The sequence below is a fragment of the Coregonus lavaretus genome (assembly GCF_964263955.1).
Source record: "Coregonus lavaretus genome assembly, contig: HAP1_SCAFFOLD_204, whole genome shotgun sequence".
Lineage (NCBI taxonomy): Eukaryota > Metazoa > Chordata > Actinopteri > Salmoniformes > Salmonidae > Coregonus > Coregonus lavaretus.
The window spans coordinates 1-72,089 of NW_028163741.1; the positions used below are offsets into that span (position 1 = coordinate 1).

The 72,089-nt window shown below is 42.2% G+C and overlaps 2 protein-coding genes and 1 pseudogene across 3 annotated transcripts; 2 read left to right on the forward strand and 1 right to left on the reverse strand.

Moving 5' to 3' along the window:
* Window positions 1-392: 392 nt before the first annotated feature.
* Window positions 393-37,984, forward strand: LOC311117822 (interleukin-6 receptor subunit alpha-like; the record flags this gene model as incomplete). Its single annotated transcript, XM_084192730.1, has 6 exons — window positions 393-536; window positions 25,787-25,931; window positions 26,240-26,323; window positions 35,032-35,131; window positions 35,255-35,333; window positions 36,364-37,984. Coding segments are annotated over 6 exons (753 nt in total), but the record flags the coding sequence as incomplete, so codon positions are not given.
* Window positions 37,985-59,331: 21,347 nt separating this feature from the next.
* Window positions 59,332-63,012, forward strand: LOC311117818 (uncharacterized protein). Its single transcript, XM_084192725.1, has 4 exons — window positions 59,332-60,568; window positions 60,797-60,828; window positions 60,920-61,021; window positions 61,291-63,012. The coding sequence occupies exons 1-3, from the start codon at window positions 59,397-59,399 to the stop codon at window positions 60,925-60,927; spliced, it is 1,212 nt and encodes a 403-aa protein (XP_084048851.1). The 5' UTR covers window positions 59,332-59,396; the 3' UTR covers window positions 60,928-61,021; window positions 61,291-63,012.
* Window positions 63,013-69,521: 6,509 nt separating this feature from the next.
* LOC311117817 (transmembrane protein 267-like) lies at window positions 69,522-70,867 on the reverse strand (annotated as a pseudogene). The gene is made up of 2 exons: window positions 70,509-70,867; window positions 69,522-69,856 (listed from the first exon to the last, which is right to left on the reverse strand). The product of its transcript is annotated as a transmembrane protein 267-like (transcript).
* Window positions 70,868-72,089: the final 1,222 nt, after the last annotated feature.

Consider the following 72,089-nt stretch of genomic DNA (forward strand, 5'->3'; position numbering starts at 1 on the left):
TCTCTCTCTCTCTGTCTCTGTCTCTGTCCTCTGTCTCTCTCTCTCTCTCTCTCTCTCTCCCTCTGTCTCTCTCTCTCTCTCTCTCTCTCTCTCTCTCTCTCTCTCTCTCCCCCCTCTTTCTCTCCCCCCCTCTCTCTTTCTCTCTCTGTCTCTCTCTCTCTCTCTGTCTCTCTGTCTCTCTGTCTCTCTGTCTCTCTGTCTCTCTCTCCTGTCCTCTCTCTCTCTCCTCTCTCTCTCTCTCTCTCTCTCCCTCTCTCTCTCTCTCTCTCTCTCTCCTGTCTCCTCTCTCTCTCTCTCTCTCTCTCTCTCTCTCTCTCTCTCTCTCTCTCCCTGTCTCTCTCTCTCTCTCTCTCTCTCTCTCTCTGTCTCTCTGTCTCTCTGTGTGTCTACAGTGCAGCCAGATCCCCCCAGAGGCAGTAACAGCAGTGGGGGTGGTAGGACACCCCATGGTTCTCCAGGTTGACTGGAGGTCCCCTGCCTCCTGGCTCCACGACGCTGTGCCCTTCCCCCTCGTCTTCCAGCTCCGATACCGTCCTGTAGGATCCAGCGTCTGGTCAAACCGTCAGTTCCTCTATTATCATACTGAATATTGTATTATGGCAGGTCAGTTCCTCTCCTATACTCTACTGCTTACTGGTCTTACCACTGTTCCTACCCACTAATTATAATTATATTAGTCAGTTCCTATACTATCCTACCCACTAATTATATTATATTAGTCAGTTCCTATACTATCCTACCCACTAATTATATTATATTAGTCAGTTCCTACACTGTCCTACCCACTAATTATATTATATTAGTCAGTTCCTACACTATCCTACCCACTAATTATATTATATTAGTCAGTTCCTACACTATCCTACCCACTAATTATATTATATTATAGTAGTCAGTTCCTACACTGTCCTACTCACTAATTATATTATATTAGTCAGTTCCTACACTATCCTACCACTAATAATATTATATTAGTCAGTTCCTACACTATCCTACCCACTAATTATATTATATTATATTAGTCAGTTCTACACTATCCTACCCACTAATTATATTATATTATATTAGTCAGTTCCTACACTATCCTACCCACTAATTATATTATATTAGTCAGTTCCTACACTATCCTACCCACTAATAATATTATATTAGTCAGTTCCTACACTATCCTACCCACTAATAATATTATATTAGTCAGTTTCCTACACTATCCTACCCACTAATTATATTATATTATATTAGTCAGTTCCTACACTATCCTACCCACTAATTATATTATATTAGTCAGTTCCTACACTATCCTACCCACTAATTATATTATATTAGTCAGTTCCTACACTGTCCTACTCACTAATTATATTATATTAGTCAGTTCCTATACTATCCTACCCACTAATTTTATTATATTAGTCAGTTCCTACACTATCCTACCCACTAATTATATTATATTAGTCAGTTCCTACACTATCCTACCCACTAATTATATTATATTAGTCTGTTCCTACACTGTCCTACCCACTAATTATATTATAGTAGTCAGATCCTACACTATCCTACCCACTAATTATATTATATTAGTCAGTTCCTACACTATCCTACCCACTAATTATATTATATTAGTCAGTTCCTACACTATCCTACCCACTAATTATATTATAGTAGTCAGTTCCTACACTGTCCTACCCACTAATTATATTACATTAGTCAGTTCCTACACTGTCCTACCCACTGATTATATTATATTAGTCAGTTCCTATGCTATCCTACCCACTAATTATATTATATTAGTCAGTTCCTATGCTATCCTACCCACTAATTATATTATATTAGTCAGTTCCTACACTGTCCTACTCACTAATTATATTATATTATATTAGTCAGTTCCTACACTATCCTACCCACTGATTATATTATAGTAGTCAGTTCCTACACTATCCTACCCACTAATTATATTACATTAGTCAGTTCCTACACTGTCCTACCCACTAATTATATTATATTAGTCAGTTCCTATACTATCCTACCCACTAATTATATTATATTAGTCAGTTCCTACACTGTCCTATTCACTAATTATATTATATTATATTAGTCAGTTCCTACACTATCCTACCCACTGATTATATTATAGTAGTCAGTTCCTACACTATCCTACCCACTAATTATATTACATTAGTCAGTTCCTACACTGTCCTACCCACTAATTATATTATATTAGTCAGTTCCTATGCTATCCTACCCACTAATTATATTATATTAGTCAGTTCCTACACTATCCTACCCACTAATTATATTATATTAGTCAGTTCCTACACTATCCTACCCACTAATTATATTATATTAGTCAGTTCCTATACTATCCTACTCACTAATTATATTATATTAGTCTATTCCTACACTGTCCTACCCACTAATTATATTATAGTAGTCTGTTCCTATGCTATCCTACCCACTAATTATATTATATTAGTCAGTTCCTACACTGTCCTACCCACTAATTATATTATATTAAATTAGTCAGTTCCTACACTGTCCTACCCACTAATAATATTATATTAGTCAGTTCCTACACTGTTCAACCCACTAATTATATTATATTAGTCAGTTCCTACACTATCCTACCCACTAATATTATTATATTAGTTAGTTTCTACACTTTCCTACCCACTAATTATATTATATTAGTCAGTTCCTACACTATCCTACCCACTAATTATATTATATTAGTCAGTTCCTTTACTATCCTACCCACTAATTATATTATATTAGTCAGTTCCTACACTATCCTACCCACTAATTATATTATATTATATTAGTCAGTTCCTACACTGTCCTACCCACTAATAATATTATATTAGTCAGTTCCTACACTGTTCAACCCACTAATTATATTATATTAGTCAGTTCCTACACTATCCTACCCACTAATATTATTATATTAGTTAGTTCCTACACTTTCCTACCCACTAATTATATTATATTAGTCAGTTCCTACACTATCCTACCCACTAATTATATTATATTAGTCAGTTCCTTTACTATCCTACCCACTAATTATATTATATTAGTCAGTTCCTACACTATCCTACCCACTAATTATATTATATTATATTAGTCAGTTCCTACACTATCCTACCCACTAATTATATTATATTAGTCAGTTCCTACACTATCCTACCCACTAATTATATTATAGTAGTCTGTTCCTACACTATGCTACCCACTAATTATATTATATTAGTCAGTTCCTACACTATCCTACCCACTAATAATAGTATATTAGTCAGTTCCTACACTGTCCTACCCACTAATTATATTATATTAGTCAGTTCCTACACTATCCTACCCACTAATTATATTATATTAGTCAGTTCCTATACTATCCTACCCACTAATTATATTATATTATATTAGTCAGTTCCTACACTATCCTACCCACTAATTATATTATATTAGTCAGTTCCTACACTATCCTACCCACAAATTATATCATATTAGTCAGTTCCTACACTATCCTACCCACTAATTATATTATATTATATTAGTCAGTTCCTACACTATCCTACCCACTAATTATATTATATTAGTCAGTTCCTACACTATCCTACCCACTAATTATATTATATTAGTCAGTTCCTACACTATCCTACCCACTAATTATATTATATTAGTCAGTTCCTACACTATCCTACCCACTAATTATATTATAGTAGTCAGTTCCTACACTATCCTACCCACTAATAATATTATATTAGTCAGTTCCTACACTGTCCTACCCATTTTTTACATTTACATTTTAGTCATTTAGCAGACGCTCTTATCCAGAGCGACTTACAGGAGCAATTAGGGTTAAGTGCCTTGCTCAAGGGCACATTAACGTCATTTAGCAGACGCTCTTAGCCAGAGCGACTCACAAATTGGTGCGTTCACCCTATAGCCAGTGGGATAACCACTTTACAAATGGGGGGGGGGTAGAAGGATTCCTTTATCCTATCCCAGGTATTCCTTAAAGAGGTGGGGTTTCAAATGTCTCCGGAAGGTGGTGAGTGACTCCGCTGTCCTGGCGTCGTGAGGGAGCTTGTTCCACCATTGGGGTGCCAGAGCAGCGAACAGTTTTGACTGGGCTGAGCGGGAACTATGCTTCCGCAGAGGAAGGGGAGCCAGCAGGCCAGAGGTGGATGAGCGCAATACTCTCGTTTGGGTGTAGGGACTGATCAGAGCCTGAAGGTACAGAGGTGCCGTTCCCCTCACTGCTCCATAGGCAAGCACCATGGTCTTGTAGCGGATGCGAGCTTCAACTGGAAGCCAGTGGAGTGTGCGGAGGAGGGGGGTGACGTGAGAGAACTTGGGAAGGTTGAACACCAGACGGGCTGCGGCATTCTGGATGAGTTGTAGGGGTTTAATGGCACAGGCAGGGAGGCCAGCCAACAGCGAGTTGCAGTAGTCCAGACGGGAGATGACAAGCGCCTGGACCAGGACCTGTGCCGCTTCCTGTGTAAGGCAGGGTCGTACTCTCCGAATGTTGTAGAGCATGAACCTGCAGGAGCGGGTCACCGCCTTGATGTTGGCGGAGAACGACAGGGTGTTGTCCAGGGTCACGCCTAGGCTCTTCGCACTCTGGGAGGAGGACACAGCGGAGTTGTCAACCGTGATGGCGAGATCATGGAACGGGCAGTCCTTCCCCGGGAGGAAGAGCAGCTCCGTCTTGCCAGGGTTCAGCTTGAAGTGGTGATCCGTCATCCATACTGATATGTCTGCCAGACATGCAGAGATGCGATTCGCCACCTGGTTATCAGAAGGGGGAAAGGAGAAGATTAGTTGTGTATCGTCAGCGTAGCAATGATAGGAGAGACCATGTGAGGATATGACAGAGCCAAGTGACTTGGTGTATAGGGAGAAAAGGAGAGGGCCTAGAACTGAGCCTTGGGGGACACCAGTGGTGAGAGCACGTGGTGCGGAGACAGCTTCTCGCCACGCCACTTGGTAGGAGCGACCGGTCAGGTAGGACGCAATCCAGAGATGCCCAGCTCGGAGAGGGTGGAGAGGAGGATCTGATGGTTCACAGTATCAAAGGCAGCAGACAGGTCTAGAAGGACAAGAGCAGAGGAGAGAGAGTTAGCTTTAGCAGTGCGGAGAGTCTCCGTGACACAGAGAAGAGCAGTCTCAGTTGAATGACCAGTCCTGAAACCTGATTGGTTTGGATCAAGAAGGTCATTCTGAGAGAGATAGCAAGAGAGTTGGCTAAAGACGGCACGCTCAATAGTTTTGGAAAGAAAAGAAAGAAGGGATACTGGTCTGTAGTTGTTGACATCAGTGGGGTCGAGTGTTGGTTTTTTGAGAAGGGGAGTAACTCTCGCTCTCTTGAAGACGGAAGGGACATGGCCAGCGGTCAAGGATGAGTTGATCAGCGAGGTGAGGTAGGGGAGAAGGTCACCGGAGATGGTCTGGAGAAGGGAGGAGGGGATGGGGTCAAGCGGGCAGGTTGTTGGGCGGCCTGCAGTCACAAGTCGCAGGATTTTATCTGGAGAGAGAGGGGAGAAAGAAGTCAAAGCATAGGGTAGGGCAGTGTGAGCAGGACCAGCAGTGTCATTAGACTTAACAAACGAGGATCGGATGTCGTCAACCTTCTTTTCAAAGTGGTTGACGAAGTCATCCACAGAGAGAGAGGAGGGGGGGGGGGGGGGGGGATTCAGGAGGGAGGAAAATGTGGCATAGAGCTTCCTAGGGTTAGAGGCAGATGCTTGGAATTTAGAGTGGTAGAAGGTGGCCTTAGCAGCAGAAACAGATGAAGAAAATGTAGAGAGGAGGGAGTGAAAAGATGCCAGGTCGGCAGGGAGTTTAGTTTTCTTCCATTTCCGCTCCGCTGCCCGGAGCTCTGTTCTGTGAGCTCGCAGTGAGTCATCAAGCCACGGAGCTGGAGGGGAGGACCGAGCCGGCCGGGAGGATAGGGGACACAGAGAGTCAAAGGATGCAGAAAGGGAGGAGAGGAGGGTTGAGGAGGCAGAATCAGGAGATTGGAGGGAGAAGGATTGAGCAGAGGGAAGAGATGATAGGATGGAAGAGGAGAGAGTAGTGGGAGAGAGAGAGCGAAGGTTGCGGCGGCGCATTACCATCTGTGTAGGGGCAGAGTGAGTAGTGTGGGAGGAGAGCGAGAGAGAAAAGGAAACAAAGTAGTGGTCAGAGACATGGAGGGGAGTTGCAGTGAGATTAGTAGAGGAGCAGCATCTAGTGAAGATGAGGTCAAGCGTATTGCCTGCCTTGTGAGTAGGGGGGGACGGTGAGAGGGTGAGGTCAAAAGAGGAGAGGAGTGGAAAGAAGGAGGCAGAGAGAAATGAGTCAAATGTGGACATAGGGAGGTTGAAATCCCCCAAAACTGTGAGGGGTGAGCCATCCTCAGGAAAGGAACTTATCAAGGCGTCAAGCTCATTGATGAACTCTCCAAGGGAACCTGGAGGGCGATAGATGACAAGGATATTAAGCTTAAATGGGCTAGTGACTGTGACAGCATGGAATTCAAATGAGGAGATAGACAGATGGGTTAGGGGAAAAATTGAGAATGTCCACTTGGGAGAGATGAGGATTCCTGTGCCACCACCCCTCTGACCAGATGCTCTCGGGGTATGCGAGAACACATGGTCAGATGAGGAGAGAGCAGTAGGAGTAGCAGTGTTTTCAGTGGTAATCCATGTTTCCGTCAGCGCCAGGAAGTCGAGGGACAGGAGATTAGCATAGGCTGGGATGAAGTCAGCCTTGTTGGCAGCAGAACGGCAGTTCCAGAGGCTGCCTGAGACCTGGAACTCCAGGTGTGTGGTGCGTGTAGGGACCACCAGGTTAGAGAGGCAGCAGCCACGCGGTGTGGGGCGTTTGTGTAGCCTGTGCGGAGAGGAGAGAACAGGGATAGGCAGAGGCATAGTTGACAGGCTGCAACAGATGGCTACAATAATGCAGAGGAGATCGGGATGAAATGCACTGAACATCAGGGAAAGGAGAGTGCAGGCCTCCCTCACCAAAAAATAAATAAATATATAACTCACCCAACTTCCACCTCAGAAACTATGATTGTTTCACTGAACCACCCGAATAAAACTCTCCCAACTTCCACTCTAGAAATTAGAATTGTTGTAAGCTACAGCAGACTGTTATCAGTAGCTGTAATTAAGTACAGCAGCTACCAACCACCTAACGTTAATGCCTCGGATGAGGTTAGAAAAACAGCTGAATGGTAGCAACTAGCTGGCTCAATCACAGGTACTCTCAAGCATGAAATAACATTGGAAACAGCTAACCACAGTTGCTAAAAGTTACCGATAGCTACCCTCTAGCTAGCTAGGTTTGTTGGTCCAGGTAGTGGGTAAGCTAGCCTCGTGCTTCGCCTGGGCTCCGCCGAATAAAATCCTAACCTACAATAATTACCTACAATAATAACCTACAATAACTACCGGAGTAAGCTGCCTATAATACCAGACTACAATACCTACCTACAATCTAAATGCATGGTTTAAGCTTAACTCAACACCATATAAGAAGCCAAGCTTACCTTTCATAACGCAGCAATGATTAAACGTTGGGTAGCTAGCACAAAGATATTGTATTTACCTACCACAGCCTGCTGGTAGTGTTGGCTAGCTAGCAATGGCTACTGTGTTGACTTTGTTTGAAAAACGGCGTCGCTGTGAGCGAATGTAGCTGGCTAAAAGGATATTGTTTTTAGTTGCAACCGTTGCTAATAGCAACTCGCCAGCTAATCCCGGAGGTGAGTTAGCTAGCTAGCTTCTTGCTACATCCGGCACCGCCGAATACAAAAGTAACCTACAATAACTACACACAACAGCTACCCGCAACAGCCCACGATGCCCTCCTATACTACTTAATAATATACAGCCCACGATGCCTACCTATAGTACTTAACAACAATCTAAATACATAGTTTAAGCCTTACTCGACAAAGCCCAAGCTATGTATAAAGCCAAACTGGCAGACTGCAATCAGTAGCCGAAATTAGGTACAGCAGCTACCGACCACCTAACGTTAATGATAATGAGGTTAGAAAAACAGCTGAAGGTGGCAGCTAGCTGGCTCAATTACAGGTACTATTAAGCATGAAATAACATTGGAAACAGCTAACCACAGTTGCTACAAGTTACCGATAGCTACCCTCTAGCTAGCTAGGTTTGTTGGTCCAGGTAGTGGGTAAGCTAGCCTCGTGCTTCGCCGAATAAAATCCTTACCTACAATAATAACCTACAATAATAACCTACAATAACTACCGGAGTAAGCTGCCTATAATACCAGACTACAATACCTACCTACAAACTAAGTACACTCTTCCCTCTCTCTCTCTCTCTAGCTCACCTGTGGCAGCTCGTCAGGTTTCAAGGAGAGGAAAGGGTACGCGGGGGGGTAGTGGACAGCTCACACAAAGCTGTCCACTACCCACTAATTATATTATAGTAGTCAGTTCCTACACTATCCTACCCACTAATAATATTATATTAGTCAGTTCCTACACTGTCCTACCCACTGATTATATTATAGTAGTCAGTTCCTACACTATCCTACCCACTAATTATATTATATTATATTAGTCAGTTCCTACACTATCCTACCCACTAATAATATTATATTAGTCAGTTCCTACACTATCCTACCCACTAATTATATTACATTAGTCAGTTCCTACACTGTTCTACCCACTAATTATATTATATTAGTCAGTTCCTACACTATCCTACCCACTAATTATATTATATTAAGTAGTCTGTTCCTATACTGTCCTACCCACTAATTATATTATATTAGTCAGTTCCTATACTATCCTACCCACTAATTATATTATATTAGTCAGTTCCTACACGGTCCTACCCACTAATTATATTATATTAGTCAGTTCCTACACTATCCTACCCACTAATAATATTATATTATATTATATTATATTAGTCAGTTCCTATACTATCCTACCCACTAATTATATTATAGTCAGTTCCTACACTATCCTACCCACTAATTATATTATATTATATTAGTCAGTTCCTACACTATCCTACCCACTAATAATATTATATTAGTCAGTTCCTATACTATCCTACCCACTAATTATATTATAGTAGTCTGTTCCTACACTGTCCTACCCACTAATTATATTATAGTAGTCAGTTCCTATACTATCCTACCCACTAATTATATTATAGTAGTCAGTTCCTACACTATCCTACCCACTAATTATATTATATTATATTAGTCAGTTCCTACACTATCCTACCCACTAATAATATTATATTAGTCAGTTCTTACACTATCCTACCCACTAATTATATTATAGTAGTCTGTTCCTACACTGTCCTACCCACTAATTATATTATAGTAGTCAGTTCCTATACTATCCTACCCACTAATTATAATATATTAGTCAGTTCCTACACTGTCCTACCCACTAATAATATTATATTATATTATATTAGTCAGTTCCTACACTATCCTACCCACTAATTATATTATATTAGTCAGTTCCTACACTATCCTACCCACTAATAATATTATATTAGTCAGTTCCTATACTATCCTACCCACTAATTATAATATATTAGTCAGTTCCTACACTGTCCTACCCACTAATAATATTATATTATATTATATTAGTCAGTTCCTACACTATCCTACCCACTAATTATATTATATTAGTCAGTTCCTACACTATCCTACCCACCAATTATATTATATTAGTCAGTTCCTACACTGTCCTACCCACTAATAATATTATATTATATTATATTAGTCAGTTCCTACACTATCCTACCCACTAATTATATTATATTAGTCAGTTCCTACACGGTCCTACCCACTAATTATATTATATTAGTCAGTTCCTACACTATCCTACCCACTAATAATATTATATTATATTATATTAGTCAGTTCCTATACTATCCTACCCACTAATTATATTATAGTAGTCAGTTCCTACACTATCCTACCCACTAATTATATTATATTATATTATATTAGTCAGTTCCTACACTATCCTACCCACTAATAATATTATATTAGTCAGTTCCTATACTATCCTACCCAATAATTATATTATAGTAGTCTGTTCCTACACTATCCTACCCACTAATTATATTATATTAGTCAGTACTTACACTATCCTACCCACTAATTATATTATAGTAGTCTGTTCCTACACTGTCCTACCCACTAATTATATTATAGTAGTCAGTTCCTACACTGTCCTACCCACTAATTATATTATATTAGTCAGTTCCTACACTATCCTACCCACTAATTATATTATATTATATTAGTCAGTTCCTACACTATCCTACCCACTAATAATATTATATTAGTCAGTTCCTATACTATCCTACCCACTAATTATATTATAGTAGTCAGTTCCTACACTATCCTACCCACTAATTATATTATAGTAGTCTGTTCCTACACTGTCCTACCCACTAATTATATTATATTATATTAGTCAGTTCCTACACTGTCCTACCCACTAATTATATTATATTAGTCAGTTCCTACACTGTCCTACCCACTAATTATATTATATTATATTAGTCAGTTCCTACACTGTCCTACCCACTAATTATATTATATTAGTCAGTTCCTACACTGTCCTACCCACTAATTATATTATATTAGTCAGTTCCTACACTATCCTACCCACTAATTATATTATATTATATTAGTCAGTTCCTACACTATCCTACCCACTAATTATATTATATTAGTCAGTTCCTTTACTATCCTACCCACTAATTATATTATATTAGTCAGTTCCTACACTGTCCTACCCACTAATTATATTATATTATATTAGTCAGTTCCTACACTGTCCTACCCACTGAATATATTATATTAGTCAGTTCCTACACTATCCTACCCACTAATTATATTATATTAGTCAGTTCCTACACTATCCTACCCACTAATTATATTATATTATATTAGTCAGTTCCTACACTATCCTACCCACTAATAATATTATATTAGTCAGTTCCTACACTGTCCTACCCACTAATTATATTATATTAGTCAGTTCCTATACTATCCTACCCACTGATTATATTATAGTAGTCAGTTCCTACACTATCCTACCCACTAATTATATTATAGTAGTCTGTTCCTACACTATGCTACCCACTAATTATATTATATTAGTCAGTTCCTACACTATCCTACCCACTAATAATAGTATATTAGTCAGTTCCTACACTGTCCTACCCACTAATTATATTATATTAGTCAGTTCCTACACTATCCTACCCACTAATTATATTATATTAGTCAGTTCCTATACTATCCTACCCACTAATTATATTATATTATATTAGTCAGTTCCTACGCTATCCTACCCACTAATTATATTATATTATATTAGTCAGTTCCTACACTATCCTACCCACTAATAATATTATATTAGTCAGTTCCTACACTATCCTACCCACTAATTATATTACATTAGTCAGTTCCTACACTGTCCTACCCACTAATTATATTATATTAGTCAGTTCCTACACTATCCTACCCACTAATTATATTATATTAAGTAGTCTGTTCCTACACTGTCCTACCCACTAATTATATTATATTAGTCAGTTCCTATACTATCCTACCCACTAATTATATTATATTAGTCAGTTCCTACACTGTCCTACCCACTGATTATATTATATTAGTCAGTTCCTACACTGTCCTACCCACTAATTATATTATATTAGTCAGTTCCTACACTATCCTACCCACTAATAATATTATATTAGTCAGTTCCTACACTGTCCTACCCACTAATTATATTATAGTAGTCAGTTCCTACACTATCCTACCCACTAATAATATTATATTAGTCAGTTCCTACACTGTCCTACCCACTGATTATATTATAGTAGTCAGTTCCTACACTATCCTACCCACTAATTATATTATATTAGTCAGTTCCTACACTATCCTACCCACTAATTATATTACATTAGTCAGTTCCTACACTGTCCTACCCACTAATTATATTATATTAGTCAGTTCCTACACTATCCTACCCACTAATTATATTATATTAAGTAGTCTGTTCCTACACTGTCCTACCCACTAATTATATTATATTAGTCAGTTCCTATACTATCCTACCCACTATTTATATTATATTAGTCAGTTCCTACACGGTCCTACCCACTAATTATATTATATTAGTCAGTTCCTACACTATCCTACCCACTAATAATATTATATTATATTATATTTTTCAGTTCCTATACTATCCTACCCACTAATTATATTATAGTAGTCAGTTCCTACACTATCCTACCCACTAATTATATTATATTATATTAGTCAGTTCCTACACTATCCTACCCACTAATAATATTATATTAGTCAGTTCCTATACTATCCTACCCACTAATTATATTATAGTAGTCTGTTCCTACACTATCCTACCCACTAATTATATTATATTAGTCAGTTCTTACACTATCCTACCCACTAATTATATTATAGTAGTCTGTTCCTACACTGTCCTACCCACTAATTATATTATAGTAGTCAGTTCCTATACTATCCTACCCACTAATTATAATATATTAGTCAGTTCCTACACTCTCCTACCCACTAATAATATTATATTATATTATATTAGTCAGTTCCTACACTATCCTACCCACTAATTATATTATATTAGTCAGTTCCTACACTATCCTACCCACTAATAATATTATATTAGTCAGTTCCTATACTATCCTACCCACTAATTATGATATATATTAGTCAGTTCCTACACTGTCCTACCCACTAATAATATTATATTATATTATATTAGTCAGTTCCTACACTATCCTACCCACTAATTATATTATATTAGTCAGTTCCTACACTATCCTACCCACCAATTATATTATATTAGTCAGTTCCTACACTGTCCTACCCACTAATAATATTATATTATATTATATTAGTCAGTTCCTACACTATCCTACCCACTAATTATATTATATTAGTCAGTTCCTACACGGTCCTACCCACTAATTATATTATATTAGTCAGTTCCTACACTATCCTACCCACTAATAATATTATATTATATTATATTAGTCAGTTCCTATACTATCCTACCCACTAATTATATTATAGTAGTCAGTTCCTACACTATCCTACCCACTAATTATATTATATTATATTAGTCAGTTCCTACACTATCCTACCCACTAATAATATTATATTAGTCAGTTCCTATACTATCCTACCCACTAATTATATTATAGTAGTCTGTTCCTACACTATCCTACCCACTAATTATATTATATTAGTCAGTTCTTACACTGTCCTACCCACTAATTATATTATAGTAGTCTGTTCCTACACTGACCTACCCACTAATTATATTATAGTAGTCAGTTCCTACACTGTCCTACCCACTAATTATATTATATTAGTCAGTTCCTATACTATCCTACCCACTAATTATATTATATTAGTCAGTTCCTACACTATCCTTCCCACTAATAATATTATATTAGTCAGTTCCTATACTATCCTACCCACTAATTATATTATAGTAGTCAGTTCCTACACTATCCTACCCACTAATTATATTATAGTAGTCTGTTCCTACACTGTCCTACCCACTAATTATATTATATTATATTAGTCAGTTCCTACACTGTCCTACCCACTAATTATATTATATTAGTCAGTTCCTACACTGTCCTACCCTCTAATTATATTATATTATATTATATTAGTCAGTTCCTACACTGTCCTACCCACTAATTATATTATATTAGTCAGTTCCTACACTGTCCTACCCACTGATTATATTATATTAGTCAGTTCCTACACTATCCTACCCACGAATTATATTATATTATATTAGTTAGTTCCTACACTTTCCTACCCACTAATTATATTATATTAGTCAGTTCCTACACTATCCTACCCACTAATTATATTATATTAGTCAGTTCCTTTACTATCCTACCCACTAATTATATTATATTAGTCAGTTCCTACACTGTCCTACCCACTAATTATATTATATTATATGAGTCAGTTCCTACACTGTCCTACCCACTAATTATATTATATTAGTCAGTTCCTACACTGTCCTACCCACTGATTATATTATTTTAGTCAGTTCCTACACTATCCTACCCACTAATTATATTATATTAGTCAGTTCCTACACTATCCTACCCACTAATAATATTATATTAGTCAGTTCCTACACTGTCCTACCCACTAATTATATTATATTAGTCAGTTCCTATACTATCCTACCCACTAATTATATTATATTAGTCAGTTCCTACACTATCCTACCCACTAATAATAATATATTAGTCAGTTCCTACACTATCCTACCCACTAATTATATTACGTTAGTCAGTTCCTACACTGTCCTACCCACTAATTATATTATATTAGTCAGTTCCTACACTATCCTACCCACTAATTATATTATATTATAGTAGTCTGTTCCTACACTGTCCTACCCACTAATTATATTATATTAGTCAGTTCCTACACTGTCCTACCCACTAATTATATTATATTAGTCAGTTCCCACACTATCCTACCCACTAATTATATTATATTAGTCAGGTCCTACACGGTCCTACCCACTAATTATATTATATTAGTCAGTTCCTACACTATCCTACCCACTAATTATATTACATTAGTCAGTTCCTACACTGTCCTACCCACTGAATATATTATATTAGTCAGTTCCTACACTATCCTACCCACTAATTATATTATATTAGTCAGTTCCTACACTATCCTACCCACTAATAATATTATATTAGTCAGTTCCTACACTGTCCTACCCACTGATTATATTATAGTAGTCAGTTCCTACACTATCCTACCCACTAATTATATTATTTATATTATATTAGTCAGTTCCTACACTATCCTACCCACTAATAATATTATATTAGTCAGTTCTTACACGGTCCTACCCACTAATTATATTATATTAGTCAGTTCCTACACTATCCTACCCACTAATTATATTATATTAGTCAGTTCCTACACTATCCTACCCACTAATTATATTATAGTAGTCTGTTCCTACACTGTCCTACCCACTAATTATATTATAGTAGTCAGTTCCTACACTGTCCTACCCACTAATTATATTATATTAGTCAGTTCCTACACGGTCCTACCCACTAATTATATTATATTAGTCAGTTCCTACACTATCCTACCCACTAATAATATTATATTATATTATATTAGTCAGTTCCTATACTATCCTACCCACTAATTATATTATAGTAGTCAGTTCCTACACTATCCTACCCACTAATTATATTATATTATATTATATTAGTCAGTTCCTACACTATCCTACCCACTAGTAATATTATATTAGTCAGTTCCTATACTATCCTACCCACTAATTATATTATAGTAGTCTGTTCCTACACTATCCTACCCACTAATTATATTATATTAGTCAGTTCTTACACTATCCTACCCACTAATTATATTATAGTAGTCTGTTCCTACACTGTCCTACCCACTAATTATATTATATTAGTCAGTTCCTACACTGTCCTACCCACTAATTATATTATATTATATGAGTCAGTTCCTACACTGTCCTACCCACTAATTATATTATATTAGTCAGTTCCTACACTGTCCTACCCACTGATTATATTATTTTAGTCAGTTCCTACACTATCCTACCCACTAATTATATTATATTAGTCAGTTCCTACACTATCCTACCCACTAATAATATTATATTAGTCAGTTCCTACACTATCCTACCCACTAATTATATTATATTAGTCAGTTCCTATACTATCCTACCCACTGATTATATTATAGTAGTCAGTTCCTACACTATCCTACCCACTAATTATATTATATTAGTCAGTTCCTACACTATCCTACCCACTAATAATAATATATTAGTCAGTTCCTACACTGTCCTACCCACTAATTATATTACGTTAGTCAGTTCCTACACTGTCCTACCCACTAATTATATTATATTAGTCAGTTCCCACACTATCCTACCCACTAATTATATTATATTAGTCAGTTCCTACACGGTCCTACCCACTAATTATATTATATTAGTCAGTTCCTACACTATCCTACCCACTAATTATATTACATTAGTCAGTTCCTACACTGTCCTACCCACTGAATATATTATATTAGTCAGTTCCTACACTATCCTACCCACTAATTATATTATATTAGTCAGTTCCTACACTATCCTACCCACTAATAATATTATATTAGTCAGTTCCTACACTGTCCTACCCACTGATTATATTATAGTAGTCAGTTCCTACACTATCCTACCCACTAATTATATTATATTATATTATATTAGTCAGTTCCTACACTATCCTACCCACTAATAATATTATATTAGTCAGTTCTTACACGGTCCTACCCACTAATTATATTATATTAGTCAGTTCCTACACTATCCTACCCACTAATTATATTATATTAGTCAGTTCCTACACTATCCTACCCACTAATTATATTATAGTAGTCTGTTCCTACACTGTCCTACCCACTAATTATATTATAGTAGTCAGTTCCTACACTGTCCTACCCACTAATTATATTATATTAGTCAGTTCCTACACGGTCCTACCCACTAATTATATTATATTAGTCAGTTCCTACACTATCCTACCCACTAATAATATTATATTATATTATATTAGTCAGTTCCTATACTATCCTACCCACTAATTATATTATAGTAGTCAGTTCCTACACTATCCTACCCACTAATTATATTATATTATATTATATTAGTCAGTTCCTACACTATCCTACCCACTAGTAATATTATATTAGTCAGTTCCTATACTATCCTACCCACTAATTATATTATAGTAGTCTGTTCCTACACTATCCTACCCACTAATTATATTATATTAGTCAGTTCTTACACTATCCTACCCACTAATTATATTATAGTAGTCTGTTCCTACACTGTCCTACCCACTAATTATATTATATTAGTCAGTTCCTACACTGTCCTACCCACTAATTATATTATATTATATGAGTCAGTTCCTACACTGTCCTACCCACTAATTATATTATATTAGTCAGTTCCTACACTGTCCTACCCACTGATTATATTATTTTAGTCAGTTCCTACACAATCCTACCCACTAATTATATTATATTAGTCAGTTCCTACACTATCCTACCCACTAATAATATTATATTAGTCAGTTCCTACACTGTCCTACCCATTAATTATATTATATTAGTCAGTTCCTATACTATCCTACCCACTGATTATATTATAGTAGTCAGTTCCTACACTATCCTACCCACTAATTATATTATATTAGTCAGTTCCTACACTATCCTACCCACTAATAATAATATATTAGTCAGTTCCTACACTATCCTACCCACTAATTATATTACGTTAGTCAGTTCCTACACTGTCCTACCCACTAATTATATTATATTAGTCAGTTCCTACACTATCCTACCCACTAATTATATTATATTATAGTAGTCTGTTCCTACACTGTCCTACCCACTAATTATATTATATTAGTCAGTTCCTACACTGTCCTACCCACTAATTATATTATATTAGTCAGTTCCTACACTATCCTACCCACTAATTATATTATATTAGTCAGTTCCTACACGGTCCTACCCACTAATTATATTATATTAGTCAGTTCCTACACTATCCTACCCACTAATTATATTACATTAGTCAGTTCCTACACTGTCCTACCCACTGAATATATTATATTAGTCAGTTCCTACACTATCCTACCCACTAATTATATTATATTAGTCAGTTCCTACACTATCCTACCCACTAATAATATTATATTAGTCAGTTCCTACACTGTCCTACCCACTGATTATATTATAGTAGTCAGTTCCTACACTATCCTACCCACTAATTATATTATATTATATTAGTCAGTTCCTACACTATCCTACCCACTAATAATATTATATTAGTCAGTTCTTACACGGTCCTACCCACTAATTATATTATATTAGTCAGTTCCTACACTATCCTACCCACTAATTATATTATATTAGTCAGTTCCTACACTATCCTACCCACTAATTATATTATAGTAGTCTGTTCCTACACTGTCCTACCCACTAATTATATTATAGTAGTCAGTTCCTACACTGTCCTACCCACTAATTATATTATATTAGTCAGTTCCTACACGGTCCTACCCACTAATTATATTATATTAGTCAGTTCCTACACTATCCTACCCACTAATAATATTATATTATATTATATTAGTCAGTTCCTATACTATCCTACCCACTAATTATATTATAGTAGTCAGTTCCTACACTATCCTACCCACTAATTATATTATATTATATTAGTCAGTTCCTACACTATCCTACCCACTAGTAATATTATATTAGTCAGTTCCTATACTATCCTACCCACTAATTATATTATAGTAGTCTGTTCCTACACTATCCTACCCACTAATTATATTATATTATATTAGTCAGTTCCCACACTATCCTACCCACTAATAATATTATATTAGTCAGTTCCTATACTATCCTACCCACTAATTATATTATAGTAGTCAGTTCCTACACTATCCTACCCACTAATTATATTATAGTAGTCTGTTCCTACACTGTCCTACCCACTAATTATATTATATTATATTAGTCAGTTCCTACACTGTCCTACCCACTAATTATATTATATTAGTCAGTTCCTACACTGTCCTACCCACTAATTATATTATATTATATTAGTCAGTTCCTACACTGTCCTACCCACTAATTATATTATATTAGTCAGTTCCTACACTGTCCTACCCACTGATTATATTATTTTAGTCAGTTCCTACACTATCCTACCCACTAATTATATTATATTAGTCAGTTCCTACACTATCCTACCCACTAATAATATTATATTAGTCAGTTCCTACACTGTCCTACCCACTAATTATATTATATTAGTCAGTTCCTATACTATCCTACCCACTGATTATATTATAGTAGTCAGTTCCTACACTATCCTACCCACTAATTATATTATATTAGTCAGTTCCTACACTATCCTACCCACTAATAATAATATATTAGTCAGTTCCTACACTATCCTACCCACTAATTATATTACGTTAGTCAGTTCCTACACTGTCCTACCCACTAATTATATTATATTAGTCAGTTCCTACACTATCCTACCCACTAATTATATTATATTATAGTAGTCTGTTCCTACACTGTCCTACCCACTAATTATATTATATTAGTCAGTTCCTACACTGTCCTACCCACTAATTATATTATATTAGTCAGTTCCCACACTATCCTACCCACTAATTATATTATATTAGTCAGTTCCTACACGGTCCTACCCACTAATTATATTATATTAGTCAGTTCCTACACAATCCTACCCACTAATTATATTACATTAGTCAGTTCCTACACTGTCCTACCCACTGAATATATTATATTAGTCAGTTCCTACACTATCCTACCCACTAATTATATTATATTAGTCAGTTCCTACACTATCCTACCCACTAATAATATTATATTAGTCAGTTCCTACACTGTCCTACCCACTGATTATATTATAGTAGTCAGTTCCTACACTATCCTACCCACTAATTATATTATATTATATTATATTAGTCAGTTCCTACACTATCCTACCCACTAATAATATTATATTAGTCAGTTCTTACACGGTCCTACCCACTAATTATATTATATTAGTCAGTTCCTACACTATCCTACCCACTAATTATATTATATTAGTCAGTTCCTACACTATCCTACCCACTAATTATATTATAGTAGTCTGTTCCTACACTGTCCTACCCACTAATTATATTATAGTAGTCAGTTCCTACACTGTCCTACCCACTAATTATATTATATTAGTCAGTTCCTACACGGTCCTACCCACTAATTATATTATATTAGTCAGTTCCTACACTATCCTACCCACTAATAATATTATATTATATTAGTCAGTTCCTATACTATCCTACCCACTAATTATATTATAGTAGTCAGTTCCTACACTATCCTACCCACTAATTATATTATATTATATTATATTAGTCAGTTCCTACACTATCCTACCCACTAGTAATATTATATTAGTCAGTTCCTATACTATCCTACCCACTAATTATATTATAGTAGTCTGTTCCTACACTATCCTACCCACTAATTATATTATATTAGTCAGTTCTTACACTATCCTACCCACTAATTATATTATAGTAGTCTGTTCCTACACTGTCCTACCCACTAATTATATTATATTAGTCAGTTCCTACACTGTCCTACCCACTAATTATATTATATTATATGAGTCAGTTCCTACACTGTCCTACCCACTAATTATATTATATTAGTCAGTTCCTACACTGTCCTACCCACTGATTATATTATTTTAGTCAGTTCCTACACTATCCTACCCACTAATTATATTATATTAGTCAGTTCCTACACTATCCTACCCACTAATAATATTATATTAGTCAGTTCCTACACTGTCCTACCCACTAATTATATTATATTAGTCAGTTCCTATACTATCCTACCCACTGATTATATTATAGTAGTCAGTTCCTACACTATCCTACCCACTAATTATATTATATTAGTCAGTTCCTACACTATCCTACCCACTAATAATAATATATTAGTCAGTTCCTACACTATCCTACCCACTAATTATATTACGTTAGTCAGTTCCTACACTGTCCTACCCACTAATTATATTATATTAGTCAGTTCCTACACTATCCTACCCACTAATTATATTATATTATAGTAGTCTGTTCCTACACTGTCCTACCCACTAATTATATTATATTAGTCAGTTCCTACACTGTCCTACCCACTAATTATATTATATTAGTCAGTTCCTACACTATCCTACCCACTAATTATATTATATTAGTCAGTTCCTACACGGTCCTACCCACTAATTATATTATATTAGTCAGTTCCTACACTATCTTACCCACTAATTATATTACATTAGTCAGTTCCTACACTGTCCTACCCACTGAATATATTATATTAGTCAGTTCCTACACTATCCTACCCACTAATTATATTATATTAGTCAGTTCCTACACTATCCTACCCACTAATAATATTATATTAGTCAGTTCCTACACTGTCCTACCCACTGATTATATTATAGTAGTCAGTTCCTACACTATCCTACCCACTAATTATATTATATTAGTCAGTTCCTACACGGTCCTACCCACTAATTATATTATATTAGTCAGTTCCTACACTATCCTACCCACTAATAATATTATATTATATTATATTAGTCAGTTCCTATACTATCCTACCCACTAATTATATTATAGTAGTCAGTTCCTACACTATCCTACCCACTAATTATATTATATTATATTAGTCAGTTCCTACACTATCCTACCCACTAGTAATATTATATTAGTCAGTTCCTATACTATCCTACCCACTAATTATATTATAGTAGTCTGTTCCTACACTATCCTACCCACTAATTATATTATATTAGTCAGTTCTTACACTATCCTACCCACTAATTATATTATAGTAGTCTGTTCCTACACTGTCCTACCCACTAATTATATTATAGTAGTCAGTTCCTACACTGTCCTACCCACTAATTATATTATATTAGTCAGTTCCTACACTATCCTACCCACTAATTATATTATATTATATTAGTCAGTTCCCACACTATCCTACCCACTAATAATATTATATTAGTCAGTTCCTATACTATCCTACCCACTAATTATATTATAGTAGTCTGTTCCTACACTATCCTACCCACTAATTATATTATATTAGTCAGTTCTTACACTATCCTACCCACTAATTATATTATAGTAGTCTGTTCCTACACTGTCCTACCCACTAATTATATTATAGTAGTCAGTTCCTACACTGTCCTACCCACTAATTATATTATATTAGTCAGTTCCTACACTATCCTACCCACTAATTATATTATATTATATTAGTCAGTTCCCACACTATCCTACCCACTAATAATATTATATTAGTCAGTTCCTATACTATCCTACCCACTAATTATATTATAGTAGTCAGTTCCTACACTATCCTACCCACTAATTATATTATAGTAGTCTGTTCCTACACTGTCCTACCCACTAATTATATTATATTATATTAGTCAGTTCCTACACTGTCCTACCCACTAATTATATTATATTAGTCAGTTCCTACACTGTCCTACCCACTAATTATATTATATTATATTAGTCAGTTCCTACACTGTCCTACCCACTAATTATATTATATTAGTCAGTTCCTACACTGTCCTACCCACTGATTATATTATATTAGTCAGTTCCTACACTATCCTACCCACAAATTATATTTTATTATATTAGTTAGTTCCTACACTTTCCTACCCACTAATTATATTATATTAGTCAGTTCCTACACTATCCTACCCACTAATTATATTATATTAGTCAGTTCCTTTACTATCCTACCCACTAATTATATTATATTAGTCAGTTCCTACACTGTCCTACCCACTAATTATATTATATTATATTAGTCAGTTCCTGCACTGTCCTACCCACTAATTATATTATATTAGTCATTTCCTACACTGTCCTACCCACTGATTATATTATTTTAGTCAGTTCCTACACTATCCTACCCACTAATTATATTATATTAGTCAGTTCCTACACTATCCTACCCACTAATAATATTATATTAGTCAGTTCCTACACTTTCCTACCCACTAATTATATTATATTAGTCAGTCCCTATACTATCCTACCCACTGATTATATTATAGTAGTCAGTTCCTACACTATCCTACCCACTAATTATTATATTAGTCAGTTCCTACACTATCCTACCCACTAATAATATTATATTAGTCAGTTCCTACACTATCCTACCCACTAATTATATTACGTTAGTCAGTTCCTACACTGTCCTACCCACTAATTATATTATATTAGTCAGTTCCTACACTATCCTACCCACTAATTATATTATATTATAGTAGTCTGTTCCTACACTGTCCTACCCACTAATTATATTATATTAGTCAGTTCCTACACTGTCCTACCCACTAATTATATTATATTAGTCAGTTCCTACACTATCCTACCCACTAATTATATTATATTAGTCAGTTCCTACACGGTCCTACCCACTAATTATATTATATTAGTCAGTTCCTACACTATCCTACCCACTAATTATATTACATTAGTCAGTTCCTAAACTATCCTACCCACTAATTATATTATATTAGTCAGTTCCTACACTATCCTACCCACTAATAATATTATATTATATTAGTCAGTTCCTACACTATCCTACCCACTAATAATATTATATTAGTCAGTTCCTACACTGTCCTACCCACTGATTATATTATAGTAGTCAGTTTCTACACTATCCTACCCACTAATTATATTATATTATATTAGTCAGTTCCTACACTATCCTACCCACTAATTATATTATATTAGTCAGTTCCTACACTATCCTACCCACTAATTATATTATATTAGTCAGTTCCTACACTATCCTACCCACTAATTATATTATATTAGTCAGTTCCTACACTGTCCTACCCACTGATTATATTATAGTAGTCAGTTCCTACACTATCCTACCCACTAATTATATTATATTATATTAGTCAGTTCCTACACTATCCTACCCACTAATAATATTATATTAGTCAGTTCTTACACGGTCCTACCCACTAATTATATTACATTAGTCAGTTCCTACACTATCCTACCCACTAATTATATTATATTAGTCAGTTCCTACACTATCCTACCCACTAATAATATTATAGTAGTCAGTTCCTACACTATCCTACCCACTAATTATATTATATTATATTAGTCAGTTCCTATAATATCCTACCCACTAATTATATTATATTAGTCAGTTCCTACACTATCCTACCCACTAATTATATTATATTAGTCAGTTCCTACACGGTCCTACCCACTAATTATATTACATTAGTCAGTTCCTACACTGTCCTGAGTTAGCTCCTGAGTGGCGCAGTGGTCTAAGGCACTGCATCGCAGTGCTAACTGTGCCACTAGAGATCCTGGTTCGAATCCAGGCTCTGTCGCAGCCGGCCGCGACCGGGAGACTCATGGGCGGCGCACAATTGGCCCATCGTTGTCCAGGGTAGGGGAGGGAATGGCCGGCAGGGATGTAGCTCAGTTGATAGAGCATGGCGTTTGCAACGCCAGGGTTGTCGGTTCGATTCCCACGGGGGGCCAGTGTAAAAAAATATGTATTCACTAACTGTAAGTCGCTCTGGATAAGAGCGTCTGCTAAATGACTAAAACGTAAATGTAAAATGTCCTATCCACTAATTCTATTATTTTAGTCAGTTCCTACACTATCCTACCCACTAATTATATTATATTAGTCAGTTCCTATACTATCCTACCCACTAATTATATTATATTAGTCAGTTCCTACACTATCCTATCCACTAATTATATTATTTTAGTCAGTTCCTACACTATCCTACCCACTAATTATATTATATTAGTCAGTTCCTACACTATCCTACCCACTAATAATATTATATTAGTCAGTTCCTACACTATCCTACCCACTAATTATATTATATTAGTCAGTTCCTACACTGTCCTACCCACTAATTATATTTTATTTTATTAGTCAGTTCTAACACTATCCTACCCACTAATTATATTATATTAGTCAGTTCCTACACTATCCTATCCACTAATTATATTATATTATATTAGTCAGTTCCTACACTATCCTACCCACTAATTATATTATATTAGTCAGTTCCTACACTATCCTACCCACTAATTATATTATATTAGTCAGTTCCTACACTATCCTACCCACTAATTATGTTATATAAGTCAGTTCCTACACTGTCCTATCCACTAATTATATTATATTAGTCAGTTCCTATACTATCCTACCCACTAATTATATTATATTAGTCAGTTCCTGCACTATCCTACCCACTAATTATATTATATTATATTAGTCAGTTCCTACACTGTCCTACCCACAAATTATATTATATTAGTCAGTTCCTATACTATCCTACCCACTAATTATATTATATTAGTCAGTTCCTGCACTATCCTACCCACTAATTATATTATATTATATTAGTCAGTTCCTACACTGTCCTACCCACTAATTATATTATATTAGTCAGCTCCTACACTATCCTACCCACTAATTATATTATATTAGTCAGTTCCTACACTATCCTACCCACTAATTATATTATATTAGTCAGTTCCTGCACTATCCTACCCACTAATTATATTATATTATATTAGTCAGTTCCTACACTGTCCTACCCACTAATTATATTATATTAGTCAGTTCCTACACTATCCTACCCACTAATTATACTATATTAGTCAGTTCCTACACTATCCTACCCACTAATTATATTATATTAGTCAGTTCCTACACTATCCTACCCTATGCTCTCTCTCTCTCTCTCTCTCTGTCTTCTCTCTCTCTCTCTCTCTCTCTCTCTCTCTCTCTGTCTCTGTCTCTGTCTCTCTCTCTGTCTCTCTCTCTCTGTACATAATCTCTCTCTCTCTCTCTGTCTCTCTCTCTCTCTCTCTCTCTCTCTCTCTCTCTCTCTGTATCTCTCTCTCTCTCCATCCCCCTCTCTCATCCCTCTCTCGCTTTATCTATCTTCATCCCTCTCCCCCCCCCCCCCCCCCCCACCTAGGTGGAGTCTAAGGCCAGCGCTCTGCAGATAACCGACGCCCTAGCAGGCCACGCCCACCAGCTGCAGGTGAGAGCCCGGGACGAGATCAACCCAGACAGCCAGTGGAGTGACTGGAGTCCCCTGCTGCAGAGCTGGCCATGGAGTGGTAAGAATACTACTGCATACTACACACTAGTACACAGCTGCTGAGCTGGCCATGGAGTGGTAAGAATACTACTGCATACTACACACTAGTACATAATACTGTGTTCCAAATGTCACCCTGTTCCCTGTACACTGCACTACTTTGAACCAGGACTCTGCCACATGGAGGGTACATTTTGAACTGTCTACAACTGGACCTTTATTAGACCCAGCACAGTGTTTGAATTACTTTCTCAGTATTGTTACACAGTTACTTGGTCAGCGGTGTTATCTGTGTAAGACAGCATCATTATGTGGTGAATTCCCCAGGTTGCACAGCAGAGCCAACTGAACAAACCTTCTCTGTCGACTACAAAGACAAAGACCCGTCTACAGCCAACACCAAGTCAGACAGTAAGTAGCCTTGTCCAAGCCAGAATGGCCCATATCTCCTGTTTCTATAGTGACAGCTTGATGTACAGTACACCCCCTGGACAGGACACTAGTCTATCTCCTGTTTCTATAGTGACAGCTTGATGTACAGTACACCCCCTGGACAGGACACTAGTCTATCTCCTGTTTCTATAGTGACAGCTTGATGTACAGTACACCCCCTGGACAGGACACTAGTCTATCTCCTGTTTCTATAGTGACAGCTTGATGTACAGTACACCCCCTGGACAGGACACTAGTCTATCTCCTGTTTCTATAGTGAGACAGCTTGATGTACAGTACACCCCCTGGACAGGACACTAGTCTATCTCCTGTTTCTATAGTGACAGCTTGATGTACAGTACACCCCCTGGACAGGACACTAGTCTATCTCCTGTTTCTATAGTGAGACAGCTTGATGTACCAGTACACACCCTGGACATGACACTAGTCTATCTCCTGTTTCTATAGTGACAGCTTGATGTACAGTACACCCCCTGGACAGGACACTAGTCTATCTCCTGTTTCTATAGTGAGACAGCTTGATGTACAGTACACCCCCTGGACAGGACACTAGTCTATCTCCTGTTTCTATAGTGACAGCTTGATGTACAGTACACCCCCTGGACAGGACACTAGTCTATCTCCTGTTTCTATAGTGAGACAGCTTGATGTACCAGTACACCCCCTGGACAGGACACTAGTCTATCTCCTGTTTCTATAGTGAGACAGCTTGATGTACAGTACACCCCCTGGACAGGACACTAGTCTATCTCCTGTTTCTATAGTGAGACAGCTTGATGTACAGTACACCCCCTGGACAGGACACTAGTCTATCTCCTGTTTCTGTAGTGAGGCAGCTTGATGTACAGTACACCCCCTGGACAGGACACTAGTCTATCTCCTGTTTCTGTAGTGAGACAGCTTGATGTACAGTACACCCCCTGGACAGGACACTAGTCTATCTCCTGTTTCTGTAGTGAGACAGCTTGATGTACAGTACACCCCCTGGACAGGACACTAGTCTATCTCCTGTTTCTATAGTGAGACAGCTTGATGTACAGTACACCCCCTGGACAGGACACTAGTCTATCTCCTGTTTCTGTAGTGAGACAGCTTGATGTACAGCTTGTGGTCCTCTGTAGCTCAGCTGGTAGAGCACGGCGCGTGTAACGCCAAGGTAGTGGGTTCGATCCCCGGGACCACCCATACACAAAAAAAAATGTATGCACGCATGACTGTAAGTCGCTTTGGATAAAAGCGTCTGCTAAATGGCATATTTATATTTATTATGTATACAGTACACCCCCTGGACAGGACACTAGTCTATCTCCTGTTTCTATAGTGAGACAGCTTGATGTACAGTACACCCCCTGGACAGGACACTAGTCTAAAGAACATGGACAACCATCTGTAACCTTCAAATCAAATACCAGTTTCAATGCTGGAGGATGTTAGTTATTTTTGATACCGAATGAAAAAGGCTATTGAAAGTTACTCCTGCCAGGAGAGAGAGAGAGCTCTTTTTGAGCCAGGAGGTTTTCTTTCTGCTGTTGCCAGATGTCCTCCTCATTCATAGACACTGATGATGTGTGTCTCCCCACAGAGCTTTCAGTAAGATTAATGTGTGATTAATGCTCTAATTGGCTTCAAATGGCTTTAAATCTCTCCATTAAAACTGAACGAGGAGAAAAACAACAACTCATCTAATTAACAGGATGCTTCAGTCTCTATATGCTTCAGTCTCTATATGCTTCAGTCTCTATATGATTCAGTCTCTATATGCTTCAGTCTCTATATATATATATCAGTCTCTATATATATCAGTCTCTATGTACTTCAGTCTCTATATACTTCAGTCTCTATGTACTTCAGTCTCTATGTACTTCAGTCTCTATGTACTTCAGTCTCTATATGCTTCAGTCTCTATATGCTTCAGTCTCTATGTACTTCAGTCTCTATATGCTTCAGTCTCTATATGATTCAGTCTCTATGTACTTCAGTCTCTATGTACTTCAGTCTCTATGTACTTCAGTCTCTATATGCTTCAGTCTATATATGCTTCAGTTTCTATATGCTTCAGTCTCTATATATATATATCAGTCTCTATATGCTTCAGTCTCTATGTACTTCAGTCTCTATATGCTTCAGTCTCTATATGCTTCAGTCTCTATATGCTTCAGTCTCTATGTACTTCAGTCTCTATGTACTTCAGTCTCTATGTACTTCAGTCTCTATGTACTTCAGTCTCTGTATACTTCAGTCTCTATATATATCAGTCTCTATGTACTTCAGTCTCTATATCAGGGGTGTCAAACTCATTTTGGTTCAGGGGCCACATACAGCGCAATCTGATCTCAAGTGGGCCGGGCCAGTAAAATAATAGCAAAATAACCTACAAATAACGTCATCTCCAAATCTTTACCTTTGTTTTTTCAATATTATGCCTTAATTTATAATTTAGCCTACATATGTGCATTATAACTCACAGATCACAGTGGATCTACAAAGGCACAAAACATTTATTCACAGATAGGCCTATGGAACTGGAAAAATGGCATTTCACTTTGATTAAAACAACTTGTTTTATTAACTTATTAACTTAACTTATTTTAATGTACAGTATACATTCTGACCACCTGATCTGACTCACCACACTATGCACAAACTAAAGTGGGAGCCATGAAGAACGTTATCACAATGTTCATGGTCTTTAAATATTACATTACCACAGTAAATGTTATTTTTTCACAGAACTGTATTCTTCAGAGTGCAAAACGTCTCTTAAAGAGCATTACAAGTCTTACAATTAGACTTGACCTACTCGCTGTTTAACCCCCTCCCCTCTCTTTCTCTCACTGCGGCCTACCGGCTGCTCCTGAAACTTGGCATCTTTTAGCCTTCACGATTGCATCAATATCAGGTGTCAAATCCTGAGTAGCAGCCAATTTCATAATGTCATTTAAGTGCTTGTGTGTTAGCCTTGAGCGCAGCTTTGTTTTATTGATGTTCATTACAGAGAAAACCTGTTCACAAAGATAGGTAGTCCCAAACATGCATAAAACCTTTGCAGCCAGGGCTGTTAATTTGGGGCACCCTGGCAAGAGATACTGATCAAATGTGTCCAAGCCCACAGAGGCAAATTTGTCCTTCATACCTGACTCACACTGCAAGTCAATTATTTCGAGTTGGATGTCAGCGGGCAGATCAGAAGCCTTGACTGTGAATGGCGAGCAAAAAACGGCAAATTCTGTCTCAAGTTCACCGAAGACCTGAAACCGTCGCTCAAACTCCCGCAGCAATCCTGTAATCTTGTCTTTGTATTGAGTCATGTCAGCATTAAGTCCGGTCGCACGCACATCTCTTAGACATGGGAAATGAGCGGTGTCACCGCTAGATAGTTGTGTCTCCCAGAGTGACAGTTTCAACTTGAATGCGCGTATGCTGTCATAATACTGAGTGACAACTTTTTTGCGGCCCTGCAACATTTTGTTAAGATTATTCAGGTGCTCTGTAATATCCACCAGAAAGGCAAGATCCTGCACCCATTCTGGGCATTTAAGTTCCTTCACTGGTTTGCCTTTTTTCTCCATGAACTGTTCAATTTGCTCTCGTAGCTCAAAGAAACGCTTCAGCACGGCACCTCGGCTTAACCACCGTACTTCAGTGTGGTATGGCAAGCCATGCGTAATGTCTTTATCACTGAGAAGACTGTCAAACTGACGGTGATTCAAACCTCTTGCTCGGATGAAATTAACAGTGCGGACAACCACCTCCATGACATGATCCATTTTTTATGATTTGCAACACAATGCTTCCTGGTGCAAAATAAAGTGAAATGTCCAAAACTCTTGTCCTCCATTTGCGGCCTGTACTTTATCTCTGAATTTTGTCACAACGCCTGCTTTTCTCCCAATCATTGATGGCGCACCATCTGTAGCCAGGCTGACGGCACGGGACCAGTCCACTCCGACTCTGTCCAGCGCTCCAACGAGAGAGCTCATAATGTCATCCGCTGTTGTAGTATCCGTCATAGGTACCAACCCAAGGAACTCCTCGGTGACTGTCAAAGTCGCATCAACACCACGAATGAATATGGCCAGTTGAGCAACATCTGTAATGTCAGTGCTCTCATCAATTGCAACCGAAAATGCAACAAATGACTTGACTTTGTGATTCATTTGGCTCTCCAAGTCTGCCGAGAGATCTGAAATTCTATCTGCGACAGTGTTTCTCGTTAGGCTAATGTTGGCAAAGGCCTGTCGCTTTTCAGGGCACACGATTTCTGCAGCCTTCAGCATGCATGTTTTCACGAACTCACCCTCAGAAAATGGCTTGGATCCTAACGCTATCTGATTAGCAATAAGGTAGCTAGCTTTCACCGCTGCATCACTGACCTCTCGGCTACGGGTAAAAACAGACTGCTGTTTCTACAGACCCACTAACAATTCATTTATCTTCTCTATTCTCAGTTGTCCTCGCAAATGGTTGTATTTTTCACCATGATGAGTCTCATAGTGGCGCCGAATATTATATTCCTTGAGCACTGAAACTTGCTGATTACACACCAAGCACACAGATTTCCCATTCACTTCTGTGAATAAATATGAATCAGTCCATTTTTCTTGGAAAACTGTGCACTCTGTGTCAACTTTTCTCCTTTTTGACAAAGACATTTTGGTAATGTGGGTGCAACAATGGGTAATTTTGACAACAAGAGCTTAATAACGATAAGGCAAGCTCGGCAGATGGCGCATTCTGGGCGCGTTGCTGTCACGTGCTGTTTATTTCAGGATCTCTCGTTATTTCAGTGCGACCTCTGCTGGACAAATTTGGAATATCTGTTCCTTTAAAAAAAAAAAAAGTGGACGTCGTCTCGCGGGCCGGATTGAACCATCTGGCGGGCCGGTTCTGGCCCGCGGGCCGTATGATTGACATCCCTGCTCTATATGCTTCAGTCTCTATATACTTCATTCTCTATGTACTTCATTCTCTATGTACTTCAGTCTCTATATGCTTCAGTCTCTATATACTTCATTCTCTATGTACTTCATTCTCTATGTACTTCATTCTCTATGTACTTCATTCTCTATGTACTTTACTCTCTATGTACATCAGTCTCTATATACTTCAGTCTTTATATACTTCAGTCTCTATATACTTCAGTCTCTATATACTTCAGTCTCTATGTACTTCAGTCTCTATATATATAATTATCTATATATATATATATATATATATATATATATATATATATATATATATATATATATATATATATATATATATATCAGTCTCTATATATATCAGTCTTTATATACATCAGTCTCTATGTACATCAGTCTATAAATACATCAATCTCTATATACAGTACCAGTCAAAAGTTTGAACACACATACTCATTCAAGGGTTTTTCTTAATTTTTTACTATTTTCTACATTGTAGAATAATAGTGAAGACATCAACACTATGAAATAACACATATGGAATCATGTAGTAACCAAAAAAGTGTTAAACACATCAAAATATATTTTATATTTGAGATTCTTCAAAGTAGCCACCCTTTGCCTTGATGACAGCTTTGCACACTCTTGGCATTCTCTCAACCAGCTTCACCTGGAATGCTTTTCCAACAGTCTTGAAGGAGTTCCCACAAATGCTGAGCATTTGTTGGCTGTTTTTCCTTCACTCTGTGGTCCAACTCATCCCAAACCATCTCAATTGGGTTCAGGTCGGGTGATTGTGGAGGCCAGGTCATCTGATGCAGCACTCCATCACTCTCCTTCTTGGTCAAATAGCCCTTACACAGCCCGGAGGTGAGTTTTGGGTCATTGTCCTGTTGAAAAACAAATGATAGTCCCACTAAGCGAAAACCAGATGGGATGGCGTATCGCTGCAGAATGCTGTGGTAGCCATGCTGGTTAAGTGTGCCTTGAATTCTAAATAAATCACAGACAGTGTCACCAGCAAAGCACCCCCACACCATCACATCTCCTCCTCCATGCTTCATGGTGGGAACCACACATGCGGAGATCATCCGTTCACCTACTCTGCGTCTCACAAAGACATGGCGTTTGGCACCAAAAGGACAGATTTCCACTGGTCTAATGTCCATTGATCATGTTTCTTGGTCCAAGCATGTCTCTTCTTATTATTGTTGTCCTTTAGTAGTGGTTTCTTTGCAGTAATTCGACCATGAAGGCCTGATTCACGCAGTCTCCTTGATGTTGAGATGTGTCTGTTACTTGAACTCTGTGAAGCATTTATTTGGGCTGCAATCTGAGGTGCAGTTAACTCTAATGAACTTATCCTCTGCAGCAGAGGTAACTCTGGGTCTTCCTTTCCTGTGATGGTCCTCATGAGAGCCAGTTTCATCATAGTGCTTGATGGTTTTTGCAACTGCACTTGAAGAAACTTTCAAAGTTCTTGAAATGTTCCGTATTGACTGACCTTCATGTCTTAAAGTAATGATGGACTGTCGTTTCTCTTTGCTTATTTGAGCTGTTCTTGCCATAATATGGACTTGGTCTTTTACCAAATAAGGCTATCTTCTGTATACCCCCCCTACCTTGACACAACACAACTGATTGGCTCAAACGCATTAAGAAGGAAAGAAATTCCACAAATTAACTTTTAACAAGGCACACCTGTTAATTGAAATGCATTCCAGGTGACTACCTCATGAAGCTGGTTGAAAGAATGCCAAGAGTGTGCAAAGCTGTCATCAAGGCAAAGGGTGGCTATTTGAAGAATCTCAAATATAAAATATATTTTGATTTGTTTAACAATTTTTTGGTTATTACATGATTCCATATGTGTTATTTCATAGTATTGATGTATTCACTATTATGCTACAGTGTAGAAAATAGTACAAATAAAGAAAAACCCTTGAATGAGTAGGTGTGTCCAAACTTTTGACTGGTAGTGTATACTTCTGCTCTCTCTCTCTTCTGTTCACTCTCTCTTCTGTTCTCTCTCTCTTCTGTTCTCTCTCTCTTCTGTTCTCTCTCTCTTCTGTTCTCTCTCTCGTCTGTTCTCTCTTCTGTTCTCTCTCTCTTCTGTTCTCTCTCTCTTCTGTTCTCTCTCTCTTCTGTTCTCTCTCTCTTCTGTTCTCTCTCTCTTCTGTTCTCTCTCTCTTCTGTTCTCTCTCTCTTCTGTCCTCTCTCTCTCTCTTCTGTCCTCTCTCTCTCTCTTCTGTTCTCTCTCTCTCTCTTCTGTTCTCTCTCTCTCTCTTCTGTTCTCTCTCTCTCTCTTCTGTTTTCTCTCTCTTCTGTTTTCTCTCTCTTCTGTTTTCTCTCTCTTCTGTTCTCTCTCTCTTCTGTTCTCTCTCTCTTCTGTTCTCTCTCTCTTCTGTTCTCTCTCTCTTCTGTTCTCTCTCTCTTCTGTTCTCTCTCTCTTCTGTTCTCTCTCTCTTCTGTTCTCTCTCTCTTCTGTTCTCTCTCTCTTCTGTTCTCTCTCTCTCTTCTGTTCTCTCTCTCTCTTCTGTTCTCTCTCTCTCTTCTGTTCTCTCTCTCTCTTCTGTTCTCTCTCTCTCTTCTGTTCTCTCTCTCTCTTCTGTTCTCTCTCTCTTCTGTTCTCTCTCTCTTCTGTTCTCTCTCTCTCTTCTGTTCTCTCTCTCTCTTCTGTTCTCTCTCCTGTTCTCTCTCTTCTGTTCTCTCTCTCTCTTCTGTTCTCTCTCTCTCTTCTATTCTCTCTCTCTATTCTGTTCTCTCTCTCTCTTCTGTTCTCTCTCTCTCTTCTGTTCTCTCTCTCTCTTCTGTTCTCTCTCTCTTCTGTTCTCTCTCTCTTCTGTTCTCTCTCTCTCTTCTGTTCTCTCTCTCTCTTCTGTTCTCTCTCCTGTTCTCTCTCTTCTGTTCTCTCTCTCTCTTCTGTTCTCTCTCTCTTCTATTCTCTCTCTCTCTTCTGTTCTCTCTCTCTTCTGTTTTCTCTCTCTTCTGTTCTCTCTCTCTTCTGTTCTCTCTCTCTTCTGTTCTCTCTCTCTTCTGTTCTCTCTCTCTTCTGTTCACTCTCTTCTGTTCACTCTCTTCTGTTCACTCTCTTCTGTTTTCTCTCTCTTCTGTTTTCTCTCTCTTCTGTTCTCTCTCTCTCTTCTGTTCTCTCTCTCTTCTGTTCTCTCTCTCTTCTGTTCTCTCTCTTCTGTTCTCTCTCTCTTCTGTTCTCTCTCTCTTCTGTTCTCTCTCTCTTCTGTTCTCTCTCTCTTCTGTTCTCTCTCTCTTCTGTTCTCTCTCTCTTCTGTTCTCTCTCTCTTCTGTTCTCTCTCTCTTCTGTTCTCTCTCTCTTTTGTTCTCTCTCTCTTCTGTTCTCTCTCTCTTCTGTTCACTCTCTCTTCTGTTCTCTCTCTCTTCTGTCCTCTCTCTCTCTTCTGTTCTCTCTCTCTCTCTTCTGTTCTCTCTCTCTCTCTTCTGTTCTCTCTCTCTCTTCTGTTCTCTCTCTCTTCTGTTCGCTCTCTCTATTCTGTTCGCTCTCTCTTCTGTTTTCTCTCTCTTCTGTTTTCTCTCTCTTCTGTTCTCTCTCTCTTCTGTTCTCTCTCTCTTCTGTTCTCTCTCTCTTCTGTTCACTCTCTTCTGTTCACTCTCTTCTGTGTTCACTCTCTTCTGTTCTCTCTCTCTTCTGTTCTCTCTCTCTTCTGTTCTCTCTCTCTTCTGTTCTCTCTCTCTTCTGTTCTCTCTCTTCTGTTCTTTCTCCTCTAGATTTGGAGGTTGATGGTGGTAGTCTGGGAGTGGTGATATTACTGGCCCTGTTTGCTGTCATCATCCTAGCCTTGGTGTCCTTTCTATTTGCCCTCATGTGGTGAGATATATCGTTCGGCATACTCCTCTCTGTAGCAAGCATGTCTAAATCAGTTTGGTATGTTCTCTATCAAGTGAACTTAACAATACCTTCATATTGAAATATCTTATGTTTGTTGTCTAGGGTGAGGCAATGGAGGCGGGACAACGTGACAAGACAGGAACTGACCTCAATGTTGAAGATGAAGTCCTGCCAATCTGGCGTGAGTCAGACCCCTATCACTGTCACTACATGTTGTTACAGACCCGTTCTACTCTGCAGCTGTTGTGACTCAGAGCCCTGCTGGGGTGTAATAGGACTCTGTACTGAAGTGATATTCTACAACGGAGGTACTCTGCTTGCAGGACAGGTTTATTAGCCTGAATAATGCTGCATAATATCTAGGGTGTTCTATGGCAGCACATTATCTGGGGCTCGGTGGGGTGGTTGGGAATATTAGGGTTAGGTGGGGTGATGTTGTTTCTGGCTGAAATAGTGAAACAGTAGAAGTTGAGTTTTCCTTTGCAGTAGGGAAGGGTGTCCTGCTCCAATATGCTGCACGGTAATACTGAACCAGCACTGAGTGGCCTACAGCAGGGATTTGATGATCTGTAGGCCATGTTTCATGTGCTGAAATAAAAGATCCCAGAAATGTTCCATACGCACAAAAAGCTTATTTCTCTCAAATGTTGTGCACAAATTTGTTTACATCCCTGTTAGTGAGATAATCCATCCACCTGACAGGTGTGGCATATCAAGAAGCTGATTAAACAGAATGATCATTACACAGGTGCACCTTGTGCTGGGGACAATAAAAGGCCACTCTAAAATGTGCACTTTTGTTACACAACACAATGCCACAGATGTCTCAAGTTTTGAAGGAGCATGATATTGGCATGCTGACTGCAGGAATGTCCACCAGACCTGTTACTATAAACCAGTAACTCTGTAGTATATATTTTACTATAACCCTGAGCAGCCATTGTTTTGACTATAACCTTAACTATGTCTGTCTGTCTATATGGTTTTGACTATAACCTTAACTATGTCTGTCTGTCTATGGTTTAACTCTTTATTAGATGATTTATGTGTTGTTCCTCTCCTCTCCTCTCCTCTCCTCTCCTCTCCTCTCCTCTCCTCTCCTCTCCTCTCCTCTCCTCTCCCTCTTCCTCTCCTTTCCTCTCCACTCTCCTCCTCTCCACTCTCCTCCTCCCTTCTCTCCTCCTCTCCTCCCTTCTCTCCCCTCTCCTCAGCCTAGGTTGGCCAATCCTCTCAGCCCTTACAGGGCCCCTACTCTCCACCAGGCCATACCTCCACCAGCTGTCTGCTGCGTCCAAAACACACTACCCACAACCTACCAGGAGACTCACCACACTGCCAACAACCCATCTGTTGTGAGTGCTTGGCCTGGTCGCTGCCTGCCGATGGACAGACATGGTGGACCGACTGACTGACTCCTCCCACTGGAATTGAACCTCTTCTGATTGGTTGTGGGCCTCAGTGACAGTACAGTATGGAGCACCACTAAACAACATTAAGACAAAGGAAGGAGAGATGAGTATCTGTGTCTGTCCTCCTCCCCTGACCCTGACTGACTGAACAACGTTCACATTGTATTGCTGATGATGGTCCTTTATTCATTTCACTCATATTGTGACTATTGGAATGCTTTGAAGAAGAAGAAGAAGAAGAAGAAGAAGAAGAAGAAGAAGAAGAAGAGTTTGCTAAAGGCAAAAAGCATTACCGATATATAGACCGGTTGGCAATATAGACTGGTTATAAAGAGGTTATAGACAGGTTATTGAGAAGTTATAGACAAGTTGGCAATATAGACGGGTTATAAAGAGGTTATAGACAGGTTATTGAGAAGTTATAGACTGATTGGCAATATAGACGGATTATACAGAGGTTATAGACAGGTTATTGAGAAGTTATAGACAAGTTGGCAATATAGACGGGTTATAAAGAGGTTATAGACAGGTTATTGAGAAGTTATAGACTGATTGGCAATATAGACGGGTTATAAAAAGAGGTTATAGACAGGTTGGCATTCTCTTGACTTCAGCAGAAGAAGAGAATGAACACTCTGCGAGGCTGCTGCTATTGGTCATTGGATGAGAAAGAGGAAACACGGTCCTGTCATTTCCATGCTGGCCAGTCACAGACAAGTGTCAGGATGATGTCATAACTTCATCTGTGTGTGGGTGTGTCGCATGAGGTTAGATTGGTCTGGGAACAGTTATCCTCTCCCCCCTTCGACCCCCACCAGAAGTGATGTGGGCCCACCTGGGCAAGAAGACCTGATGTAGTGACTGTTAATGTCATCATCACCCGTTATGAGAGGTCTCTATTTAGCACTTCAGATACAACCAGCATGACATCAGTTCTCGTCCCTCCCATTTCACGACATCACACAGCATTATTCTGCTCTGATGACAGTGAATGGTGATGTTATTTTCTGTGGTTCTTTACAGCGCCGTGTTGTCGTGTAAAGGTGCCTTTACTCCGAGTTAAAGCCTCGCTGGGTGTCTTCGAGGACTGTCATGTTCTCTCAAGCTAGTACCTATGCATGGATCCTATTGAAGCTTGTTCTATGTTATATTCTACCTTAACCAACAAAATGAAATGTAGTTGATATATATTCTGTTATTTTTTTTGAGGTTGTGCTACTGTTGTGTGCACCATTCCCCAGTCAATGAGATGCAGGTCTAATGCAGTAGATTCTTCTACGACCCACCATGACCCACTGTTCCCCAGATACAGTCAGCTCCAAAAGTATTGGGACAGTGACATTTTTTGTTGGATCAATTTGCTGTTTGTTTTGGTTGTGTTTTAGATAATTTGCCCAATACAAATGAATAATGTATTGTGTCATTTTGGAGTCACTTTTATTATAAATAAGGATTATGTTTCTAAACACTTCTACATGAATGTGGATACTATCATGATTACAGATAGTCCTGAATTAATCGTGAATAACAATGAGTTAGAAAGTTACAGACACAATATCATACCTCCCCTTTTTTTTTTTTTTTATGGTGAGAGCATGTCTATCCAAGATGTTCTGTAGTCCAACATACTGAAGTCTACATGTTCTCAGAGGCAGTCCACAGTTTCCATAACATACTGAAGTCTACATGTTCTCAGAGGCAGTCCACAGTTTCCATAACATACTGAAGTCTACATGTTCTCAGAGGTAGTCCACAGTTTCCATAACATACTGAAGTCTACATGTTCTCAGAGATAGTCCACAGTTTCCATAACATACTGAAGTCTACATGTTCTCAGAGGTAGTCCACAGTTTCCATAACATACTGAGGTCTACATGTTCTCAGAGATAGTCCACAGTTTCCATAACATACTGAGGTCTACATGTTCTCAGAGATAGTCCACAGTTTCCATAACATACTGAGGTCTACATGTTCTCAGAGATAGTCCACAGTTTCCATAACATACTGAAGTCTACATGTTCTCAGAGATAGTCCACAGTTTCCATAACATACTGAGGTCTACATGTTCTCAGAGATAGTCCACAGTTTCCATAACATACTGAGGTCTACATGTTCTCAGAGGTAGTCCACAGTTTCCATAACATACTGAGGTCTACATGTTCTCAGAGATAGTCCACAGTTTCCATAACATACTGAGGTCTACATGTTCTCAGAGATAGTCCACAGTTTCCATAACATACTGAGGTCTACATGTTCTCAGAGGTAGTCCACAGTTTCCATAACATACTGAGGTCTACATGTTCTCAGAGGCAGTCCACAGTTTCCATAACATACTGAGGTCTACATGTTCTCAGAGGCAGTCCACAGTTTCCATAACATACTGAGGTCTACATGTTCTCAGAGGCAGTCCACACTTTCCATAACATACTGAGGTCTACATGTTCTCAGAGGCAGTCCACAGTTTCCATAACATACTGAGGTCTACATGTTCTCAGAGGCAGTCCACAGTTTCCATAACATACTGAAGTCTACATGTTCTCAGAGATAGTCCACAGTTTCCATAACATACTGAGGTCTACATGTTCTCAGAGGTAGTCCACAGTTTCCATAACATACTGAGGTCTACATGTTCTCAGAGGCAGTCCACAGTTTCCATAACATACTGAGGTCTACATGTTCTCAGAGGCAGTCCACAGTTTCCATAACATACTGAAGTCTACATGTTCTCAGAGATAGTCCACAGTTTCCATAACATACTGAGGTCTACATGTTCTCAGAGGTAGTCCACAGTTTCCATAACATACTGAGGTCTACATGTTCTCAGAGATAGTCCACAGTTTCCATAACATACTGAGGTCTACATGTTCTCAGAGATAGTCCACAGTTTCCATAACATACTGAAGCCTACAACTGTCACACTTCAAGTGCAGTCAAGCTGTAGAAAGTATACACAAGATATCCCATCAGGCTATAGTAGCATTGAGCGTTTCTAGATATCCCATCAGGCTATAGTAGCATTGAGCCTTTCTAGATATCCCATCAGGCTATAGTAGCATTGAGCGTTTCTAGATATCCCATCGTCTATAGTAGCATTGAGCCTTTCTAGATATCCCATCAGGCTATAGTAGCATTGAGCCTTTCTATATATCCCATCAGGCTATAGTAGCATTGAGCCTTTCTAGATATCCCATCAGGCTATAGTAGCATTGAGCCTTTCTAGATATCCCATCAGGCTATAGTAGCATTGAGCCTTTCTAGATATCCCATCAGGCTATAGTAGCATTGAGCATTTCTAGATATCCCATCAGGCTATAGTAGCATTGAGCCTTTCTAGATATCCCATCAGGCTATAGTAGCATTGAGCCTTTCTAGATATCCCATCAGGCTATAGTAGCATTGAGCCTTTCTCAGATTTGATTTTCAGTGACAGGTCCCACAGCCTACTATGCTCCTGGTTGTCTTTAATCTTCAGGTCATTCAATAGAAACGTCAGCCATGTTGTCTCTTCCACCATGCAGTTAATCTTCAGGTCATTCAATAGAAACATCAGCCATGTTGTCTCTTCCACCATGCAGTTAATCTTCAGGTCATTCAATAGAAACGTCAGCCATGTTGTCTCTTCCACCATGCAGTTAATCTTCAGGTCATTCAATAGAAACGTCAGCCATGTTGTCTCTTCCACCATGCAGAGCAGCAGGGAAGCACCTCTCTCTGGATCAGTCTCAACCCAGTGAATACTGAGATGTTGTTTTAATGTGATATGATGTTTAACATTAGATGCTCAGAGAAGACATTCAATAGACACTGACGACGGCCATGTTGTCTCTTCCACCAGAACAGTATTGATCACATCTCTCTGCATGGCTGTCTTAGATATTCTCTCATACTGAGATTCTAACACACGGTTGCCTTGACAATGGTGTTTTTACCTGACATGTGCATCTGTAGTGTGAATAACAACAAGTGCCTTTGATTAATTCTGGTGCTTCAATAATATACTCAAAGTCTGCTTGTTTTAAGGCAGCAGGAAGTATGGAGTTGACTACAGTACTGTAGGGACCAGGTTGACTACATCACACACCCTACTATGCTCCTGGTTGTTGTGATGGTTAGGGTTAAGGTTGTTGTGATGGTTAGGGTTAAGGTTGTTGTGATGTTGTTGTGATGGCTAAGGTTGTTGTAATGGTTACGGTTAAGGTTGTTGTGAAGGTTAGGGTTGCTGTGATGGTAAGTGTTAGGGTTGTTGTGATGGTTAAGGTTGTTGTGAGGGTAAGGGTTAGGGTTGTTGTGATGGTAAGGGTTAAGGTTGTTGTGAGGGTAAGGGTTAAGGTTGTTGTGATGGTTAGGGTTAGTCCCGTGTAGCTCAGTTGGTAGAGCATGGCATTTGCAACGCCAGGGTTGTGGGTTCGTTTCCCACGGGGGGCCAGTATGAAAATGTATGCACTCACTAAAAAACTTTAAGTCGCTCTGGATAAGAGCGTCTGCTAAATGACAAAAATGTTTTTTAAAAAATGTAAATGTTAGGGTTGGTGGGGGGGCTGGTCTACCGTTGTGGTCCACATGGTCATGTGGTTACTGTCATGTGGTTACTGTCATGTGGTTACTGTCATGTGGTGGTGTGGTCAGTGGATTCTGGTTGGATAATTAGGTTTGTATCCCAAATAGCACTCTATCCCTACATAATGCCCTATGGGTCTTGGTGAAAAGTAATGCACTATATAGGAAATAGGGTTCCATTTGGAATGCACCCTAGACTTAATCATCCCTGCCTCAGCAGCATGACTGTAATGGTAGAGGTAAGATGTTGATGGTTGAGTTTGTTTGTAGAGAAACTTCAAGTCTGTTTCCCCATAGCTCTGGTCCAGGTTGTTACGTGTGGTTAAGGCTCCCTTTAGGAAGGTTCACCACAGGACTGACTGACTGCAGGAATGTCCACCAGAGCTGTTGCCAGAGAATTGAATGTTAATTTCTCTACCATAAGCAGCCTTCAATGTTGTTTTAGAGAATTTGGCAGTACGTACAACCGGCCTCACAACCGCAGACCACATGTAACCACATCAGCCTTGGACCTCCACATCCGGCTTCTTCACCTGCGGGATCGTCTGTGACCAGCCACCCAGACAGATGATGAAGCTGTGGGTTTGCACAACCGAAGAATTTCAGAAACCGTCTCAGGGAAACTCATCTGCGTGCTCGTCGTCCTCACCAGACATGTCAGCCATTGAGCATGTTTGGAATGCTCTGGATCGACGTGTACGACAGTGTGTTCCAGTTCCCGCCAATGTCCAGCTACTTTGCACAGCCATTGAAGAGGAGTGGGACAACATTCCACAGGCCACAATCAATAGCCTGATCAACTCTATGCCAAAGAGCTGTGTAGCGCTGCATGAGGAAAATTGTTTTCTGATCCACGCCCCTACTTATTTTTTTTAGGTATCTGTGACCAACAGATGCATATCTGTATTCCCAATCATGTGAAATCCATAAATTAGGGCCTAATGAATTTACACTGCTCAAAAAAATAAAGGGAACACTTAAACAACACAATGTAACTCCAAGTCAATCACACTTCTGTGAAATCAAACTGTCCACTTAGGAAGCAACACTGATTGACAATAAATTTCACATGCTGTTGTGCAAATGGGATAGACAACAGGTGGAAATTATAGGCAATTAGCAATAAAGGACTGGTTTTGCAGGTGGTGACCACAGACCACTTCTCAGTTCATATGCTTCCTGGCTGATGTTTTGGTCACTTTTGAATGCTGGCGGTGCTTTCACTCTAGTGGTAGCATGAGACGGAGTCTACAACCCACACAAGTGGCTCAGGTAGTGCAGCTCATCCAGGATGGCACATCAATGCAAGCTGTGGCAAGAAGGTTTGCTGTGTCTGTCAGCGTAGTGTCCAGAGCATGGAGGCGCTACCAGGAGACAGGCCAGTACATCAGGAGACGTGGAGGAGGCCGTAGGAGGGCAACAACCCAGCAGCAGGACTGCTACCTCCGCCTTTGTGCAAGGAGGAGCAGGAGGAGCACTGCCAGAGCCCTGCAAAATAACCTCCAGCAGGCCACAAATGTGCATGTGTCTGCTCAAACGGTCAGAAACAGACTCCATGAGGGTGGTATGAGGGCCCGACGTCCACAGGTGGGGGTTGTGCTTACAGCCCAACACCGTGCAGGACGTTTGGCATTTGCCAGAGAACACCAAGATTGGCAAATTCGCCACTGGCGCCCTGTGCTCTTCACAGATGAAATCAGGTTAACACTGAGCACGTGACAGACGTGACAGAGTCTGGAGACGCAGTGGAGAATGTTCTGCTGCCTGCAATATCCTCCAGCATGACCAGTTTGGCGGTGGGTCAGTCATGGTGTGGGGTGGCATTTCTTTGGGGGGCCGCACAGCCCTCCATGTGCTCGCCAGAGGTAGCCTGACTGCCATTAGGTACCGAGATGAGCTCCTCAGACCCCTTGTGAGACCATATGCTGGTGCGGTTGGCCCTGGGTTCCTCCTAATGCAAGACAATGCTAGACCTCATGTGGCTGGAGTGTGTCAGCAGTTCCTGCAAGAGGAAGGCATTGATGCTGGCCCGCCCGTTCCCCAGACCTGAATCCAATTGAGCACATCTGGGACATCATGTCTCGCTCCATCCACCTACGCCACGTTGCACCACAGACTGTCCAGGAGTTGGCGGATGCTTTAGTCCAGGTCTAGGAGGAGATCCCTCAGGAGACCATCCGCCACCTCATCAGGAGCATGCCCAGGCGTTGTAGGGAGGTCATACAGGCACGTGGAGGCCACACACACTACTGAGCCTCATTTTGACTTGTTTTAAGGACATTACATCAAAGTTGGATCAGCTTGTAGTGTGGTTTTCCACTTTAATTTTGAGGGTGACTCCAAATCCAGACCTCCATGGGTTGATAAATTTGATTTCCATTGATAATTTTTGTGTGATTTTGTTGTCAGCACATTCAACTATGTAAAGAAAAAAAGTTATTTCATTCATTCAGATCTAGGATGTGTTATTTTAGTGTTCCCTTTATTTTTTTGAGCAGTGTATTTCTGTTGATTGATGTCCTTATATGAACTGTCACTCAGTAAAATCTTTGAAATTGTTGCATGTTGCATTTATATTTTTGTTCAGTGTAGCATTCGTAGGAAGCAGAGGACCAACACCCCATGATCTCCAGTGTGGATGCCAAGACAGAGAGAGAAGCCATTGAAGCAGCGCCGATGACAAATGAATGGGCTGCGTATATCCCACAGCGGTGGCAGAGGAGACGGAGCCGTGATGAAAACCAGTATCTAGTCATTGGTTTGCCAGCATCAGTGATGTAAACCAGTATCTAGTCATTGGTTTGCCAGCATCAGTGATGTAAACCAGTATCTAGTCATTGGTTTGCCAGCATCAGTGATGTAAACCAGTATCTAGTCATTGGTTTGCCAGCATCAGTGATGAAAACCAGTATCTAGTCATTGGTTTGCCAGCATCAGTGATGTAAACCAGTATCTAGTCATTGGTTTGCCAGCATCAGTGATGAAAACCAGTATCTAGTCATTGGTTTGCCAGCATCAGTGATGAAAACCAGTATCTAGTCATTGGTTTGCCAGCATCAGTGATGAAAACCAGTATCTAGTCATTGGTTTGCCAGCATCAGTGATGAAAACCAGTATCTAGTCATTGGTTTGCCAGCATCAGTGATGAAAACCAGTATCTAGTCATTGGTTTGCCAGCATCAGTGATGAAAACCAGTATCTAGTCATTGGTTTGCCAGCATCAGTGATGAAAACCAGTATCTAGTCATTGGTTTGCCAGCATCAGTGATGAAAACCAGTATCTAGTCATTGGTTTGCCAGCATCAGTGATGAAAACCAGTATCTAGTCATTGGTTTGCCAGCATCAGTGATGAAAACCAGTATTTAGTCATTGGTTTACCAGCATCAGTGATAAATAATGGATCGCCCAGCGTGGCCAGTGGTCAACATTGCAGGTATCGTAACATGGAAGAGATGACAGAAAGCAGTGTTAGTTTGAGCAGTGATACCTGGCATACCTTCACCCTTCCTATTAGTTTGAGCAGTGATACCTGGAGAACCTTCACCCTTCCTATTAGTTTGAGCAGTGATACCTGGAGAACCTTCACCCTTCCTATTAGTTTGAGCAGTGATACCTGGAATACCTTCACCCTTCCTATTAGTTTGGGAATGCTTAACCAATACGGTGAACATGTGTGTCCATAATTAAATCAGAAAATCGTGAGATCATGCAATGATTAAAGAGAAATTAATACGAAGTGTATCCCCCAACCGTAAAAACCAGTAGAAAGCTATAAGATGGCTGCCGAACACCCTTTCCACCCTTTCCTTAACGTGAATCCGTGTGTGTATAGAGTGAGGGTGATAGGTAACCTTTGTCATTGCCTGAAGATTGTTATTTTGAAGCCCATGAGGCAGATGCAACATAGCTACTGAACCACTGGCTGACAGAATCATGATCATATAGCTCAGTACTGCAGAAACTCAGGTAGGCTTCACCATCTCAGAGTAAATCAATTGTAACCATGGTAGCAGCAGAGGACCAGAGTGAAGCCAGGATCGATTGAGAAGCAGTAGCAGTGCCGATAGCTCAGAGCCCTCAGCGCTGGCGAAGGAACCAGAGCCGTGTTGAGTTCCAGTATCCTGTCATTGGTTACCAGCATCAATGTTGAACAGAGGTTCTCCAGGTGCTACCCCTGCTCAGCATACAGGCAGAATAACATGAGAGGACATAGCCGTGTTAGTTCTGGTGATGACAATGTTCCACGTGAGAGTCCATGATGCAAACAGAACTTTAAGAGATCATCAAAATGAAAGGGAAGGAACAGTTAGTGTATACAGACTGAAGAACCCCTAAAGCCATGATACGGACCCCTAAAGCCATGATACGGACCCCTAAAGCCATCATACTGACCCCTAAAGCCATGATACGGACCCCTAAAGCCATGATACGGACCCCTAAAGCCATCATACGGACCCCTAAAGCCATGATACGGACCCCTAAAGCCATCATACGGACCCCTAAAGCCATGATACTGACCCCTAAAGCCATGATACGGACCCCTAAAGCCATCATACGGACCCCTAAAGCCATGATACGGACCCCTAAAGCCATCATACGGACCCCTAAAGCCATCATACGGACCCCTAAAGCCATGATACGGACCCCTAAAGCCATCATACGGACCCCTAAAGCCATGATACGGACCCCTAAAGCCATCATACGGACCCCTAAAGCCATGATACGGACCCCTAAAGCCATCATACGGACCCCTAAAGCCATGATACGGACCCCTAAAGCCATGATACGGACCCCTAAAGCCATCATACGGACCCCTAAAGCCATCATACGGACCCCTAAAGCCATCATACGGACCCCTAAAGCCATCATACGGACCCCTAAAGCCATCATACGGACCCCTAAAGCCATCATACGGACCCCTAAAGCCATCATACGGACCCCTAAAGCCATGATACGGACCCCTAAAGCCATCATACGGACCCCTAAAGCCATGATACGGACCCCTAAAGCCATCATACGGACCCCTAAAGCCATCATACGGACCCCTAAAGCCATCATACGGACCCCTAAAGCCATCATACGGACCCCTAAAGCCATCATATGGACCCCTAAAGCCATCATATGGACCGCCTCTGGAAAAGCGTAATGTAACCCAACACTGTTGCCTAAATGTGAACACAAACTAATGTCTAACGGTATATGCTGGTAAGCCATGAGAGAAGAGCTGAAGGATAATGTCTAACGGTATATGCTGGTAAGCCATGAGAGAAGAGCTGAAGGATAATGTCTAACGGTATATGCTGATAAGCCAAGAGAGAAGAGCTGAAGGATAATGTCTAACGGTATATGCTGGTAAGCCATGAGAGAAGAGCTGAAGGATAATGCCTAACGGTATATGCTGGTAAGCCATGAGAGAAGAGCTGAAGGATAATGCCTAACGGTATATGCTGGTAAGCCATGAGAGAAGAGCTGAAGGATAATGTCTAACGGTATATGCTGGTAAGCCATGAGAGAAGAGCTGAAGGATAATGCCTAACGGTATATGCTGATAAGCCATGAGAGAAATAGACCCCATAGATTACTAGATCAAACTGATAGAGAAATAGACATTTACATTTTACATTTACATCATTTAGCAGACGCTCTTATCCAGAGCGACTTACAAATTGATGCATTCAACTTATGATAGCCAGTGGGACAACCACTTTTTTTTTTTTTATTGGGGGTGGGGGAAGAAGGATTACTTCATCCTATCCCAGGTATTCCTTAAAGAGGTGGGGTTTCAAATGTCTCCGGAAGGTGGTGAGTGACTCCGCTGTCCTGGCGTCGTGGGGGAGCTTGTTCCACCAATGGGGTGCCAGAGCAGCGAATAGCTTTGACTGGGCTGAGCGGGAACTGTGCTTCCGTATAGGTAGGGGAGCTAGCAGGCCAGAGGTGGATGAACGTAGTGCCCTCGTTTGGGTGTAGGGTCTGATCAGAGCCCATAGGTTAGTAGAATAAGCCTGCATATCAGACTTTCTGAAATAAACTCGAACAGACCTTCCAATAAGAGGCAATGAATGCTTGATCGCCAACACTGATCGCCATGTGGGTGTTTAGCAAACCCAACACATGCTAACATCAACAGCCTGTCCAACAAGCCTTGATTAGACAACAAACAGCTATACGGGTCAGCTTCCCACTAAGGTCCAGGGTGATAACTTAAAATCTGAAGAAAGATTAGGGTTAGGCAGAAGTATCAATTTAAAATGAGGCTGTTCTCCAGTGACTATATGCTAGTGATGAAAGCCCAGGTAATGTTAAGCCGACGACAGACTAATGCCATAGGAGTAGCACAAGATATCATGTTGCTCAACAGTTCATGTTTGGGCCAAGTTGGTAGATATGTTTGGGCCAAGTTGGTAGATATGAGTCAGTCAGTAGCTGCATCAGGGTATAAGATGCCTCCATGTGACTTTTGGATGGTCTACATAATTCAAAATGTCTGGACTGAATGGAACTTTACAGTGCTGTGAAAAAGGATTTGCCCCCTTTCTGATTTTTTATCTATTTTTGCATATTTTTGATACTGAATGTTATCAGATCTTCAACAAAAACGTAATATTAGATCAATGGAACCTGAGTTTACAAATAAAGACATTATTTTTTATTTATTTTTTAACAAAGTTATGCAACACCCAATTCCCCTGTGTGAAAAAGTAATTTCCCCCTTACACTCAATAACTGGTTGTGCCACCTTTAGCTGCAATGACTCCAACCACATGCTTCCTGTAGTTGTTGATCAGTCTCTCATGTCGCTGTGGAGGAATTTTGGCCCACTCTTGCATGCTGAACTGCTTTAACTCAGTGACGTGTGGGTTTTCAAGCATGAACTGCTTGTTTCAAGTCCTTGGGATTAGGTCTGGACTTTGACTAGGCCATTCCAAAACGTCAAATGTGTTGCTTTTTAACCATTTTCATGTAGATTTGATTGTGTGTTTTTGATCATTGTCTTGCTTCGGCTTCAGCTCACAGATGGATGGCCTGACATTCTCCTGTAGAATTATCTGATACAGAGCAGAATTCATGGTTCCTTCTATTAAGGCAAGTCATCCAGGTCCTGAGGCAGCAAAGCATCCCCAAACCATCACACTACCACCACCATGCTTGACCGTTGGTATGAGGTTCTGAGGTATGCAGTGTTTGGTTTTCGCCGGACATAATGGGATGCATCTCATCCAAAAAGTTGACTCAAATTTGCCAAAAAGCGACTGGAAAAACCTGGACGATCATCAAGACTTTTGGAAGAACGTTCTATGGACAGATCAGTCAAAAGTATAACTTTTTTAATCCCCAGGCTTAGACTGTTAAGGATTGACGTCCATTACAAATGTATCATAGTGTACTTCTTCGCTTTGGTGTACGACAATATGATAAGCTGTTTTCTTACTTTATATGTTTGTACTTCTGTGAAATCAATATTTTATCACATGCTTGTGCTAAATTTATTTACTTTTTGATAGATTGCTACTAGTATAGGTGCACAATTCTGGCAACATTCCTAAAATTCACAGGTTTTTCAGAAATCCTGGTTGAAGGAGTCCTGGATTTCCTGCTTATCCCTCCATTACCACAGATATCACATCAATTAAGGGCTCTATTCAATCTGGATCACTGAAGCGTTACAGATTGTGCGATAGAAATGTAAAGGTCATTTCCGATTGAGCCGGGTTTACTGTGAATGCAGTCTCTGCTAACACGTCAACATTGCCTTTAAAACATTTAAATCACTCTAATGCTGATATTCTGTGATACGGATTGAATAGTATATACATATATATATATATATATATATATATATATATATATATATATATATATATACACAGTGGTGTGAAAAAGTGTTTGCCCCGTTCCTGATTTGTTTGTATGTTTGTCACACTTAAATGTTTCAGATCATCAAACAAATTTAAATATTAGTCAAAGATAACACAAGTAAACACAAAATACAGTTTTGAAATGAAGGTTGTTATTATTAAGGGAAAACAAAATCCAAACCCACATGGCCCTGTGTGAAAAAGTGATTGCCCCCTACAACCTAATAACTGGTTGGGCCACCCTTAGCAGCAACAACTGCAATCAAGCGTTTGCGATAATTTGCAATGAGTCTTTTACAGCACTCATCTTTGCAGAATTGTTGTAATTCAGCCACATTGGAGGGTTTGAGCATGAACTGCCTTTTTAAGGTCATGCCACAGCATCTCAATATGACATGCTTTTGGATCATTGTCCTGCTGCAGAACCCAAGTTCGCTTCAGCTTGAGGTCACGAACAGATGGCCGGACATTCTCCTTCAGGATGTTTTGGTAGACAGCAGAATTCATGGTTCCATTTATCACAGCAAGTCTTCCAGGTCCTGAAGCAGCAAAACAGTTCCAGACCATCACACTACCACCACCATATTTTACTGTTGGTATGATGTTCTTTTTCTGAAATGCGGTGTTACTTTTACGCCAGATGTAATGGGACACACACTTTCCAAAAAGTTCAACTTTTGTCTCATCAGTCTACAGAGTATATTCCCAATGGTCTTGGGGATCATCAAGATGTTTTCTGGCAAAAATGAGACAAGCCTTAATGTACTTTTTGCTCAGCAGTGGTTTTCGTCTTGGAACTCTGCCATGCAGACCATTTTTGCCCAGTCACTTTCTTGTGGTGGAGTCATGAACACTGACCTTAACTGAGGCAAGTGAGGCCTGCAGCTCTTTGGATGTTGTTTTTTGGGGTATTTTGTGACCTCTTGGATGAGTCGTCCATTTGTGGATAATGGCTCTCACTGCGGTTCGCTGGAGTCCCAAAGCTTTAGAAATGGCTTTATAACCTTTTCCAGACTGATGGATCTCAATTACTTTCTTTCTCAATTGTTCCTGAATTTCTTTGGATCTCGGCATGATGTTTAGCTTTTGAGGATATTTTGGTCTACTTCACTTTGTCAGGCAGGTCCTAGTTAAGTGATTCCTTGATTGAGAACAGGTGTGGCAGTAACCAGGCCTGGGTGTGGCTAGAGGAATTGAACTCAGGTGTGATAAACCACAGTTGAGTTGTGTTATAACTGGTGGGGGGGGGGGGCAAACACTTTTTCACACAGGGCCATGTAGGTTTGGAAATAGTTTTCCCTTAATAATAACAACCTTCATTTCAAAACTGCATTTTGTGTTTACTTGTGTTATCTTTGACTAATATTTAAATTTGTTTGATGATCTGAAACATTTAAGTGTGACAAACATGCAAACAAATAACAAATCAGGAAGGGGCAAACACTTTTTCACACCACCATACACACATACATACATACATAGTGCCTTCGGAAAGTATTCAGACCCATTGACTTTTTCCACATTTTGTTACATTACAGCCTTATTCTAAAATTGATTAAATTGTTTTTCCCCCCTCAATCTACACACAATACCCCATAAAGACAAAGCAAAAACAGGTTTTTAGAAATGTTTGCTAATTTATTAAAAATGATAAACAGAAATATCATATTTACATAAGTATTCAGACCCTTTACTCAGTACTTTGTTGAAGCACCTTTGGCAGCGATTACAGCCTCAAGTCTTCTTTGGTATGACGCTTGGCACACCTGTATTTTGGGAGTTTCTCCCATTCTTCTCTGTAGATCCTTTCAAGCTCTTTCAGGTTGGATGGGGAGCGTTGCTGTACAGCTATTTCCAGGTCTCTCCAGAGATGTTCGATCGGGTTCAAGTCCGGGCTCTGGCTGGGCCACTCAAGGACATTCAGAGACTTGTCCCGAAGCCACTCCTGTGTTGTCTTGGCTGTGTGCTTAGGGTCATTGTCCTGTTGGAAGGTGAACCTTCGGTTTTAATCAAGGATCTAGCTTTGCTCCGTTCATCTTTGCCCCGATCCTGATTAGTTTCCCTGCCGCTGAAAAACACCCCCACAGCATGATGCTGCCACCACCATGCTTCACCGTAGGGATGGTGCCAGGTTTCCTTCAGATATGACACTTGGCATTCAGGCCAAAGAGTTCAATCTTGGTTTCATCAGACCAGAGAATCTTGTTTCTCATGGTCTGAGAGTCTTTAGGTGCCTTTTGGCATACTCCAAGCAGGCTGTCATGTGCCTTTTACTGAGGAGTGGCTTCTGTCTGGCCACTCTACCATAAAGGCCTGATTGGTGGAGTGCTGCAGAGATGGTTGTCCTTCTGGAAGTTACTCCCATCTCCACAGAGGAACTCTTAAGCTCTGTCAGAGTGACCATCGGGTTCTTGGTCACCTCCCTGACCAAGGCCCTTCTCCCCGATTGCTCAGTTTGGCCGGGCGGCCTGCTCTAGGAAGAGTCTTGGTAGTTCCAAACTTCTTCCATTTAAGAATGATGGAGGCCACTGTGATCTTGGGGACCTTCAATGATGCAGACATTTTTGGTACCCTTCCCCAGATCTGTGCCTCAACATAATCCTGTCTCGGAGCTCTATGGACAATTCCTTCGACCTCATGCTTGGTTTTTGCTCTGACATGCACTCTCAAATGTGGGACCTTATATAGACAGGTGTGTGTCTTTCCAAATAATGTCCAATCAATTGAAATTACCACAGGTGGACTCCAATCAAGTTGTAGAAACATCAAGGATGATCAATGGAAACAGGATGCACCTGAGCTCAATTTCGAGTCTCATAGCAAAGGGTCTGAATACTTATGTAAATAACGTATTTCAGTTTTTCTAAAAACCTGTTTTCGCTTTGTCATTATGAGGTATTGTGTGTAGATTGCTGAGGATTTTTTATTTATTTTGTCCATTTTAGAACAAGGCTGTAACGTAACAAAATGTGGGGAAAGGGTCTGAATACTTTCATGAAGGCAAAGGGTGGCTACTTCTATATTTTGATTTTTTAAAAATTGGTTAGTACATGATTCCATATGTGTTTTTCATAGTTTTGATGTCTTCACTATTATTCTACAATGTAGAAAATAGTAAAAATAAAGAAAAACCCTGGAATTAGTATGTGTGTCCAAACTTTTGACTGGTACTGTATATTTGGTATGGGTGTAGATCTAAACAGTTTATGGTGAAGAGTTTTTAGTAAACTATTGAATAACCAAAGTTAAATCACAGACGTGACAAATATATAGTCAGGATTCTCTGTTGCTAGGCAAGAACTTGAATGGTTCCTTTCACTGGGCTTGTGTATGTGTGAAATGGGGATCTGACCTAGGGTCGAATTGCTCGCTCTTACCTAATGACAAATGTGAGCATGTTTTTATGAACATTCTGTCACTGGTAGGCAGAATTCCTGATATTAACATGAAAATGTAACAGAGTTCAACAGTAAGAGTCATAATACCCATAAAACCTAGCAGTAAAGTCGTTTTTTCACCATTTACGTTTTGCGTCAGGGATTTTAGAACTACTTCATATAAGGTCTGTGTTTCGTGTAGGCTTCCCCTGGCGTGACGTTTTGATTACCGCGCAAATCTCTCTCGGACTTTGTAATTTTGATCAATATATTTGCCTGTAATTACCCCCCCCCCCCCCCCCCCCCCACCCCCCCACACAAACAAAATGTGAATTAGCTGCTAATGTGGCTATCAGACAGAACTACACATCTTGCCGCAAGCTTTGACGTCATCCCTCAAGGCAAACTCATCGACAAGTAGCTAGTAGATATTATAGCCTTTTTAGTTTATCGTGTAAATAATTGGTATTGTGTATTTCTCGTGTGTATTCTTGTTTAGCATTTTTCAAATGACCGAGCTAGCTATGCTACCTTAGCTAACCTGAGGTCTCTCTGTCGATCAGAAGCAAGTACTATGGTTCTGTGCTATGTACCGGATTGTAACCACTACTCCGATAAGCACACGTGCATTTGATCGTTTTCCGACCTCTGTAACCGAGAGGCATCGCTGGAGTCGTGTGATAAGGTAAGTCCTGTTTGCTAGCTGCTAACAAGCAATTTTGGATAGGTCAAAGATCTGTGGTTAGCTAGGTGCTTATGAAAATTAGCTAGATACCAACCGACTGTGTACAACGCACGTTACCTTCCTTACAAGTAAAAAGAAAACTAGCATAGGCTAGCATAATGACTGTTGTGACCTTTTTATTGACAAGTCTTTAGTGAGCTAGCCAGCTACTTTTTCACATGGTGACATATTAGCTAGCGTTACCCCACCAGGAAAGGGAAATTTAGCTAGTTAACGTTAACTCACCGTTCGTGTAGTCAGGCTTGTTAGCTAGCGTTACCCCACCAAGGAAGGTATATTTAGTTAGTTAACGTTAACTCACCGTTCGCGTAGTCCGACTTGTTAGTTAGCGTTACCCCACCAGGGAAGGGATATTTAGTTAGTTAATGTTAACTTACTGTTCGTGTAGTCAGACTTGTTAGCTACCGTTAGGCTGGTATCATGGCAAGGATAACGTTAGTTGGTTAGTTAGCATGTCACCACTTAGAAAAGTCTGACTACACAAACGGTGAACTAATGTTAACTAGCTATTGCCTGGTGGGCTAGCTAGTTGGGCACCTTGGTTGGCTAGTTTGCTACATTAGCTAAAGTTGGCTAGCTCACAAACAACCTGTGGGCTCAATGTTTTCCCCTGTACAAAACACAGAAACGGTTTTGGTCCACCTGTTGTACATGACTAATCAAAGGACCTGTGAAGTCAGTTAGAAATGTCAGCAAGTATGGAAATTAAGCTAGCCTGAGGCTAATACTTTTCAGACTGGGCTAGTAGACAAGCCAAACTAGCCTGACATTTTACCTTTACAAACATTGCATGCCAAAGATTTAGGACCTGAATTTAGAAATTGTGGTCTGCTGGCCAGTTCCATCCCTGCATGTCAGTCCCTTTCAGACGATCCCTCTATCCCTGTTGGTCCTCATGTCAGTCCCTTTCAGACGATCCCCCTATCCCTGTTGGTCCTCATGTCAGTCCCTTTCAGACGATCCCTCTATCACTGTTGGTCCTCATGTCAGTCCCTTTCAGACGATCCCCCTATCCCTGTTGGTCCTCATGTCAGTCCCTTTCAGACGATCCCCCTATCCCTGTTGGTCCTCATGTCAGTCCCTTTCAGACGATCCCCCTATCCCTGTTGGTCCTCATGGCAGTCCCTTTCAGACGATCCCTCTATCCCTGTTGGTCCTCATGTCAGTCCCTTTCAGACGATCCCTCTATCCCTGTTGGTCCTCATGGCAGTCCCTTTCAGACGATCCCCCTATCCCTGTTGGTCCTCATGTCAGTCCCTTTCAGACGATCCCCCTATCCCTGTTGGTCCTCATGTCAGTCCCTTTCAGACGATCCCCCTATCCCTGTTGGTCCTCATGTCAGTCCCTTTCAGACGATCCCTCTATCCCTGTTGGTCCTCATGTCAGTCCCTTTCAGACGATCCCCCTATCCCTGTTGGTCCTCATGGCAGTCCCTTTCAGACGATCCCCCTATCCCTGTTGGTCCTCATGTCAGTCCCTTTCAGACGATCCCCCTATCCCTGTTGGTCCTCATGTCAGTCCCTTTCAGACGATCCCCCTATCCCTGTTGGTCCTCATGTCAGTCCCTTTCAGACGATCCCTCTATCCCTGTTGGTCCTCATGTCAGTCCCTTTCAGACGATCCCTCTATCCCTGTTGGTCCTCATGGCAGTCCCTTTCAGACGATCCCCCTATCCCTGTTGGTCCTCATGTCAGTCCCTTTCAGACGATCCCCCTATCCCTGTTGGTCCTCATGTCAGTCCCTTTCAGACGATCCCCCTATCCCTGTTGGTCCTCATGGCAGTCCCTTTCAGACGATCCCTCTATCCCTGTTGGTCCTCATGTCAGTCCCTTTCAGACGATCCCCCTATCCCTGTTGGTCCTCATGGCAGTCCCTTTCAGACGATCCCCCTATCCCTGTTGGTCCTCATGTCAGTCCCTTTCAGACGATCCCTCTATCCCTGTTGGTCCTCATGGCAGTCCCTTTCAGACGATCCCCCTATCCCTGTTGGTCCTCATGTCAGTCCCTTTCAGACGATCCCCCTATCCCTGTTGGTCCTCATGTCAGTCCCTTTCAGACGATCCCCCTATCCCTGTTGGTCCTCATGTCAGTCCCTTTCAGACGATCCCCCTATCCCTGTTGGTCCTCATGTCAGTCCCTTTCAGACGATCCCTCTATCCCTGTTGGTCCTCATGGCAGTCCCTTTCAGACGATCCCCCTATCCCTGTTGGTCCTCATGTCAGTCCCTTTCAGACGATCCCCCTATCCCTGTTGGTCCTCATGTCAGTCCCTTTCAGACGATCCCCCTATCCCTGTTGGTCCTCATGTCAGTCCCTTTCAGACGATCCCTCTATCCCTGTTGGTCCTCATGTCAGTCCCTTTCAGACGATCCCCCTATCCCTGTTGGTCCTCATGGCAGTCCCTTTCAGACGATCCCCCTATCCCTGTTGGTCCTCATGTCAGTCCCTTTCAGACGATCCCCCTATCCCTGTTGGTCCTCATGTCAGTCCCTTTCAGACGATCCCTCTATCCCTGTTGGTCCTCATGTCAGTCCCTTTCAGACGATCCCTCTATCCCTGTTGGTCCTCATGGCAGTCCCTTTCAGACGATCCCCCTATCCCTGTTGGTCCTCATGTCAGTCCCTTTCAGACGATCCCCCTATCCCTGTTGGTCCTCATGTCAGTCCCTTTCAGACGATCCCCCTATCCCTGTTGGTCCTCATGGCAGTCCCTTTCAGACGATCCCTCTATCCCTGTTGGTCCTCATGTCAGTCCCTTTCAGACGATCCCCCTATCCCTGTTGGTCCTCATGGCAGTCCCTTTCAGACGATCCCCCTATCCCTGTTGGTCCTCATGTCAGTCCCTTTCAGACGATCCCTCTATCCCTGTTGGTCCTCATGGCAGTCCCTTTCAGACGATCCCCCTATCCCTGTTGGTCCTCATGTCAGTCCCTTTCAGACGATCCCCCTATCCCTGTTGGTCCTCATGTCAGTCCCTTTCAGACGATCCCCCTATCCCTGTTGGTCCTCATGGCAGTCCCTTTCAGACGATCCCCCTATCCCTGTTGGTCCTCATGGCAGTCCCTTTCAGACGATCCCCCTATCCCTGTTGGTCCTCATGTCAGTCCCTTTCAGACGATCCCCCTATCCCTGTTGGTCCTCATGGCAGTCCCTTTCAGACGATCCCCCTATCCCTGTTGGTCCTCATGGCAGTCCCTTTCAGACGATCCCCCTATCCCTGTTGGTCCTCATGTCAGTCCCTTTCAGACGATCCCCCTATCCCTGTTGGTCCTCATGTCAGTCCCTTTCAGACGATCCCCCTATCCCTGTTGGTCCTCATGGCAGTCCCTTTCAGACGATCCCCCTATCCCTGTTGGTCCTCATGTCAGTCCCTTTCAGACGATCCCCCTATCCCTGTTGGTCCTCATGGCAGTCCCTTTAAGACGATCCCCCTATCCCTGTTGGTCCTCATGTCAGTCCCTTTCAGACGATCCCCCTATCCCTGTTGGTCCTCATGTCAGTCCCTTTCAGACGATCCCCCTATCCCTGTTGGTCCTCATGTCAGTCCCTTTCAGACGATCCCCCTATCCCTGTTGGTCCTCATGTCAGTCCCTTTCAGACGATCCCCCTATCCCTGTTGGTCCTCATGGCAGTCCCTTTCAGACGATCCCCCTATCCCTGTTGGTCCTCATGTCAGTCCCTTTCAGACGATCCCCCTATCCCTGTTGGTCCTCATGTCAGTCCCTTTCAGACGATCCCCCTATCCCTGTTGGTCCTCATGGCAGTCCCTTTCAGACGATCCCTCTATCCCTGTTGGTCCTCATGGCAGTCCCTTTCAGACGATCCCTCTATCCCTGTTGGTCCTCATGGCAGTCCCTTTCAGACGATCCCTCTATCCCTGTTGGTCCTCATGGCAGTCCCTTTCAGACGATCCCTCTATCCCTGTTGGTCCTCATGTCAGTCCCTTTCAGACGATCCCCCTATCCCTGTTGGTCCTCATGGCAGTCCCTTTAAGACGATCCCCCTATCCCTGTTGGTCCTCATGTCAGTCCCTTTCAGACGATCCCCCTATCCCTGTTGGTCCTCATGTCAGTCCCTTTCAGACGATCCCCCTATCCCTGTTGGTCCTCATGTCAGTCCCTTTCAGACGATCCCCCTATCCCTGTTGGTCCTCATGTCAGTCCCTTTCAGACGATCCCCCTATCCCTGTTGGTCCTCATGGCAGTCCCTTTCAGACGATCCCCCTATCCCTGTTGGTCCTCATGTCAGTCCCTTTCAGACGATCCCCCTATCCCTGTTGGTCCTCATGTCAGTCCCTTTCAGACGATCCCCCTATCCCTGTTGGTCCTCATGGCAGTCCCTTTCAGACGATCCCCCTATCCCTGTTGGTCCTCATGGCAGTCCCTTTCAGACGATCCCTCTATCCCTGTTGGTCCTCATGGCAGTCCCTTTCAGACGATCCCTCTATCCCTGTTGGTCCTCATGGCAGTCCCTTTCAGACGATCCCTCTATCCCTGTTGGTCCTCATGGCAGTCCCTTTCAGACGATCCCTCTATCCCTGTTGGTCCTCATGGAAGTCCCTTTCAGACGATCCCCCTATCCCTGTTGGTCCTCATGTCAGTCCCTTTCAGACGATCCCTCTATCCCTGTTGGTCCTCATGGCAGTCCCTTTCAGACGATCCCCCTATCCCTGTTGTTCCTCATGTCAGTCCCTTTCAGACGATCCCTCTATCCCTGTTGGTCCTCATGTCAGTCCCTTTCAGACGATCCCTCTATCCCTGTTGGTCCTCATGTCAGTCCCTTTCAGACGATCCCCCTATCACTGTTGGTCCTCATGTCAGTCCCTTTCAGACGATCCCCCTATCCCTGTTGGTCCTCATGTCAGTCCCTTTCAGACGATCCCTCTATCCCTGTTGGTCCTCATGTCAGTCCCTTTCAGACGGTCCCTCTATCCCTGTTGGTCCTCATGTCAGTCCCTTTCAGACGATCCCTCTATCCCTGTTGGTCCTCATGTCAGTCCCTTTCAGACGATCCCTCTATCCCTGTTGGTCCTCATGGCAGTCCCTTTCAGACGATCCCCCTATCCCTGTTGGTCCTCATGTCAGTCCCTTTCAGACGATCCCCCTATCCCTGTTGGTCCTCATGTCAGTCCCTTTCAGACGATCCCTCTATCACGGTTGGTCCTCATGTCAGTCCCTTTCAGACGATCCCTCTATCCCTGTTGGTCCTCATGTCAGTCCCTTTCAGACGATCCCTCTATCCCTGTTGGTCCTCATGTCAGTCCCTTTCAGACGATCCCCCTATCCCTGTTGGTCCTCATGTCAGTCCCTTTCAGACGATCCCTCTATCCCTGTTGGTCCTCATGTCAGTCCCTTTCAGACGATCCCTCTATCCCTGTTGGTCCTCATGTCAGTCCCTTTCAGACGATCCCTCTATCCCTGTTGGTCCTCATGTCAGTCCCTTTCAGACGATCCCCCTATCCCTGTTGGTCCTCACGTCAGTCCCTTTCAGACGATCCCTCTATCCCTGTTGGTCCTCACGTCAGTCCCTTTCAGACGATCCCCCTATCCCTGTTGGTCCTCATGTCAGTCCCTTTCAGACGATCCCTCTATCCCTGTTGGTCCTCATGTCAGTCCCTTTCAGACGATCCCCCTATCACTGTTGGTCCTCATGTCAGTCCCTTTCAGACGATCCCCCTATCACTGTTGGTCCTCATGTCAGTCCCTTTCAGACGATCCCTCTATCCCTGTTGGTCCTCATGTCAGTCCCTTTCAGACGATCCCCCTATCCCTGTTGGTCCTCCTCAGTGACCTCACGGCTGAGGGTTTTAACTTTCCTCTTGAGAATTAGAATCAGAAGTACAGTTGTATAGATCATCGCAATACATTTACATTTTAGTCATTTATCAGACGCTCTTATCCAGAGCGACTTACAGGAGCAATTAGGGTTAAGTGCCTTGCTTAAGGGCACATCGACAGATTGTTCACCTAGTCGGCTCGGGGATTAGAACCAGCGACCTTTCGGTTATTGGCACAACGCTCTTACCCACTAAGCTACCTGCCTGTTCAGGCAAATAGTACCCTAGACTGTCCTGATCATCTAGTTGAGCATTCCAGATAATTCCTCCATCCCAGCAGAAATTTCCCATCCACATAGTAGTCTGTGGCTTATGGTATATTAATATAGATATTATAATTTTAGTAATCAACTTAGCTAGTAAAAGTACTGTATATATTTTATTGTGTCTTTTCAGATGGGGCAAAACGGAAACCCAGTGACAACACTCGGGTCTGTAGCTGCCATTTTCCGATGGGAAAGAGAAATGTCTCTGTATTTACCAGGAAAGGTAGCTCATCCACCGTGGCAGGAAGATCCATCCACCATGGCAGGAAGATCCATCCACCATGGCAGGAAGATCCATCCACCATGGCAGGAAGATCCATCCACCATGGCAGGAAGATCCATCCACCATGGCAGGAAGATCCATCCACCGTGGCAGGAAGATCCATCCACCGTGGCAGGAAGATCCATCCACCGTGGCAGGAAGATCCATCCACCGTGGCAGGAAGATCCATCCACCGTGGCAGGAAGATCCATCCACCGTGGCAGGAAGATCCATCCACCGTGGCAGGAAGATCCATCCACCGTGGCAGGAAGATCCATCCACCGTGGCAGGAAGATCCATCCACCATGGCAGGAAGATCCATCCACCATGGCAGGAAGATCCATCCACCATGGCAGGAAGATCCATCCACCATGGCAGGAAGATCCATCCACCATGGCAGGAAGATCCATCCACCATGGCAGGAAGATCCATCCACCATGGCAGGAAGATCCATCCACCATGGCAGGAAGATCCATCCACCATGGCAGGAAGATCCATCCACCATGGCAGGAAGATCCATCCACCATGGCAGGGAGATCCATCCACCATGGCAGGGAGATCCATCCACCATGGCAGGAAGATCCATCCACCATGGCAGGAAGATCCATCCACCATGGCAGGAAGATCCATCCACCATGGCAGGGAGATCCATCCACCATGGCAGGAAGATCCATCCACCATGGCAGGAAGATCCATCCACCATGGCAGGAAGATCCATCCACCATGGCAGGGAGATCCATCCACCATGGCAGGAAGATCCATCCACCATGGCAGGAAGATCCATCCACCATGGCAGGGAGATCCATCCACCATGGCAGTAAGATCCATCCACCATGGCAGGAAGATCCATCCACCATGGCAGGAAGATCCATCCACCATGGCAGGAAGATCCATCCACCATGGCAGGAAGATCCATCCACCATGGCAGGAAGATCCATCCACCATGGCAGGAAGATACATCCACCATGGCAGGAAGATCCATCCACCATGGCAGGAAGATCCATCCACCATGACAGGAGAGGAAGATCCAGACTGTTGATTGGGAAACCAGAACAAACAGTGAGGCTTGAGGATTGGGTGCTGAGGGACCACTTGTCACATTGTCCAAGGTGGGTTTGTGTTATTACATTGACGTCATTTAGCAGACGCTCTTATCCAGAGCGACTTACAGGTGCAATTAGGGTTAAGTGCCTTGCTCAAGGGCACATCGACAGATTTTTTCACCTAGTCGGCTCGGGGATTAGAACCATTGTTATGATAAACAATGCATTTTCTGTCCCGATAAAGACGTTGATACGGCATTGAAAAAGACCCATCACTGTCTCTCTGTTTTCCAGTCCAACAGCAGATCGAGCCTATGGACGGACAGGTCAGTAACTCATCAAATATGGTACAATATTGTGTAAAACATTGAATTTGTAGATGCATCAACATTTTGACTTCATGTCCCCTTTTCCCAGTGCTTTAGACATGAGGCGTGACATGCGGAACATCAGGCTCACCCCACGAGAAGCAGTGCAAGATCAACGTCACCCTCAGCAAGGAGATCTGCTGGAAGTGAGGTACTCTCACTCTGGGGTTAAGACCTAATTTAAACATCACAGATATACATTCCCACTGTGCCCATGATAAAATGCAATGTGAATTGTGTTGTACTACTAAATGAAACTGAGGAGATGCACTCAGACCAGCCTTTGTGATTGAACTTGCGTTAACTACATTACTTTAGTTTGCTGCTTTGAGTGAAACTTGAATGTAATATAACCTATTCTGGGAGCCTAGTGTGTGTGTGTGTGTGTTATATTTGGACCATTGGCTTCCCTGAAAACAGGTACTGACAGGAGGAGCAATATGAGTCGGTCAGAGGTCGTCACGCTGATGGGGATTGTGTTGGAGGCTTTGGTGGTCCACACAACGAAGAAGCAGGTGTCCCTTCCTGTGATGTGTAGCTGACCCTGGACATGGTACCAGTAAGGATGGTCTTCACGGAGGCTGTTAGACCATCCCTCCTTGATATAGAAATCCTTTGACTTCACTGCCTCTTCAATGGTAAGGTCCCTTGCACCATAGGGACACTTGACCTCCACCACTGCTGTGATGCCACCAGACCATCCAGTGAGGCACCCAGGATCCCAGACCCTGTGACCCAAAGCCCTGACTCCTGCACCCAGGATCCCAGACCCTGTGACCCAAAGCCCTGACTCCTGCACCCAGGATCCCAGACCCCGTGACCCAAAGCCCTGACTCCTGCACCCAGGATCCCAGACCCAGTGACCCAAAGCCCTGACTCCTGCACCCAGGATCCCAGACCCTGTGACCCAAAGCCCTGACTCCTGCACCCAGGATCCCAGACCCAGTGACCCAAAGCCCTGACTCCTGCACCCAGGATCCCAGAGCAGCGACGGAGTAACGCGCTGGGCCCTAACCACTGCAGCGACGGAGTAACGCGCTTGGCCCTGACCACTGCTCCATAATTGCAGCGACGGAGTAACGCGCTTGGCCCTGACCACTGCTCCATAATTGCAGCGACGGAGTAACCCACTTGGCCCTGACCACTGCTCCATAATTGCAGCGACGGAGTAACACGCTTGGCCCTGACCACTGCTCCATAATTGCTGTCCGTCAACCTCCCTCTCCTCATGGTGTGCCAGTTGGGGTTGGTGCGCTGTCCAACTGTTGCCTGCTGCTGCTCCACCGACAGCGCCACGCCAGCCAGGATATCTGCCTGCCCCAGGTGCCCTTGCTTTTTAACAAAGTCCGATACTGACAGGGATGACAGGGAGGGTAGTGGTTGTTATGGCTCAGGTTCAAGGAGCCATGCCATTCCACTGAACATGAAGATCCTCCTCTGTGGACTCTCTGGGCAGAGGGTTGTAGTCTTCGGCCGGGTACAGGTCCTCCTCTGTGGGCTCTCGGGACAGAGGGTTGTAGTCTTCGGCCGGGTACAGGTCCTCCACTGTGGACTCTCTGGGCAGAGGGTTGTAGTCTTCGGCCGGGTACAGGTCCTCCTCTGTGGACTCTCTGGGCAGAGGGTTGTAGTTTTCGGCCGGGTACAGGTCCTCCTCTGTGGGCTCTCTGGGCAGAGGGTTGTAGTCTTCGGCCGGGTACAGGTCCACTGACTGCACCTGGTTGGGCCATGGCTGGCTTCCCTCCACTCTCATTCCACATCCGTACGGCCGATATTGTGAACCGCCAAAATAGGCTGCATGGCTACACTGATGAGCTCCATGGAGGCATTCACATGTGGTAGAGAGAATCCCCTGGACACCTATAGAGACCTGCCGAGAGAAAGCATGTTAAGTGCCACATGCCTTTCAATGCATTTGTTGTAAGAAATGTGCTATGTAAATAAAGTTTGATTTGATTGATGACATTACAGCTGTAGAATGTTTAATAAACTGTAATTTTCACATGAGGACAAGTGCAGTTTTTCCATAAATTGATAATTTGGGATTTTATCACTTGACATATCAATCATATAGTGGGAAGAATCCTATGAATCGAGACTGTGTGAATGCATGTACCACTCCGAATAAATAAATACTGTGCCTTTGAAGATTTGTCTCTGGTCATAAAACTACAATACAGGCTGGATGTCTAAATGAAGTCAATTCTGAACGTCAATAGATTTTTAGATTCATTCTCATCAATGACCACATTCTAGAACTGAGTTATCACTCATAGATAGATGTCTGGTATCCGGGGTAATCTGGTTAATGATTTATATAATTGATTAAGTGGCTATTTCCTTGTAGAATGTTGACAGCTACAGAACACATTGAATTGCTAAGATGCTCAAACTTAACTTAATACTCACCGACATACGGATAAACTGTATCCCTCACGCTGGTCCTGACCAAACCGGTAAGTTGTCCCTCACTACAGCGGCACGTCTCCACATGGTCAGACTTAACATTGGGCTTCTCCCCTTTAAATGCTCTGATGTTCATTCTTGAAAAATGCCATAATGTCTGAACTAGACACCAAAGTCAACATACGGTACAAACAATTATCTAGGCTAAGTAAAACTAAATGTTTTTTGATCTACTGCTCTGCTAACTAGCTAGCTAAAGTGTAGTCAATGGCTAGCTAAAACAGAGAAACGGGACATACATTCATGGACTGGGCACAAAAGTGTGATCTCACTGGTGAATGGTAGCTGAATGTTGCTAGAGATGACGAGCAAGAGCTTCCTGCAGGAATCTGTAGTCTTACTGAGGTCTTCTTTATTGCTAATTAGCATTTTTTAAGTAAATTGAGGCGAATATATTGATAAAACTAACCTTGTCCGAGAGAGAATTATATAGCTATCAAAACGTCACGTCAGGATACCTACATGAAACACAGACCTTATATGAAGTAGTTCTAAATTCTCAGATACAAAAACGATTGGATCCATTACCGGGTTTTCCAGCTAGGGTTTCTGGGTAATATGACGCGTCCACTGTGCCGGACTATACGGACTGTTCTGTTGTAATGAGAACTGTCCTGGACTGTAACTGTTGTATCCTCAGAGCCCCCCAAAACCTTGCTATGCAGTAGACTCATTAATAACGTGCATTTGCCTGTGTATCCAGAGCAACAACACCCACATGGTCCTCCAGCTCCAAGGTCCACAGAGACACATTATCTAACACCCCCAGTGGTCCACAGAGACACATTACCTAACACCCCCAGTGGTCCACAGAGACACATTACCTAACACCCCCAGTGGTTCACAGAGACACATTACCTAACACCCCCAGTGGTTCACAGAGACACATTACCTAACACCCCCAGTGGTCCACAGAGACACATTACCTAACACCCCCAGTGGTTCACAGAGACACATTACCTAACACCCCCAGTGGTCCACAGAGACACATTACCTAACACCCCCAGTGGTTCACAGAGACACATTACCTAACACCCCCAGTGGTCCACAGAGACACATTACCTAACACCCCCAGTGGTTCACAGAGACACATTACCTAACACCCCCAGTGGTCCACAGAGACACATTACCTAACACCCCCAGTGGTCCACAGAGACACATTACCTAACACCCCCAGTGGTTCACAGAGACACATTACTTAACACCCCCAGGGGTTCACAGAGACACATTACCTAACACCCCCAGTGGTCCACAGAGACACATTACCTAACACCCCCAGTGGTCCACAGAGACACATTACCTAACACCCCCAGTGGTCCACAGAGACACATTACCTAACACCCCCAGTGGTCCACAGAGACACATTACCTAACACCCCCAGTGGTCCACAGAGACACATTACCTAACACCCCCAGTGGTTCACAGAGACACATTACCTAACACCCCCAGTGGTCCACAGAGACACATTACCTAACACCCCCAGTGGTCCACAGAGACACATTACCTAACACCCCCAGTGGTTCACAGAGACACATTACCTAACACCCCCAGTGGTCCACAGAGACACATTACCTAACACCCCCAGTGGTCCACAGAGACACATTACCTAACACCCCCAGTGGTCCACAGAGACACATTACCTAACACCCCCAGTGGTCCACAGAGACACATTACCTAACACCCCCAGTGGTCCACAGAGACACATTACTTAACACCCCCAGTGGTCCAGGGCATTTTTAATCCAGTCTCTTTACAACAAGATAGCAATATGAAAATAAATGATTTAAAACACAACAGTTACAAATTCAAAAAATAATATTTTAACAAATCTAATGCTAAAATAAATATTGCATTACTACACTTTGTAAATAATTTCAGTTGATGCAGAATGACAATGGACATCGTAAATGTTTTACCACTGAGCTCTCCTCCAAGACAAATTCCAATGTACAGTGTGTGTAGGCCTGCTTGTCCTTACAAATGGAAAATACATTCAACCTGCTTGTCCTTACAAATGGCAAATACATTCAACCTGCTTGTCCTTACAAATGGCAAATATATTCAACCTGCTTGTACTTACAAATGGAAAATAAATTCAACTTGACTCATTGATGCCCCCTGCAGGTCAGTGCTGCATCACTTCTCTCGCTCATCAACACCAGATTATGTGAAAGACAGAAACTACAGAATTTAAATATCATGATCACAAACTATGAACCTATTAAAGGAATGTTTAAAAAATGTTGCTCTAAATGTAATCTTCCCTGGACTATATGGATAAAAAAAGATCTTAACACAACAATAGCCTAACAGGCCCCTTCGTACACCTGGGCTTCCCCACACCTCAGCCTGGCCCCCTCGTACACCTGGGCTTCCCCACACCTCAGCCTGGCCCCCTCGTACACCTGGGCTTCCCCACACCTCAGCCTGGCCCCCTCGTACACCTGGGCTTCCCCACACCTCAGCCTGGCCCCCTCGTACACCTGGGCTTCCCCACACCTCAGCCTGGCCCCCTCGTACACCTGGGCTTCCCCACACCTCAGCCTGGCCCCCTCGTACACCTGGGCTTCCCCACACCTCAGCCTGGCCCCCTCGTACACCTGGGCTTCCCCACACCTCAGCCTGGCCCCCTCGTACACCTGGGCTTCCCCACACCTCAGCCTGGCCCCCTCGTACACCTGGGCTTCCCCACACCTCAGCCTGGCCCCCTCGTACACCTGGGCTTCCCCACACCTCAGCCTGGCCCCCTCGTACACCTGGGCTTCCCCACACCTCAGCCTGGCCCCCTCGTACACCTGGGCTTCCCCACACCTCAGCCTGGCCCCCTCGTACACCTGGGCTTCCCCACACCTCAGCCTGGCCCCCTCGTACACCTGGGCTTCCCCACACCTCAGCCTGGCCCCCTCGTACACCTGGGCTTCCCCACACCTCAGCCTGGCCCCCTCGTACACCTGGGCTTCCCCACACCTCAGCCTGGCCCCCTCGTACACCTGGGCTTCCCCACACCTCAGCCTGGCCCCCTCGTACACCTGGGCTTCCCCACACCTCAGCCTGGCCCCCTCGTACACCTGGGCTTCCCCACACCTCAGCCTGGCCCCCTCGTACACCTGGGCTTCCCCACACCTCAGCCTGGCCCCCTCGTACACCTGGGCTTCCCCACACCTCAGCCTTTCAGAAAAACATATCGTGTTAATACATCATGGCCTAACGTGCACTGCATCATCACATAATATCAGACAGCAACAGGAGAATCCACCAATAAGAAACACATCGAAGAATGTACTGCTCTGTTCCCTAAGACCTTCAGTTACATACAGAATGTACTGCTCTGTTCCCTAAGACCTTCAGCTACATACAGAATGTACTGCTCTGTTCCCTAATACTTTCAGCTACATACAGAATGTACTGCTCTGTTCCCTAATACTTTCAGCTACATACAGAATGTACTGCTCTGTTCCCTAATACTTTCAGCTACATACAGAATGTACTGCTCTGTTCCCTAATACTTTCAGCTACATACAGAATGTACTGCTCTGTTCCCTAAGACCTTCAGCTTCATTCAGAATGTACTGCTCTGTTCCCTAAGACCTTCAGCTACATACAGAATGTACTGCTCTGTTCCCTAAGACCTTCAGCTTCATACAGAATGTACTGCTCTGTTCCCTAAGACCTTCAGCTACATACAGAATGTACTGCTCTGTTCCCTAAGACCTTCAGCTTCATTCAGAATGTACTGCTCTGTTCCCTAAGACCTTCAGCTTCATACATAATGTACTGTACTGCAGGTTGAATGTATTTGCCATTTGTAAGTACAAGCAGGTTGAATGTATTTGCCATTTGTAAGTACAAGCAGGTTGAATGTATTTGCCATTTGTAAGTACAAGCAGGTTGAATGTATTTGCCATTTGTAAGTACAAGCAGGTTGAATGTATTTGCCATTTGTAAGTACAAGCAGGTTGAAAGCACACATTATTTTATGTGTGGTTTTTAAAAGCATTGGATTGGTGCAAGCATTGCTGGATGGATTTTCCACCATATCATCACACCAATCCCTTCCTTTTAAATCCATGTCAGCCTTCAGGAGAAGGGGTAGGCAATCAGAACGTAGCCGTTTCCTTTCAGTTGATCTGTCAGCAAGGTCCCATCCATATACAGAAACATTACAGCTCACCCTGATCATCATCCAGCAAACACTTCAACACACACTACAGTACTGTACTGACAGTCACACAGGACACAGACTGACACACGACAGTACTGTACTGACAGTCACACAGGACACAGACTGACACACTACAGGACTGTACTGACAGTCACACAGGACACAGACTGACACACTACAGGACTGTACTGACAGTCACACAGGACACAGACTGACACACTACAGGACTGTACTGACAGTCACACAGGACACAGACTGACACACTACAGGACTGTACTGACAGTCACACAGGACACAGACTGACACACTACAGGACTGTACTGACAGTCACACAGGACACAGACTGACACACTACAGGACTGTACTGACAGTCACACAGGACACAGACTGACACACTACAGGACTGTACTGACAGTGATCACTCCCATGGTGTGAAGGAGATGAGTGAGGCTGAGGCATTGTGGGATGGAAAAGTCTAAAGGGATCCTTGGGAAGTCCAGACTCTGACGTCACCCCATTGAAGTTGAAATGTAAAACAGGTTAGGTTATGGTTATGGTTAGGGTAAGGGGTTATGGTTAGGGTTAGGAGTTATGGTTAGGTTAAGGTTAGGTTATGGTTAGGGTAAGGAGTTATGGTTAGGGTTAGGAGTTATGGTTAGGTTAGGTTAGGTTATGGTTATGGTTAGGGTAAGGAGTTATGGTTAGGTTAAGGTTAGGTTATGGTTAGGGTAAGGAGTTATGGTTAGGGTTACGAGTTATGGTTAGGGTTAGGAGTTATGGTTAGGGTTAGGAGTTATGGTTATGGTTAGGTTATGGTTAGGGTAAGGAGTTATGGTTAGGTTAAGGTTAGGTTATGGTTAGGTTAAGGTTAGGTTATGGTTAGGGTAAGGAGTTATGGTTAGGTTAAGGTTAGGTTATGGTTAGGGTAAGGAGTTATGGTTAGGGTTACGAGTTATGGTTAGGGTTACGAGTTATGGTTAGGGTTAGGAGTTATGGTTATGGTTAGGTTATGGTTAGGGTAAGGAGTTATGGTTAGGTTAAGGTTAGGTTATGGTTAGGGTAAGGAGTTATGGTTAGGGTAAGGGGTTATGGTTAGGGTTAGGAGTTATGGTTAGGGTTAGGAGTTATGGTTATGGTTAGGTTATGGTTAGGGTAAGGAGTTATGGTTAGGTTAAGGTTAGGTTATGGTTAGGGTAAGGGGTTATGGTTAAGGTTTAGTGTAGGGACGTCCCAAGGATTCTGGATAGCACTAAGCGTTGTGGGATTGTCAACGTCCCAAATGACACCCTATTCCTTACATAGTGAAGTCTATGGGTCCCAAATGACACCCTATTCCCTACATAGTGAAGTCTATGGGTCCCAAATGACACCCTATTCCCTACATAGTGAAGTCTATGGGTCCCAAATGACACCCTATTCCCTACATAGTGAAGTCTATGGGTCCTTAATGACAACCAGAACCAGCTCTAATTACCAAGTACATTTACACACACCAGGAACCTGATCTGGTGACGTGGCGCTGATGTTGTCTCACAAACAGAATATCCTGGTCTAAAGTAGTGCACTACAAAGGGAATAGGGTACTATTAAGGACTCATCAATAGCACAGGAGGTAGGTGGCACCTTCATTCGGGAGGATGGGCTCGTGGTAATGGCTGGAGCGTTATCAGTGGAATGGTATCATTCGGGAGGATGGGCTCGTGGTAATGGCTGGAGCGTTATCAGTGGAATGGTATCATTCGGGAGGATGGGCTCGTGATAATGGCTGGAGCGTTATCAGTGGAATGGTATCATTCGGGAGGATGGGCTCGTGGTAATGGCTGGAGCGTTATCAGTGGAATGGTATCATTCGGGAGGATGGGCTCGTGATAATGGCTGGAGCGTTTTCAGTGGAATGGTATCAAACACATCCAACATGGTTTCCATGTGTTTGATACCATTCCATTCACTCCGTTCCAGCCATTATTACGAGCCGTCCTCCTCTCAGCAGCCTGCACTGCTCAACAGTGTTGGCACTTCCTGTCCCTCAGACGTCGATGGCGATGCCGTGCTTGGTGGACATCATGTCTTCTAGTTCCTGTCAGGTACATGAGCACAGAGCACAGGTGTGGCAGGGTGGCTGTGATGATCACATACAGCCAATAGGAGATGGGGGCCGTGTTGCCGAACGGACACACCCACAGGCCACGGCGGACCCCGTCTCTGATGTGGTGTGAGGCCAGGGAGATAAAGAGCAGCCAGGGTAGAGAGCACCATGAGTCCTTTAGCCTGCCCAGCCACAGCACCCGCCTCAGAGAGAGGCAGAGGACAGGGACTAGAGAGGAGCAGTGGAGGGGAGGGGGGGGGCAGGCTGGAGGCTGCCTGGAGGAGGAGGAGGAGGAGGAGATGGAGGAGCAGGAGGAGATGGAGGAGGAGGAGGAGCGGGAGGAGGAGGAGGAGGAGATGGAGGAGGAGCAGGAGGAAGAGGAGGGGCAGGAGGAGATGGAGGAGGAGGAGATGGAGGAGGAGGAGATGGAGGAGGAGGAGGAGATGGAGGAGGAGATGGAGGAGGAGGAGGGGCAGGAGGAGAAGGAGGATGAGGAGGAGGAGGAGGGGGAGGGGGAGGAGGAGAGGAAACAGATTAGACAATAGACGTGCCAATAGCAGAAAATATAAAAGGTTGTTGATTGAAGATCTCAGATATGAAACTTGTCTGTCTGTCTATGATAAAAGGCTATTGATGGAAGATATCAGAGACATTACACTTGTTTGTCTGTGATGAAAGGTTCTTGATTGCAGATATCAGAGACATGAAACTTGTCTGTCTATAATAAAAGGCTATTGATGGAAGCTCTGTAGCTCAGCTGGTAGAGCACGGCGCTTGTAACGCCAGGGTAGTGGGTTCAATCCCCGGGACCACCCATACACAAAAATGTATGCACGCATGACTGTAAGTCGCTTTGGATAAAAGCGTCTGCTAAATGGCTTATTATTATTATTTATTATTATCTATGCTTCATTAACACTTCCTTACTTTGAGAGACAGAAAGCCAGCCATATAGAAGTGGTCCAGCTCCAGAAGAGAGGCCAGTATCCCTGCTAATATTATTTAATAGAAGTCACTCTTCTTCCTGAGGCCTGTAACTATAGTCCAGGACCAGAGGCCTATCAGACCATGGACGGTGTTGTCGAGCGCTGCTGTTGGAGCAGGGTCAGCTGCATGACGTGGTCAGCCAGCACACAGAAGGCCCCCAGGGAGGCAGAGGAGAAGGTCTGGAGCAGGGCCCGGGCTCTCTCTGTCTCCACAGCCAGGCTCAGGAGCATGGAGCCGCCCGTACCCCCAGCACCCCCTGCAGAGGAGGACAAGTCCAGCTTGGAGTGAAACCCACGCATGGCACTGCTGCTGCTGGGTCCTCTTCCATAGGAGGTCAGCAACACCCACAGAATGATAATGTAAACATCATACAGAAGACTGATGGAAGAAGGACCCGAGCTAGACTGGAAAGTACATCGATGAGGACTTCGGCATGAAGTCACTTAGTCTTTTCCCTTTGCTTCCTTTTGATTACCAAGACAACTGCTCCTTTAAGAAGTCACTGTGGATCATGGACCTGCCAACTGGAGCTGTAGAGATCTGATCATAATCATAATCATAATAACCAGGGTTCTGTTCATTAGTGTACACCATGGGAAAACGTTTAGAAACAGAGTTCAGTCCCTCCCTTTCAGTCCGTTTTCTTTCGTTTGGAGCCTAGTGAATACAACCCAAGCAGACAGACAGGGCTGTCGACAGAGAAGCAGACAGACTGGGCTGTCGACAGAGAAGCAGACAGACAGGGCTGTCGACAGAGAAGCAGACAGACAGGGCTGTTCACAGAGAAGCAGACAGACAGGGCTGTCGACAGAGAAGCAGACAGACTGGGCTGTCGACAGAGAAGCAGACAGACAGGGCTGTTCACAGAGAAGCAGACAGACAGGGCTGTTCACAGAGAAGCAGACAGACTGGGCTGTTCACAGAGAAGCAGACAGACTGGGCTGTTCACAGAGAAGCAGACAGACAGGGCTGTTCACAGAGAAGCAGACAGACAGGGCTGTTCACAGAGAAGCAGACAGACAGGGCTGTTCACAGAGAAGCAGACAGACAGGGCTGTTCACAGAGAAGCAGACAGACAGGGCTGTTCACAGAGAAGCAGACAGACAGGGCTGTTCACAGAGTGGTAAATTCAATCACTTTTGGACGTCATCCCTTTTGATTAAAACAAAACTTTCCACACGTTTGCCCATAAAATAAATGGTCAGCAAGTGAGGTACTCAAAGTTGACCCATTTTGCATACCCCACCATACCATGAGACATCCAAACGGTTGAGATTGATATAATTTAAAATCTTACAAATAGGGTTGTCAAACAATGTTATAATTTCTATAATTTTTATTTTTTTTTTACTACAAATTTAATATAAATATATAAATATAAATTGACATTTAACGTCAATTATCTAAAAACGCATGAACTCCGATTTGTTTAATATGCGTATATTTTGTAGCTTAGACCCTACTTTACATCAGTGGAGGTTTTTGTGTCGTGCCGCCATCGGTTGAGACACAGCATGCTCT

Bases quoted from the DNA above. Each gene is read 5' to 3' on its own strand.
- LOC311117818 (XM_084192725.1), top strand. From the start codon at position 59,397: ATGTCTCTGTATTTACCAGGAAAGGTAGCTCATCCACCGTGGCAGGAA. The intron at 60,569-60,796 runs GTGGGTTTGTGT...TCTGTTTTCCAG, and splicing joins CACTTGTCACATTGTCCAAG to TCCAACAGCAGATCGAGCCT.